At 38.8% G+C, this 63,497-nt stretch overlaps 3 protein-coding genes and 1 non-coding gene across 5 annotated transcripts; 2 read left to right on the forward strand and 2 right to left on the reverse strand.

Moving 5' to 3' along the window:
• Nucleotides 1-1,159: 1,159 nt before the first annotated feature.
• Nucleotides 1,160-8,137, reverse strand: RPL3 (ribosomal protein L3). Its single transcript, XM_034403621.3, has 10 exons — nucleotides 8,004-8,137; nucleotides 6,672-6,864; nucleotides 6,033-6,201; nucleotides 5,199-5,334; nucleotides 4,463-4,649; nucleotides 3,948-4,108; nucleotides 3,282-3,383; nucleotides 2,895-2,990; nucleotides 2,244-2,363; nucleotides 1,160-1,262 (listed from the first exon to the last, which is right to left on the reverse strand). The coding sequence occupies exons 1-10, from the start codon at nucleotides 8,004-8,006 to the stop codon at nucleotides 1,218-1,220; spliced, it is 1,212 nt and encodes a 403-aa protein (XP_034259512.2). The 5' UTR covers nucleotides 8,007-8,137; the 3' UTR covers nucleotides 1,160-1,217.
• On the reverse strand, nucleotides 4,254-4,347 carry LOC117655953 (small nucleolar RNA U83B). Its single transcript, XR_004588829.1, has one exon. It is a non-coding gene; the product is annotated as a small nucleolar RNA U83B (small nucleolar RNA).
• Nucleotides 8,138-15,558: 7,421 nt separating the features above from the next.
• Nucleotides 15,559-40,104, forward strand: SYNGR1 (synaptogyrin 1). Of its 2 annotated transcripts, none has more exons than XM_034402841.2 (4): nucleotides 15,559-16,062; nucleotides 30,846-31,083; nucleotides 35,537-35,682; nucleotides 37,810-40,104. In XM_034402841.2, exons 1-4 carry the CDS (start codon nucleotides 15,964-15,966, stop codon nucleotides 37,906-37,908), a joined length of 582 nt encoding a protein of 193 aa, XP_034258732.1. In that variant the 5' UTR covers nucleotides 15,559-15,963; the 3' UTR covers nucleotides 37,909-40,104. The 2 variants fall into 2 exon arrangements, with proteins under 2 accessions (XP_034258732.1, XP_034258731.1); XM_034402840.3 differs by having other exon boundaries at nucleotides 15,602-16,062; nucleotides 39,080-40,104.
• Nucleotides 40,105-45,445: 5,341 nt separating this feature from the next.
• On the forward strand, nucleotides 45,446-60,232 carry TAB1 (TGF-beta activated kinase 1 (MAP3K7) binding protein 1). The gene is made up of 11 exons (XM_034402838.3): nucleotides 45,446-47,659; nucleotides 50,446-50,582; nucleotides 51,103-51,256; nucleotides 51,475-51,561; nucleotides 52,410-52,548; nucleotides 52,799-52,912; nucleotides 55,769-55,880; nucleotides 55,992-56,136; nucleotides 57,212-57,434; nucleotides 58,253-58,409; nucleotides 59,133-60,232. Exons 1-11 carry the CDS (start codon nucleotides 47,552-47,554, stop codon nucleotides 59,338-59,340), a joined length of 1,584 nt encoding a protein of 527 aa, XP_034258729.2. The 5' UTR covers nucleotides 45,446-47,551; the 3' UTR covers nucleotides 59,341-60,232.
• The last annotated feature ends 3,265 nt before the right edge of the window (nucleotides 60,233-63,497 follow it).

A 63,497-nucleotide genomic window follows, 5' to 3' on the forward strand; every position in this document is an offset into this window, starting at 1 on the left:
AAAGTCACCCAGCTGGCTTTCATGACTAAGGCAGGATTTGAACTCGGTTGCCTGCTTTCTAGCCGGGTGCCTTAACCACTTGACCAAACTGGTTCTTCTCAATTGGCCACCTATCCCTTCTTTCCCAGATCTTCCTAATATTATTTTCTTCCTTTTTGAACTGCCACCCGCCCCAAAACATGTGACCATAACATGCATATTTTATTTCAAACATATCCCAATCCACAATCCACCTGAAACTAGTGATCTCATTGTTTCATTTACTAGTTTATATGTGGAAAATTTCACACATTTCCAGTTGCAGAACTTTGGTTGGAAGGGAAAAGCCTCCCTCAACTCAGACAAAGTGCCTACATCCATGTTTTATTTGGCAACAATGCAATAATTATTTGTCCTTTTTATTATTTTTTATCTTTTCCTGAAATGCCATTACTATCCACCCTACAACCTTTGGATTTCCTGGCTATCTCCCTTCAAAGCATCAAGCTTTTAGAGATCAAGGCTGCAAAGCGATTTCTAAGTTATCAACTCTGGCTACACATTCATATCAATCTTTTTAGTTGCTGGATTGTTTTTAAAACGCAAGGAAGCTGCCAAGTGCAAAAATAAGTCACTTCAGGTTTTGACATCTGTTCCAAGGAATCACCAATATTTTGGAACACAAAGTAGAGATCAGCATGCTTCACTCTAATTTGGGCACTGCTGAAGCATAACACGTCACCATGAAAATGTCTTGGTTCAATGAGTCTCAGCTTCTTCAATCACATTAAGAACAAAATATGCCAGGGGGATTGACTTTGCCTCCATTGATTCTTTCTGGAGAACTTCCTTTACAATATCACACATTATGTCTGTTTCAAATATCTTCCTTAATGAAATGCAAGAGATTGTTTCAGGTACAAAAGCTGTCAAAATCAATTGCAAATATTTCCACTCTCTGAGTGTAGAGAGTCTTTCCTAAACACTGGAAAGCCAAATAATTTTCGATTAATTTAGCTCAATGGCTTCCAGTATCAGGTATCAACTACTCCTTTATTTTTTCCTTGACAGTACAACAACTTAACATATAGATCAATACTTACTGGTATTAAGCAATCTGCTATTAAAGCCTAATTTAACACTGATAAACAGCAACAATTCAAAAAAAAAAGGCAAAATAAAGACTTTATTTGTAGTTTTATTATAAACTACAGATGAAAATCACAATACGCCAGATATTAAGCAGTCTCCTCTTTGGCAATACGGTCTTTCTTGAGTGGTCCCTGAAGAGAGAGAGGAAAAAAAAAACCATAGTAGATACCAGTAAGGATACTTTAGGTGGGGTTTTTCCTTTTTGGAAAGACACAAAAAATACTCCATTGAACAGCAATTACTGAGAGCATGTTGCCACCTACTGGACACCTGATGTAGCACTGTCTGAAGTTTAGTTATGTGGTTAGTGAACTACTTCTAATGTATGTTGGTTTTGGAAATTTTTAAACATGCTAGATGGAGTCCTATAAAAACAACTTCAGAAACTATATTTACATAGCAAGTTTAACACCTTTACACCTCCAATAGTTAAAATACTGGAAGTTTAAATATGTTAAACTTGCCAAGGAAGGCAAAGAGAATAAATTTGCTTTGGGATTTGGACCAAATCAACTCCCATTTTAAGATCTCAAACTCATGCAGGTTCCTCTATATAAATCTATGTCAGTTTTAAAGACAAACTCTTAAAAATGTAACTTTTAATTTTGCATATAGCATAGAGAATCTTAGTAAGAGAATGGACATGCAAACTGTATGTACACTCTAAATTTTTATACTGCTATGAAAACTATAGGAAAAATTCGAAAGTAGCCAACAAATAAGAAAGTAACGTTGTCTACCCCATAATGGCTTGCAAATCCAAAAATGGAAAACCTGAGTCAAGTATAACTGTATTGAGTTAAAAGAGTTTTCAGATATAGAACCACTTCCTTCCTCTTGTCACAATTTAAGTTATGCACTATCATACAGAAATGGTAAGAAAGCCATATGGGCATCTATTCCAGATAATCTTCACTAGAATAACATTATAGCTTCCAATTTATTATCTTTATCAATGGTGAAAGCAGAATTTCACCATTCATGAGTCTCAACTCATCTAGGTAGTAAATTTTACATAAGCCTTTATTATTGTCCAGACCCTCAACAGTTACTTCTCTACACAAAGCAAAACCATTACTTGAGGTAACAAGTTGAAAGGAAATAACTCTTACCATGAAAGCTTTCTTCTCTTCTGCTGTCTGGAAACGGCCATGGCCAAATTTGGAAGTGGTATCAATAAACTTCAGGACAATCTTCTCCAGGGCCCTACGTTTGGTCTGCACAAGTAAGGACTACACAGGAAAGTGGAAAGGATTAGGAAAAAGACCCCAATTAACAGTCAATTTGGAAATCTCATTAGCCCCTATTCAAAACTCAACAGTTAATGTTACAGCAAACCTACAACTTCCACTGAACATATCAGCCCTCTAGATCTTAAGAGCTCTCCAATTCTTGGCTACAACTTCCAGAATTCTAGGTAGCATACCTCCTGGCTGTACATTACTGGACATGCAGGAGTCCGCATTAGAAAGAGCTGCATTATATGGTACATATGCAAACTGTATAGTAACTACTTGATGCTATTTGAGTGCTCCACTCAATCCTAGTACAAGAGGGATGAATGCAGATATAAAAGAAATGAGCAGCCTAAGAATGCTTCCATGCTTGAATCGGGGTTTTTTCCCCTCACAGACATGATTAGAATTAGACTATGTAACTAAATCAGTTATTGTCTGTCTAGGGGGTGTTTCTGCAGATAGTAAATGCTTGTTGGAAAACTTTCTGGACAAGGAAGCAGAGGAACTTCACTTTGAAATACTCACCTTGCGCAGAGTGAGAACTCTCTTCTTGGTCCCAACGACACATCCTTTCAACATAATGAAATCATTGGTAACTTCACCATAATGGACAAATCCACCCTGTGTGGTAAGGAAGCAATATTTTAAGTTGTTTCCACTATTTAAGCCAGTTTCCCTTATTCCCAGTGGGATTCTACCAAAAATTCAGTTTTTCCCCCCCAAGGCAAAGAATCCAGAACAACCAATGATCAAACAAAAGTTACCAAAATACATTCTAAGGCAAAGGGATAATAAAAACTATTATAGTGCAGATCTAACAGTACAGATCACCATTCTGCTCCATTAAACCATGATTACCCGATCTTTACTATTCAAAGGTTGCTTAATTTCCAACATTTAAACACAACTCACCAGAGGGTTAATGCTCTTGTCAGATTGATCATATTCTGTTGAAGCATTGTTTTTGATTAGCTTGCCATCTTTGATCTGGTAACCTTGTCCAATCTTGTAGATCTAAAAAATTAATACATGGCAAAGAAGATTCACCAATACAGAAATACTTTCTAAAGAACAGTACATACTTATTGTTACCCATCTGGGTAAAAGACTTTACTATTTGTTCCAAGTATTGTGTGTGTCTATCAGCAAATATGGAGTGAAAACTGCAAATTAAAATGCAGCTGAAAGTTATTAACATTCATTGGATTTTTTGTCAATTGCCACCAAAGATTTGATATTAGCCAAACATTTTACACACCTACACATAATTACATTTCATCTACAGCAATTTAACTATGAATATTTTGATCCTTTTTGATACCAACAAGTGACACTGCACTGTAACTCTTCAATTAACAATATAAATCAATTGTCTTATGCCTTTCAAAAGTATAAATCCAAACCCACTCAATATGCCAGTATTCTCCCAAACCAAATAGAAGCTTTTAAAGTAGAAATAATACTTCAACTCATACTAACTGTACTGAGTACAGCCAATGCCAAGAGACTGTGGAAATAATGCTTCAACCTGGGTGGGCACCAACTGAAGGCTGTAAAATGTTAAGCACACCCACTTACCTTTTTATTGATTTCTGTACGGTGATGGTACCCCTTCTGACCAGCACGAGCCACAGAGAAGGCCACACGAGCAGGATGCCATGCACCAATGCAAGCTACTTTACGTAGTCCCCTATGAGTTTTGCGGGGCAATTTTTTTGTATGCCATCGGCTAGTGACACCTAAGAATAAGAACACAGAACTTGTCAAGTTACTCTGTTACTAGTTCTTTGAGGAAAAAGTACTAAAAATAAAACTAAACTACCCAGGAAGCCTCTGCATTATCTTTTACTGACCACCCTGTTCCCTTCCATCCTTCATTATCATGCTGCTCTCAGAAGGAAGGCAGCATGGAATAAACTCCTCATGGGTCTCAGGCACCGTGCCCAGTGCATATTCCATGTCCTCATCACTGAGCAGTACTTTAGTGCAGATCAGTTTGCTCTTGTTAGAAGGGTAACATAAAATCGTTACCCCAGAACCTACATAGGTTTGAAAAACCAGCATCACTAGTTTTACCTAAAAGCAATAGTTACCTTTATATCCCTTGCCCTTTGTGACTCCAATGACATCTATCATTTCATCCTGGCCAAAAACAGTGGATACAGGCACCTGCTGTTCCAGCTTTCCTCGGGCCCATTCCACTTTCTCAGCTATGGTACCACCATTCACCTGGATCTCCATCAGGTGAGATTTCTTTTGCCGGAGTGGAAGCATGCGCATCTAATGGACCAACAGAAGCAATATTATAGTTTGTACAATATGCTTCATTTTTTATTCACCTGTGAATTTTTCCTACCATCAGATTAACATCTTCAATGAAATCATCCAATGATGAAGTGTGTTTGTTCTCAGAATAGGCCACACTCGAGGAGTGTGCTAAAAAGCAAAAATAAAGTACCAGCAGTCCCAACTACTTTTCCTTATCAAAATCGATAGTTTGTTTATAAGTGAGACCCCAGATGAATAACAACTAGAAGAATAAGTAACAAAATAGATCATGTGAAATACTCAACAAAATTGAAATCCTTCAGGGAAATCAAATATTTTACAATGAAATGTCCAATTGGACAATATTTCATATAGAAAATATGGCTGTGCTCATATAGAACATATGGAAGTGTTTAGTAATATTAGAAGTTAAGCAAATATTAGAAGTTTAGTAAATATTAGAAGTTACAATTTAATAATAGTAATAATAGTAGCAATTCCTTGGATAAGACTTCAGTGTCTGTAAATCCACGTGTGGAAGGAAAAAAGATAAGTACTCACCTGAGTATGGGCAATAACCCTGATGACCTGGCAATACTTCTTCATGCTGTTGAAGTCTTTCTCCAGCTGTTTCTTGCCTTCCTCATCCTGCCACTTCTTGCAGTATTTGGTAAAGGCCTTCTTCTTGGACTTATGCCTTCAAGGAGCAGAGCACAGAGGGGGATTGGCACAGTCCTTCATCAGTCCACCCAGGGAGGTGGCTGAGTGGAAGGAACCGCCAGGGGGTTGAATAGGCTCATTGCCAGCTTCTAAGGAGTCTTTTCCACCGGCAAGCGGAGCCTGGAGCTCATCAGACAGTGGCCAACCTGCCAATGCTGAGCGGAGCTGCCACAAATGCCAAAGAACATTAATATGTACAAAAAATAATACTGTCTTACATTACATGTCAGGTTCACTTTAACATGAACTTCTTTACATGTATAGGTGGGAGTTGCATTTCATATGCAAGACTCCAAATGTACTAGTGAAAATGATTTCCTGAATCATCATTCATTTGCCAATTATAACATATGGAAGAAATCAGAGAATATGTCAGAAATTCTTAAAACTACACCACCCTGAAATCATTCTGATGATGGAAACTACACTCAGTATACTCGACAATCAGCAATAAACGCCAAAGGCGATTCCTTATGTCCGCCCGTCGAGAAAATCATCATGTGTAGTGCAGATAATGAATGCTTCATGTCTAAATCTCAATAGGAACAGACCCTTCAGTATAGTTTTCAGTGCTCTAGTTCCAGACTCAGATTGTGTAATCCCTGCCAGAAGTATCATACAGCCAAATCTTATAAACTTTGTACTTTCCCACATAGGAAAATTCAGTTATCTTACCAGTTCTTGTAGAAACGACGCTTGCACTCATCACTGATATGTTCTGCAAACACAGTCTTGAAGGTGCGAAGGCCACGGGGAGTTTGCACATAGCCAACAATCCCAACGATGACCATAGGCGGGGTTTCCACCACAGTAACTGCTTCCACAACTTCTTTCTTGTTCACCTCTGTGAATCAGATGTTACAGAAGTCATCTTTAAAGCACCAAGTTTTGTTTTCTTATAATTAATGGAAAATGCAAAAGGCTACACCCAGAAATAATCTTTCAGTTCTGCACAGTTCAGTTCTGCAAATTATTTTTTATTCATAAAATTTATAGGCTGCCCATCTTAACTTAAAACATCTTAGTGAAAACTACCATGGGAAACTCAAAGGGATTAAAAGATATTTTCTTATACCTATATGAAAGTCAAATCATTACACAATCAGAAAGAGAAGACAGAACGTAAGTCAGACTTCCCAACTGTACTCCAACTGCAGTCCAACTGGTTAAGCAACTGTAGTCTAACTAGTCTCCATCAGAAAGATGAGTTGTTTTGATGCTACATCTTAATCATATACATCTTAAGCACTAGTGGCAAATATCAGTTTCACTCCCACCCCAACTCCCAAATCCACAGAGTAAAGGAATACTTACTGGATCCAACTCTATCAACTTCTCGAACAATATGGGTCATGCCTGCCTTGTATCCAAGAAATGCAGTGAGATGGATAGGCTGGCTAACATCATCTTTAGGAAAGCTCTTCACTTTTCCTCGATGGCGAGAACTGCGCTTACGTGGCAGAAAGCCCAAAGAGCCATGCCTGGGAGCTGAAAATTTGCGGTGCGACTAAAAAAAAAATTTTTTTTTTCTCATAAGTGTATCTTGAACAAGTTATTTCATATCATAGACCCCATTTAAGCAGAAAACAAGCCTCCACTGAGTAAGAAAGTAGGTTGTATTCCACTCATTAAAATCCTTCCTCTAAAATAATTTTAAGATTTGAGGCATAAAGCAACATAAGCATTATTAGGCTCCCAGGACTGTAACTAACCCACAAAGAAAATTTATACATTTTACTTCAAAAGACTCACTTCTCCTATCAATTCTTATTATGTATATGTTTTGAGAAAAAGGCCAAGTTGGCTGTACTATGTTTTCCCTATACCAACTATACCCTTTTAAATAGCATTTGGGAATCTGGAAAGGTTTATTTTTGGTGGACAAGAATTGCACCCACACAAATGCTTCTCCGATAGTGTTTTTCTCATCCCTATGAACAGAGTATGTGGATAACTTTAGAAAGAATCATAATCACATTCAAAATTGAGACTTTTCCCCCCTCATGTGTTAAAATTCTTTTGGGGGAAAAACAGAAAATCCTACAAGGGGTTTCACATATTTAATCATTCTAAAGGATAGTAACACTTGGGCAAGTACCTTACTGGGACTTTGGCCATGCAAATGATACCCCATCACGACACAGCATTTTAAATAATATTCATACAACTGGAAGAAAACCTTATTCTATAACTACTAATCCCATCCATTAATGGACAGACTCAGTAAACGCAGAAATCACCTTATTCCAAAGGCTTTATAAAGAGGCCTTGACACTCACTTTCCACGTGGCCTTGACAAATAAACTAAGCACCAATTTGAACAGCTTTTTGTTGCATTATATCCTGACTAACTAGGCCAGGATCTTCAAATAATCCAGCCAGCTTCCATAAAGGAACGTCTTAATTTAAATCCTCAATTCTGTGCGTTTAAAGGGAGAAAAAACTAATTATTTCACAGTAGGCCAATTCTTAGAACCTTAACAAGCCCGGGTCTCTCATCTAATGAGAACATAAGAACTCCCAAAATACTTATCCGGGGACCTTTAATCAAATATAAGTAAGGAAAACCTGGCTTTTTACACGTGAGAGACACCCTCGAAGCGATGGCAGTAGATTACATATCGCAGGCCCCGTTCAACCACCTACCATTTTCTCTCCGAGCCGACGCAGAAGGGAAGACAAAGGCCGCGCATGCGCTATTTATCTCCTTTACGCGGGGAGGTACGGCGAAACGCCTTTCTGGACTTTTACGCATGCGCCTATCAAGTCCTTCGTACGTCAGCATAGGGAATTCGCCAGGTTACAAGGAAGTGATACCATTGCTGGTGGGGCGGGACTACGGGTGCTGATAGAGCTTCAATAATACAGAAAACGGGCTTGCATAGCGAAGGACCGATTAGGAATGTCATTCGTATTAAAGCTGACGTGGAATTGCTTGTGAATGAACGCACCTTCGGAATGAAGCTCTTCGAAAATTATGTCTTGGTCTTAATCGTGCGCTGGGTGGGGCTGGTGGCAGCAGTGGCCCTCCAAGACAGTTCCAGTTTTTCATGTGGTTCCTTAAGAAAATGTCCACTCCTTATCTAGCACAACCAAAAGTTCCAAGATCCAGCCCAGACTTGTAACCTCAGACTTATTTGGAAGGTCTTCTTTGATGGCCTTCTACGTTACCAGCATTTTAGTATTCAAAGATACACAATTTCTGGACTTGCTTTCATTAAGCTATCTAAGTACACAACTCTCTAAACTTAATCAATTTTTAAAATCTAAAGATCTAAGCTTGTATAAACTCTTGATTATTTCAAAGTCTTATGCTGAAGCGCACTCACCAAAATCTGTGTGAAGCATGCTTTTAAAAATCAAAATATCAGTTTTATAGTAGGATGTTCCATAGAGATATGTAATATGTAATGGATAGGAAAACTACATGTTCTCTGTAATATGTTAAAAAAAGAATATCAATGAAAATTAGCATTCACTTCTCTTGGTAACTTCCATAACTAAATAACAAATGAGGTCAAATTTATTTAAGGCAGTTCCATATGTACACACACCCACATACACAGTGGGACATGGTGAATGTAATTTATCATATCCTCATTTTTTAAGATAGTAAATTTTTAAACTTTGTAGTAAAGTTTAAAACTTTGGAAACCAAGATTTCCTGAAGAACTGGGTACAAATATTCACAGGGAACAAGATGGGAGAATGAAAATACTGTTGAGGTGAAAAAGTGTGAATGAGGAAAACTGAGGGATCACCACTTCCTGATTATGTCTACCTGTCCCACTAGGTCTGGCAAAAGAGAAATGCTCCGGGTTCTTCCTGCTAAGCAATGTCATCTGGCACAACCCAGGAAAAGAGCCTTTTCTGTTGTAGTGCCTACCCTTTGGAATATCATTCTCCTAGAATCTAGATTGGCCCTGACCCCATCTGCCTTTTATAAGGCTTTAACAACTTGGTTTGTCCTCAGGACTAGAGTCAGAAGATGAGGTTGAGCCTTTATGCTGACCTGTGATTATTGGGTCTGTTTTTACCTCAGCTGATGTTTCTAAATGTGGGGTTTTTTCTCCCTATTTTTTATGATTTTATAGTTTCTTTTACATTATTAGTTTCCCAGGAACATGACTTTGAGATGGGTAGCCACATAAATTGAAATAATGAATTTATTAAAAAATCAAATACTTCCTGTCAATATTCTGTCCAACTATCACATAACCTAGAGTTCATTTTAACTTTCTACTAGAATAAAGTTTTAAAGTCCCCATTGTATCTTGTATCTTCTTAATTCTCAACTTCCTAGACACCCATATCTTCCCCCTTTACAGAGGTGAAGAAAAACCATGCATCTGAATTGTGTTCAAGTTATTTTTAAGACTGATGTCATAAAATGCCTGGAGTTCAACCTGGCAAGTCTACTTCAGTATGCCCATATTTGGCTCTCTTTCTGATGTAATAGCTTGTTGGTGAGATATCTAGTTACTTAGAAGGAATCTTACAACAGATGCAAAGGGAAGGGAAGACATTTGTGCTGGAATGAATGTGGCCTTACATATCAGGTGCCCAATTTAACAACATGTTGGGCAATAAAGGATGCGCAGTTTACCAGCCATTGGGAAAGCAAATTATGACTCAGAGAGCAGAACAGACCTTACGGCTTCCCCAAGCCCAGCTCATGGTACTTTGCTTCTTGATATATTCTTTTTTTGTAAAACTGTACAAGATGCTGCTGCATCCTTTGGCCACAATAGGGAGGCTGATCTTCTATTGGATCACTGTCCATGTGACTGGGATTCTCATTCTGTGTCACTTCAGCCAAAAGATATCAAGCACAGTGCATTGCATTCTGCTTAGGAAGCTCTGGAAAGATGTGCTAGCCCCAACAGTCCGGATCTTGTGGTGTTTTCAGGCAGTAATAAAGAACTTATGCTTTTATTGGGCCGATACTTTTCAATATTATGCTGCCAAATGGACTCTAGGACTGCTGTTTGTATTTCTGAAACAAAGAATGTTGCCAGGTGCTTCATCTACAGACCAACAACTTTATCACTCTATGCACAATTGTCCCAAAGAAAACAGTGAATTTTATCAGATAATGCTACGACCAGTCATGAAGCAAATTGTGACCTCTCTCTTCCTGGGATTCTTGGATGGAGTTCAGGAAGCTGCCTGCTTGTCAATAGGAGTATTGAAATATGCACTGACCCAACTTTTTAATTACATCGAGCCCATACAACATTCAGCCCACAACAAGGACATTTTAGGTGATATTACCTGTGTCCTTCCATGTATCCAGGTTCCCTTGTGCACCCGTTTTAAGGGCCCTGCTACTTCTATTCTTAAAGACATACCCCAGCATTTTTACGTGCTAAAATTTGTTGTGGCCACGGAGCACATAGTCAGTGGACCAGGCAAGTACGGTTTAGATAGCACCAATATTCCTCTGCATGAAAGGTTCCAGAACAACAGAATGAAGAATGGGTTTACTTCGGTGAAAAAAACAGGTACAACCGTGAAGCGAATGAAGGTGGCTTGCATGGTCTTCATTGCACTCTACCTTTCCATGTTCTCCAGTGTTATAAAGATTATCAGATAAAAGAAGTCAAGGTTGTTATATGCTGACATTTTTTAATACCATTGCCTTGGCACTTGCACTGTGGTGTTCCCAGTTATATGGGGATGTATGCGTGCTTTTAGCACACAACTGCAAAAATCCCTCATGTATTTTGCTAATATAGTGTGGTAGGAACAAATAACTATATTTCAGATTTTTCTATGTAAAATTTTCAAGAGGGATCTAAGGACAAAATCGGCGCTTTAAGGATTAAACTTCTAGATGTTTTCCATTCTTGGCATATTAATATGAAGTAATTAAATTCTTCAATAAGAATTGTCTACATGCAAAACTAGTTCACAATACATAAATGAATATGTAGGGGGTTTTTTTTGTTTCGGTTTGCTGTATTGTTCAAACTGTTTGAATTGCTTGATACTTTTTATAGTGTGATGTATTGGCTGGCATGAAGTATGAACTTTGTGTTGTGTGGATTGCTAAGTAAACCATAGTTTACTGGCCATACAAGCATAGACCTTGACAGGATTTATATACTGCACTAACCTATAACATAGCTTATTTGCAGTTTACGTGAATTCCAGCTTTTCCACCCTCCAAATCCCAACTGACAATTCATATTTTTTTGTAAGGTTACTGGATATTTAGCATGTTTTAAGTTTAGAGGAGTGCGAGAAAGAAGGGGAAAAACATCAAGTTTAGAATGAAGCAATCAGAGCAACAGGGTATCATCCTCCATTATAAAATAAAATTGCTACAACATCATCACATTTTCCTTATAATAACAAAACTGAGGTGGCATCTATCAACAGTATCCCTAATTGTTATTCAGTATAAAGGTCACTCATTGATTTAAACAGATTTTTTTCTCTATAAGTCATTTCATATTCTGGCTAAGAAGATCGGTGTAAATTTGAACAGGTATTGAGAACAGAACTAGTGATAAATTAATGAAAGACTATTAGGATTTTCAGAACCATTTTTTTCCAGCCGAAGTTCACAATTCCACTACTAATCATTCTTATAGTGCACATTTATATATTTTGTAGTATAGTACAAGTTGGCTAGAAATTCAGGAAGATCATAATCATAATCATAAGTTTATTTGTCAAGCATATATAAGATAACAGGTAAAAGTATAAACATAATTTGAATACATGAAAAGAATAAGTAAAAAGGAATATTAGGACAGGGACAGTAGGCACGCTGATGCACTTATGCATGCCCCTTAATGTACAATTCATTTGGAGGGTATTAAGATGAGGAACATTGCTTTATAAGAACACAATTTTGATATCTGTTGCTGTACATGGCAAAGATAAAGGATGCTATTTTCATTAATACTCACATACTTGGTGTAATATATTCTTATTTGCCAAATGCAGGTCAGCAACCTTTTTGGGTCAATATGTACAGCATGGATTTAACAAAATGTACATATTGCATAAAGTCACAGTAGTGTTTTAGAGATTTAACATGTTATGAACCCAGTCTACTGGTACTTTCTGAACAAACAGCACGGAACTAAATTATGGCTTTTCAATATGAGCGATATCAGACTATTTTGTGGAGACTCTTACAAAATAATTTATGTGAACAAGTTTTTCTATATAAATGGGCATTATTTCAAAAAAGTATATGCTGATCCACAATTGCTAATTTCTATTGTGTAAGCCTAACAACATAGTCCTGAATGTCCTGATTCTGTAATTAAATGTTAAATTCACAGCACATGTCTACATTGGAAAAAAACTTAATTAACTCTTTATTTACCTCTTTGTTATTAATAAGACTTGGATCAATGCCTCCATTTGTTAAATAGGAAAATATTTCAGAGTATGGCTCAGCCTTACAGAATGGGCTGACGTTGGAGGACATATCAAGAATAAGTGTGCCACTTTCTATTGCCTCAGATAAAGCTTTTCCTGGTGTGGATATGGTTAAAAGCAATTATAATGAAAAATAGAGGGGCAAAGCATGCACAAATTAACAGTCCGGTTTGACAGGCAGCAATTTCCCCCCCTATAAATAAATATATATATAACTATAGAATACATTTAGCAGAGTTCATAATCAAAACTATGCTTAAAAAGCTAATCACTGTTTAGGTTGTTCTATATGTGCATTAGTTTTCAGAATGAGATAGGTAAGAGTGATGGACTGTTTCTTGCAAGTTTCTAACACTGCCATTGCTTTGTAAACCAAACAGTGACTGAATGACAAATCAGACTTTTGTTTAGTTTTGCAACTTGGAAAGTTTTGCAACTTTCTCAGCAATTTTATCTGGAAAAATTATCTGGTTTTGAATGAAAAATCATCTAGATAATGTGCTACTCCAAAGTCATCAGGGAGTTTCCTAAAGGTGTACCTTGTATTTATTTGCATTTTCATGGCTGTTCCCAACAATCCTGATGAATATCTTCAGTGTGTGTAAACAGGACACATATTGTCATCTGCAATAACTTATCTTTTCCTTTCCCCTAATACTTAAAATTTTCCAGAAATGGATCTAGATTATTTTATCAAACAAGAGCATGCACAAAAATGTTTTTTCTGATTGTTCCAGAGCTATTGAAATTCCAGGTATCAAAATAATTTTAGCTAATATAAATTCTCATTATTTTAAACATTCTAGAAGGAACTATTTACCTCTAATTGTAAAATATAAGCTCATTTCAGTTTAATGCAGCATGACCAAGGCTAACTGGTTTTTCAGGGCCATTCTAATTCCTCAGCAAATAATTGCTGAACTGAATGATGAAAGCAAAATTATGCAAAACACTGCTGAGCCAAGTTCTGCTGTTACGTATAGTTTACATATTGGCCAGTCTCTGCCATCACTGATGTTGAAAATGAACAAATATATACAGAGGCAGTTATGTTTCTAGAAATGATTTTATTAGTTTTGTTGCCATTGTTATTTTAAATTTGGTAAAAGGCATCTTCTATTTTCCTGACAAATGCTTAGTCGTAATGAGTGCCCCGTCATCTAAAAATTCTGCAAGTAGCAAGAATTAAAAATCTCTTAATGCTGCAATTTTTGGGACTTATCACGAAATAAGCCCCGCTGAATTCTGCAGGAGTTATTTTGGATCACCTTATCAGGTAAAGTGATGACAGAAATGAAGAGGCAATTCTTCCCAAAATTCTCACAGTAAATATAACCTACAATTGGATATCCCCAAAGGTACTTTTTCAAAAGGCAACTGGACTTTCTTCGTGTTTTCCTTGAAGACGTTTCGCTTCTCATCCAAGAAACTTCTTCAGTTCAGAACTGAAGAAGTTTCTTGGATGAGAAGCGAAACGTCTTCAAGGAAAAACAAAGAAAGTCCAGTTGCCTTTTGAAAAAACACCTTTGGGACAACCATGACCTAGATGACGGAGAATCTCCATAGACTACAACTGGATACCTTTCTTAGGAATACCTCAAGTGACACAAAAGGCATCCTTTCAACTTCTCCCAACCTTTCTCATGTTGGAAGGAAAAAGTCGCCTTTCCCTTTAAGGATTGTCGGAAGGCAGAGCTTTCCCTTCTTAAATTCAAAACTCCCGGCTGGGAGATTACTTCGCCAATGATTGGAGGTCAGCTGCTTGAGAGAAGAATTAGTTTATTGTTTATAGGAAGGCAGGCAAGAAACAAATACAAGCACAGCGTTCTGAGGCTAGCCTGTTTGAACTGTAAGAGTAACCCTTTTTTATATCCTAAAACATCTTTTGATTTTCTATGTGACCCTTTAAAGTCTTTTGAAATTATTTTGATTTGGCGTGTGAATCCTTTGATTTGTGTGTGTGATTGTTTTATGGTGTTGAAATCCTTTTTTTGTTTGTGATTGGGTTCTTCCGTCCTGGATCTGGCAAATAAATAATTGTTTTATAGTCCACTCTCTGTTTTTCCCAGCCCTTTGTAGTTGTTCGTTCCCTATAATTATTCAGCTTGCTATTTCTGTGTTTTCTCCTTTTTCCCATGTGTTTAAATTACTTTGGCTTGATTTTTTTTCCTTTTTGGGTGTTTGTTTTTCTTTCATGTGTCCCATATCTGTTTGGATGTTGCAGGCCCCTGTAATTTTGTCCTTCCTTTGTTGTGGAAAATAGGGTGGCTTCAGCTTCTTAATGGCCCATTGATAAAGGTGGGGGCTGAAACTCTGCCTGAGTTTCTGCTTATTTCTTTTAGGGGAATTTCCCTGCTCTTTTAATATTGAGTTTCTCATATCTTCCAACACTCACAAGCCAATTGCTGTAAAAAAAATGGTACATAAGGAAAACAGTAAGAAAGTTTCATTTAACCCAGGAGGTCTCTATGTCTTGTGTCTTCTGTATCTTGTTTTGGTAAGATATAAGAAGAGCTGCATGTTTAATTAACATCTTCACGAAGACCAGCGCAGACCTATTTATTCCCCGTCTATCTGGAAAAAATAGCCCGCTGCGTTCACTGGGTTACGTAAACTGTGTAGTGTTTCGGAGGACTGCAGTTCGTTCCTAAAATAGGCCTCCGTCCGGATCCGAAACCGCCTCGTTAAAGAAGACCGCATTCCCTGGAAAGGCCTTCACAGCTGAGGGAAGCAGAGCTCCGCAGCGCCCTTCCCCCCCCCCCCTCCAAGTTGCTAGGTGGACGTAAGCGCCTGCCGTCACTGGGACTCGCGGCCGCCCCTCGACTGCTGCGGATCGGGAGCGCGCCTGGCTGCCTTTGGCAAGCCTGTACCTTATGTAGGTTGCTTTCCCACCCCGGCCTTAGTTGTCGCCCGCGAGTTTCTCTTCCTTCAGCGCGGCAAGTAAGGCCGGGAGCGAGAAGCGAGGGCGGGGCCGTCAGGCAGAACTAATTCCCAACCAGAACCTCCCGGCATCGCACGCAGCTTCGCCGTCCCCTCCGCTGCCTCCTTTTCTGCGGGCTGCGCTCTCGGATGCTGGACGGCTCAGCCTGCTTTCCGCCCTCTCCGTGAGCATCCATCCCGGGTGCGGTAAACTTTGATCGCCGAGGGAAATAAGCTCAGAGGGAAAGGCAGCTCGGCAGGTCTTGCCAGCGGGCTGCTCCCGAGGATGGAACCGGCCGCGTACGGAGCTGGCAAAGCCGGAGGCGCCTTTGACCCCCAGACCTTCATCCGGCAACCTCACACCATCCTCCGGATAGTTTCTTGGGTAAGGAGGCGCTCCTGGAGGCCGTCAGGTTATGAAGGAAGGCCGAGCTTTCCGGATCGAGAGGGCTTATTAGCCCAGCGCGTTCAAATCCACCTGCAACGCTTGGAAATTCGCCTCCAAAATGTGGCGTAGATGGCTCGCATGCGAAGAGCCGGGCTGGGTGCGAATGTAAGCAAACCTGATCTTAAGGTTTAAAGAGGGAGCCGCTCGAGCAGCAGCTATTGACACTTGGGCTTTTTTTAAGCCGTGTCCTTTTTCATGTGGGCGGCGCGAAGCACATTGTGGAGGCGATTAGGGATGCCCGGTGGGGCTGGCTTGGATTGCAAAGGCCACGGACGGTCTCGAACGCCTTCCTCTTGAAGAGCCTGCAGGGCAAACAGGAGATCTGGGCTTTGGGCGAGCGGCAGAATTAGACGGCACTTGATGACCTTTAAGATGGCAGGGAGGCGGGATCACCTTCCAGCTGGGGCTGCTGCCTCTTCTGCTTTCTCTCGTTTCTGCTGTGCAGCCCCTACCTAGCAAGGGTTGTTTTGGCTGGGTGCAATGTATGTAAAGGGATACTATGTGTTATGCAGCAAGTGGTAAGGAGGATGAAAAATAGCACAAGGATTTGGTTCCCCTCTTTTTTTTCCGTGCCTAGAAATGAGTCTTAATGATTTTGTATGTGGGAAAGAAAATGGCAAAAGTTTTATTTCTTTTGAATATTGGGATCTGTCCTTTGCCTTTCTCAAAAAACTTTTTAAAAGAGGTGATTCAACTGGTTGTCCCCACCCTTCATGCTGACACCACTATTAATTTTGATCAAAAGAAGGAAAACAGAGAAGTTTTAAATAAGAAAGAGCTAGCTGTCTTATGAACAAAGAAAGGTGGAGAGGGAAATAAGAGAATAATGGTGAATTTTCCGTCCTCTGTGAATCCCATCTTCGGTGGTTTAGTTTCCTGTTTTTTCCCCCAACATTTGCAAGGAGGATTGGGATAAGGAACTGAGGAGGAGGAATATATGAGGGATGAAAATTTGTGTAATTCTCTAAATCCTCAGTTCCCTTAGCTTCAATTTAAATATTCCTCCCCCCCCATTTATCTATCTATCTATCTATCTATCTATCTATCTATCTATCTATCTACTGCACTTTTTATGTTAAGAGCCTGTAAATGTAATGGGGAAAGTGATGGAGATATAGCCAACCAGTCAAAGGAGAAGAATTCCTTCCTGTACGTGGTTTTTCCCCCCTTTTGGAACGGCTGAATCAGGGGGAGGTCATTCCATCTTGTGACACTTTGCCATGGCTGCTGAGCACCTATAGTGTTTGCAAGAAGGTCATTTAGATTAGGAGAGCAAACTGCAAACAGAAACCTAGAGAGAGCTTTTATCTCCTGTGAGTGTCACAAGGAGAGAAAAGGAGGACACGGTGACAAGGAAGAAATTACAGAAATGGAATGGCTTCCTCCCCCTCCCCCAACTGATCAAGGAAGGCAGACTGAGCTGAGGATGACACAGATATAGCTTAGGGCCTGGAAACCTGAGAGATGATTTATCTCAGGGATGAAATCCAACAGGTTCTGACAGGTTCTGGAGAACTGGTAGCGGAAATTTTGAGCAGTTCGGAGAACTGGCAAATACCATCTCTGGCTGGCCCCTGAGTGGGGTGGGAATGGGGATTTTGCAGTATTCTTCCCCTGGAGTGGGGCGGGAATGGAGATTTTGCAGTATCCTTTCCAAGCCACGCCCACCAAGCCACACCATGCTCACCAAGCCATGCCCACAGAACTGGAAGTAAAAAAAATTGGATTTCACCACTGACTTATCTCCAATTATTTTTGCCTGCCCAATAGGTTCCACCACAGTGGATGTACTCCAGATCCCCTCCATTAAACATTGTCATATTGTGGGATCTAGGAAGCATGATTTGTCTGTTGCAGCCTTCACCCTCTGGAACAACAACAACACCCTCCCCCAAGAGAGGAAGGTCTTCTCTCCTAAGATCCAGAAAGCTATAAAAACCTGGCTTTGGTCTCAGGTGAAGGGTTGATGTTTTTCATTGTTAAATGACCCCTGTTTTGTTTTGTAGATTTTGTTAGCATTCTGTTAGTTTAATGTATTTCCTTTTTTAATGTTTTTTTTTAGTTTTGTATGTATGCCACCCAGAGTCTACTGGGGTTGGGCAGCCAATGAGTATAAATAAACAAACAAACAAATAAATATTAAGCATAGCCTTTTATTTGTTATCCATTCAGATCTCCAGGAGGAAGCCAAAACAGTAAGGACTATGTGTTTTCCGTCTAATCCATTCTTTATTGGAGTTTTCGCATGTTTCCTAGAGATAACAAGGACTGGGGCCTCTTGTCTAAAAACCTCTCCTCTGTTATTAATTATGAGCCATAGCTTAAAACTGCAGCAGCAAAAAAGGCCAGTGCAGTCTTGGGTTAGCATTGCATCTACATCGCAGGAGATAGTAGTTGCTGTCCTCTGTAATGAGTAGATTGCACTTGGAGTGTTGTGTCCAGTTCTGGGTGCTGCATTTTAAAAGGGCAACGGGGAAGCTGGAGTAAGTTCAGAGAACTGAGGGGTGTTTAAGCTCCAAATAAGATGAGTTGGGTGAAATGATAATGTTCTACAACAGGGGTATCAAACTCAAAGCCTGGAGCCCGGATTCGGCCCATGGGGTGCTTAGATCTGGCCCACGGGGCTGCCCCGGGAACAGCAAAGGACCAGCCTACGGTGCATCTGCCAGTGAAAATAGACTCCTGAGCTCCGCAGGCGGCCCTCCCAAGCTCCATTTTCTCTGGCAGAGGGTTGCAAGAAGCCGTCACAGCTGAAAATGGAGCTCAGGAGCCCATTTTCGCTGGCAGAGTGCTCAGGTCACCACAGGCACCCTCGACACGAGTGACATCAAGCTGGCTATGCCGACATGGCCCCTCAAGGTCAAACACAACTGTGATGTGGCCCTCAATGAAATCAATGAAACCCTGTTCTACAATATTCAAAAGCTTGTCATATACAAGAATGAGTCGACTCTACCCTACTCTATTGAATACCACATCAAGGAGCGATAATTGGATATTTAAAGAAAAACAGTTCATGGTGAACATTATATGGAATTTATGATAAGAACTGTTAAAAGTAATGAAACAGTTTGCCCTAACCCAGAAGTGGGCAACTCTGGCCCTTTTATGACTTGTGGACTTCAATTCCCAGAATTCTTGAGCTAACATAGCTGGCTCAGGAATTCTGGGAGTTGAAGTCCACAAGTCATAAAAGGGCCAGAGTTGCCCACCCCTACCCTAATCAGTACTAAAGTCTTCCTCGGGGAATTTTTTTGAAACATTTGCCCCTAATTCCTTCTCTGTCTATGGGATTGGGCTAGATGACCTATAAAGTACTTCTCAACTCATGCATTCAATGAAGGTTTTTTTTAAAAAAAAAATTACTTATTTTAATAAGTGAGTGATTGCCACTCATTTCCCCAGAAGCCGTGGAAAGTACTGAAAGAAAAGGGGAGTTATGAATGAAAAGCTTAAGAAATCTTAGAAAATTTCTATAGATAATTAATGTGACTAGTAGGAATGTCTGTATCCGGAGAGATTTTACAGTACAGCATGTTTACTGTTCTTGTTAGAAGGGGGAAGGCAGTTGGCTCCCAGCTGCTGCTGGAATTCATGAATCCATGAAGTGATAGGAAGAACCTCGTGTTGCATGAAAGCTTGAAACCTGCATGAGGCAAAGTGACAGACAGCCCAGGTGACAACACAGCAGTGGTCAATTACAGTTGACAGAATTGACAGGATGTGTCCTGAGATGGATGTTTCGGTTCTTGAGAATCTAGGACAGAACATTCTCTGCTTTTTTACTTCATTATTACAGGGCTTCACTAAGTCAAGGAGAAGAGTTTTTGCAGCATGTTGGTTTCTGTTCCAGAGTGCTACTTGTTGACTTCTTCATGAAATGAACTCCCAGTTGTAGAAAGATGCTTAGCATCTTTTTTTAAATTTTCCCCTTGGATGTGTCCACATTTCCCCAGAGTCATTAACTGCATATTGTACCTTGACCTTGGAAGTGACTTTGATACTGTAGGTCTCTTATTTCTTGTTAGAATTCTGTTGATAAACAAGTGAATTATAGAATAGCAGTAACATTTCCAGACTATTCTCTGTATGTTTATCTGGGATGAATTCCTCCTGGATTTGTGGGCTTATCCAATTTACATGCTTGTAGGACAAACATTTCATAAATTGGAGCACAAGCTTAAAGGAACAAATTAGATAAATGGCTACTGAAACACAACTTCTTTTCCTTCTTGTTTGGATTTTCTTTTCTCTTTTGTGGCAATAGAATTCTTCTCCTACCCAATTCAGCTACCATGCTCTTTGTCACAAATTTATAATTAGTGCAAATTTAAGCATATTTACTGATAATAAGTCTCAATAAGCTTCATGCAACTTGCTTCCAAGCAGATATTTATAACTCTCCACCCCTATTTTAGAATTATATCAATGTTATGAAAAAATACTGATGTAAACATTATATGGCCAAAACAGGTGACAGCTATCCGTTCAGAATTGTTGAACAAATCAAGTGAAAAATATCAACCCTATTATATTTTTATAATAGGCTTTATAATAGTGATGGGCTACATAGAATTTGTAACCTATGTACTGTTTCTAGAGTTTGCAGATTCTTTTATTTATTTCCCTGCATCTCTAGTGTTGCGAATTAAGGCATTTAAAATGAATGAGTGCTAAGAATGAGTTTATTTATAACAGAGTACAAAAAATGTTGCCTGAAATCAACTAGCATTCCTTTTATGAGGCCAAACCTAACAGAATGATGGGAACCAAATATTGGGTTCCTTTTTGCCTTGGTGGTAGTTCTGGTGGAGCTGGGAAGGGATTACCTCTTTAATCTTTCAGAAAAATATATCCTAAATTCTATTAGTAACAGATAGACTTGGACTAAATGCAGGAAGCAGAAGAAGACAATCTTGGTTAGTACAACCTAGTCAGTTTTCCAGAGCAGTTCATTATCTTGAATGCAGTTATTGTAGTAATAAGCAGACAGAGGATAAAAATGTTAAGTCTGATGGCCAACTTATATGTGGCCTATTAGATAATGGACCTTGAAATTCTATGTATTAAACTGACAACTATATTAAACTGGCAAAACGGTTGCTGTATAGCAGGGCTTTTTCGGAAGACCAATGTACCAAATCTAAATTCAAGAAAGCTTTTCTGTGATGTTGGAATTTTGACAGTTATTCAGTTGTGAAACATACACTAGTCCCATAGGAATAACATTGTTGTGCTAAATTAAGTAGCTAAAAGCATCATTGATTTTGATAGGATTACTTTAGGTGTGCTTAGTAAACATAACTAGGAATGGGCAGCAAAATATATAATATAATTGCCAGCTTTATTCATGGTGTGAAAAAGTTTAAAAACTGATTTTTGCTCTGCAAGCTATGTATAAAATTTGGCCAGGCTAATGTTATAGTTGGTTTGCAATTTTCATCTCTGCAGATGCAATATCAGATGCTATTAGGTTGCTGTTAGGAAGCTTCAGTGAAGAAGTATGATTGATAACAGTTCCTTTATGACTTATAACAGTTCCTTTATGACTTATATTCCAATTGAAAGCCATATTTAGAAACTACTGAAATTAGTGGCTCTTCCAAGCATGTATATGTTGAGATGACATTCACTACCAGTATTCATTATTCATGAGGTTTATAGCTATATTCTAGTTACGGAGCAGAAAATAATACTTACCTGCATATAAACCATGGAGATCTCCTTGACCTCTTTTCATTCATTTTAAAGGTACTTTGGAGAATGGTGGAGCCAAGCCTTAATAAGACCACACCTAGAATACTGCATCCAGTTTTTGTCACCACACTATAAAAAAGATGTTGAGACTCTAGAAAAAGTGCAGAGAAGAGCAACCAGGATGATTAGGGGACTGGAGACTAAACATATGAAGAATGGTTACAGGAACTGGACATAGCTAATCTAGTGAAGAGAAGGACCAGGGGCAACATGATAGCAGTGTTCCAATTTTTGAGGGGCTGCCACAGAGAGGAAGGGGTCAAGCTATTTTCCAAGGCACCTGAAGGCCAGACAAAGAATAATGGATGGAAACTGATCAAGGAGAGATTCAACCTAGAAATAAGAAGAAATTTTCTGACAGTGAGAACAATCAACCAATGGAACAGTTTGCCTTCAGAAGTTATGGGAGCTTCATCACTGGAAGAGATTGGGCTGCCATTTGTCAGAAATGGTGTAGTGGCTCCTGCTTGGGTGGGTGGTTGGACTAGATGATCTACCAGGCCCCTTCCAACTCTGTTAATCTGTTAAAGACAATGAATAGAACTCTCTGTAAAAAGATTGCAAATATATGAGAAACAGAAAATTTTAGAAGGCAAAATAGATCCTGTGCTTTCAAGAATTCATTCTCTCTAAGGAACTCATAAATACTTTTTGCTAGACATCTCCATTAAGGTTTAAAGAAAGCTTTGCTGTGTATAATTTAGTCTACTTTATTTACCCTAATATTCTGATTATGATCTAACATGTATTTTTTTAAAATCTAATACATACAGTGTTTGTATTGAGTTTTCTATCATTGGATTCTATGGGTAACAAAGTTTTCTTGATTATTAGCAATTCAATGCTGTCTTAGATTTTGCTTAGGATCTTCAAATTTTAAATATTTTCTGTGCATTTTTCACCCCAGGAAATGGGGGCTTCTCGAAGATGCTGCTTTAGCAGTTCTATAATTCTATGAGTTTTATCCCTGAATGTTTTAAAGCTTCACTCCTTAAACGCCAAAAGAATGTTGGTGTTCTTTTTAATTATCTTTGCATGGTTTTTAATATCCTAATAGAGCAATAACAGCTTGATCTCCCTAGTCATGTGCTCTGAAAGATATAAGGCCAAGAATTGGAACTACAAAATTTATTACTGTTATTATTTTGCTGTAAATACTGTAAAGCAGTTGTGAGCTCCTTCTCTGTCCCACATACTAGGGTTGGGGGAAAGGATATCAAGTAAAAGGACCAGTAGTGGGCAGTAGTGTTCTCCCTGGTTCGGACGAGCCGGTAGTCATGGTGGCGGGAAGCTCCGCCCACCCACCCGGATGTCATCACGGACGGTAGTGGGTTCCACTTACCTTCACTACTGGTTTGGAACTGTGCACGTGCGCAGAACCTTCTATCCATTCTGCAGAGTGTCCGTGATGACGTCCTGGCAGGTGGGCAGAGCCTCCCGCCACCGCCACTACCAGTTCACCGAAAATGGGGTGAACCGGTAGAAACCCACCACTGAAAAGGACCCTCCCTGACAGATTGGTGATGGCAGCACAATCTACAAAATGTACCATAGCAGTGGGAGGGAGGGGGACATTCCAGAGGACTTTGGGGAAGGAAGTAGGGACTTCAGACTTTCATCCTATGGGCATAATTCTGTGCTATTACACAGTATTCTTCAACTTTTATTTTTAAATTAGTGGTATACCTGTAAAGAGATGCCATAAGAGACAAAACTCTAGTACTGTTCATATCTTTAGGGAAAAGCAAAGCCTGTTTTATATTATTTCAGATCATTTGAGTATTGAAATTTTTTAATTATCTTTGAATGGTTTTTAATATCCTAATAGAGCAATAACAGCTTGATCTCCCTAGTCATGTGCTCTGAAAGATATAAGGCCAAGGCTGAACCACAACTAAAAACTGGAATCATCCGAACAACTTTTGTATACAATCACTACTTTCACTTTTAATCCCTGAAATAGAATAGCAGTAACTATAGTTTTTGAAAACGACAGTCCTGTTTTCCAGACCTTCAATCTACAATATTTAGATGAGTGTGGAATGCAGCATATTGCTTGGATTCTTTGAGAGATGCATATTAAATATTTGCTGTAATAAGATATGTCTGTGGCATGTTCAGGTTTCCTAGATTCCCTGGAGAGTTGTTCATCTTCCATTTAGAAAGTGAACGTGGTCTGCAACTTTTTAAAGCATCTTTATCATCCAGTTCTTGTGTTGTCCTCTGCAAATGCCATGAGATCCCAGGAAAAGATGTCACTGTTTCCCAGGCAGATGCTACTGCAAACTTGGTAGTACCTTTTAGGAATCAATTCCAAACTGTTTCACAGCCATACAAAATATTTCTTAGATTAGTATTTAAATGCAAGATACTGGAAAGAGAGTGGAATTGCCTTCACTGTAAGTGACCTTCATGTGGATAAAAGTTTCCAAAGGTTAAATCTGTGCACATTTATTTCTCTATATGTTTTCTACTAGAAACCAGCTGTGTTAAAAAAAGCCTTCAAAACTGCTAATAAAATAATTAAAACAATATTACAGCATTCATCTAAATATTAATTTATACATTTAAAAACAGTATGTATTTATCAAAGAAGATGCCCGTTTTGTGGGAAGAAAGGGAGTGTGTTCCAAAAGGTAAGCTTGATAGCATTTCTTTCTTTCTCTTCAACATCTTTTGGCATGAAGAAATTCAACAGATTATTGGCACACTACACAATGAGAATTTTTTTTCCTCTCCCTATTGCCAAAAAACAGTTTATATGTCAAATAAATGCCTGTCATGCTGCTGTTAAAGACAAAGGAATGTATTGGGAGGGAGCAACCTATCACTTGACATGCCACCTGCCATTACCCACCATCCTTATTTTTTGTCTTTTTTCCTCCTGAGTACTAGGCAAACTATACTGTCTGCCATGCATATACTGTACATTTTATGAAAGCACTTTCCTTGATAATTCTTATTCCTACCGTTCATTCAAAAGTTCTTAAACAGGAATTGGGGCATGTGAGTGTAGGAAAATGATTAGCGGGGGGGGGGGAAGCATGGTGATTACATGATGATTAAAAATGTAAAAGAAAGTTCTGTTTCTCAAAGATTTGCAGAACAGGATTTCATAGAAGCGGGAAGTAGGAAAGGGCTGTTTAATCTGCTAAATTAAACTCCCTGCTCAGTTGTAAGAATCCAAATTACAGAAAAGTCTGAACAGATGAAAACATGCAGTAAAGGGGAATTCATGAATTCTCTGGGTAACTGACTTTTGCAGGATGGGAGGTGGGGGGTGGGGTTAGGAAGGGTTTTCCAACATTCAGTTTGAATCTACATTCCTGTCACTTTTACTTTGTGTCCTGACTTCTAGAATAAAAAAAAATAAGTCCTAATCTCTTAAATTATATCCTTTCAGATATTTGAAGAATTCCTTCATATGCCCTTCAATTGTCTTTTCTCACAGTTAAACAGTCCAGTCCCTTCAATTTCCCTTCAAGGGCCTTAGCTTCTAGTCCTTTGATCATGTACATTGATCTTTTGTGAATCTTTTCCAATTTCTCTATATATCCTTTTAAAAGTGTAGTTCCAAAAACCAGACAAGATAGAATCTGATCAGTGCAGAATAAAATAGAACAAATACTCCTAATTTGAAAATTATACTTCTATTGATGTAAGCTAAAATTGCATTTGTTTGTCACTTCACACTGCTGGATCGTATTCAGTTTGCAAGCTACTCTTCTAAAATATTTTTCTTAAGTACCTAAATATATATCTCTATATCTGAATAGTGTTTGCTTTGAGTTTTATCTTCTGGAATAAAAATTATTCTACCCAATTTTGAATAATACACAAATTTGATAAGCATTCCATCCACTTCTTATCCAAATTATTTATGTTGCCTTGTGACCATAATAAAGATCTGATTGATTGATTGACTGACATCCAAATCAATAAATGAAAATGTGAAATGTAAAGGTAGAGCATCACACAGGAGAAGGTCCTATATAAGAAATAGGCGAGCACGTACAAGCATGATCAGGTAAGGCTTTAGTTAGTTAGACTTTAAGCTGTAATCAGCAACACCTTAAATTGTGCTTAGTAGATAAAAGGCAACCAGTAAAGACCTTTTTGTACAAATATTGTATGATCCTTGTATTTTCTGCTGTCATGTTTTGCACCAACTGCAATTTTTGGACACTTTTTAGGGCAATCCCAGGTTAAGTGAAATGCAATTGTCAAGCCACAATATAAGCAAAGCATGGAGAAAGTCTCTCTTATTTAAAAGCATTGAAACATAATATGGGTGAGATATCTCCCATGTTAAATTGTGCAGAACTGAGTATAGTAATAATACAGAGGCATCAATTTTCAAGCAAACAAGCGTGCATTGAATTCATTTTCAGGAATGGCAGAGAAAGCATTTCTGTAGAAAAGCATGAGAATTGCACGTTGCATGAAACTGAAATGTCAAAAAAGACTGGAGCTGGCAGCTGGCAGCATGTAAAATACAAATATATGACAGCAAAGGTACCACTTATTATTCCAAGTTACAAACAATATTAAAAGTGAAAAGTGCCAACAACATGATTCATCTTGACCTTCCTAGGCAGTGGTTCTGTCTATAGTTATCTAGGATTTAGTCCATTGTGAATAGGATTTGCTTATTAATGGGCATGTAGAAGGTTGGTTTTATTAAATTCAGAAGCAGCGTAAGATATTCTGAACATTTTTAAGAATAGGTTAGATGAATAGATCTTATATGAAAAAGACTCAGAATAATTTGTGCTCCGTTTGAATAACCGCCTCTCACAAAAAAGGTGAAGTTGCAAGTCCAAATGGAAAGAGATTCCTTCAATTATAGGTAGTTCTCAACTTACGACAATAATTGGGACCAGAGTTCTGTTGCTAATCGAGGCGGTTGTTAAGCACATTCGATTTTATGACTTTTTTTTGCCACAGTTTTAAGTCAATCATTGAATTTGTTAAGTGAATATCATTATTATGTGGCAGGCGCAAAAGATCAGGACCACTCCAATTAAACTGATGTAGCTCATGCCTGTCTGTGCACAGGAATCTACTCAACTAATGGTTAGCACTATTTTGGTGCCAGATAAGGGTTAATAAAGCTCAAGAGGAAGTCCCCCAGCTGTTTTTGCTTGCAATTGTTCCTCAAATGTAAAGAAAAAAACCCTGCTTTATTCTTTTCTGAGATCAATTCTAGTATAAACCTGGTGAGAAATTTGATGGTTTAGCTGCAGCATTTCTGGGAGGGGAAGGATTCATAATGAGCAAAGTACTAGAAATAAAAAGAATTCAAGGCACAGAGGGTGGTTTCAAAAATTAAATAATACACTGGTTAAGGAGAATGGCAGCTTCCGTTGTCTGGTGCTCAAGAGGCATCTGGGGCCTGAGATGCCAGCACATCACATGATACTTAAGAGAGCTTAATAGACCACTGGAAATGAGTATCATGCTGCAGGCATCACATGGCAGTCAAGAGATCTATTGTGTAAGCTATCTGCTCAATTTACTTTGCAACATTGGGAATAAGGGAGATGAGGGTAATCTTTGATTACTGACTGACTTTATGGAGAAAATATCCAGTGAAAATAACAAGTGAAGCTTTAAAATCACAGGAGTTCTGAGAAAATATTTTTAGTGTTTAATTTAGTGTCTATCAGGTCTCTGTGCCTTGCATTCTCTTATCATTCTTTCTTCATTTTCTTGGAAATGCTTTGCCTACAGCCATGTTTGTCTGTCCGTCCTCTATATCTATAAATAGAAGTGACCTGAAACATTATAAAACAGTTGTTAATTCCGATTTTTCTGCTATCAATCTCTATCTACATGCTATACAATTTATTTCAGATGGAAATGTAATCGGGTCCTGGGTTTAAAGAAATGGTCCTAAATTGTGGCACATGCTGATAAGTACATGAAATTTTTCAGAAGTTTCCTAATCACACCTTAACTGGGATTGTTTTCTTCCACAGTTAATAAGGCTCTTTATTGTCCCTAAACTATAATATGAGTTAGATTAGTAAGACTTTAGTATGAAAGTGATTCAAAAGAAAAAGTATACTGATGTTTTTAATGAATGCTCCATGGTTAGAGAGGTTGCCTAATGAAGTATCTATTTAAGATGTGTGACTTCCAACATGTTTTAAATCTTTTAAAAATATTGATATCACTTTAAACATGTGTATCATCATTTTTTATACCATAACAATTTATTTTAAAATATTTTAAATAAAAATAATAAAGGAATTATAAATACTGTTGGTTATGGTAAACAGTTCTGTAAACTGCCATGCACCACCCTTATTCAAGGTAGTCACTATAGAGCATAAACATTACGTGGCATAGGCCAAATTATCGGCAGATCACCTGTTTTTATTCATTTTGTCTTTCAGTCTTAGGTCCAGGTCCTTAATATGTTAAATATCAGCACAAATATGTTTAATATCTACATGCAGGGGTGTCAAACTGGCGGCCCACGGGCCGGATACTTCACGCACAGGCCACACCCACCCCAGTTCAGCGAAGGGGAAAAGCATCATGAAATGTCACGTGACAGCAACGTGATGCGGAGAGTTTGACACCTGTGATTTACAGGAATTTCTGGGTTTTTTTCTGTTACACTCTGTGAAATTAATTGTTACAGGAACTAAAGCTCCTAAATACAATACAATTTAGGAGAGGGCTTAAAATATACTTGCTACAGTTTTAGTACTTTCCATTTTGTTTTTAAATATTTTAAATGTACAGCTATTAGAATGTATTATTTAGAAAAATTATGTGGCTACTCATCTTGAATGCATAACTCTGGGTGGTTCACAGAAAACCACAAAAATAGATTTTAAAAAGCTCATAAAGTGTAAATATAATATACTGCCCATGCAACTATGCTTATGTTGTATGTTATTGATATATTCCTGGAGGTCACCTTGACCTATCCGAATGGACAGTATATAATTTTTTTTAAAAAAAAGCAAAATAATGAATTTGTGCATAAATAAACATCTGATTAAAGTAGAGATAGGTGATTGAGGATGATGATTACTTTTGAAAACATTAGCTTCCACTCAGAAAGAAAAATTTAGGAAACCATCATGCAGATTTAACCATATGTTAGTTTTCAGATTGGAAATATTTGCAATTCTTGATTAATATAATTCTATCCCACAAGAACAACTACAGGATATTTGGAAAATGAGCAGGCTTTCAAAACTTGCTGCCCTTCAGGTATGCTGTTTGGTAGGTCTGTGTGCAAGGTTAAATTCTGCAGTTGAATGCAGAGGTCTGAATGGAATTATCTTACAGTGTGTCTATGGAGATTCTCAATCATCCAGGTCATGGTTCTTGAAAAGTCACCTTTGGGATATCTTACAGTGTATGTTGGAAACATATTTCTCCCTTCCTAGTGATCTTTGGTTTTCTTTTGCTATATCAGTATGTTTACCAAAGGATTTATACATTCTTGTGTTTAGACCATGAAAAACTATTGTGATAGAGCACAGGGTTAGGAAATCAGAAAGGGGTAGGTAATGAAATTCCCTGAATCATTCTGAAGAATAGATTTGAATGCTACCTTTAGCTGGTTCTTATTTTATGACTATCTTGGTATTATGTAAATATTATGTAGCTGCATTAAATAGATTGGGAAAAAGATAAAGAAGTCTGAAGAAATGAATTAATGAATGAACAACGAAGCAAAAATATAATTGAACAAGTAAATGAAAAGTCAAGAATGCTAATTGTGGAATATAATTTCTGAATGTTATTCATGTATTTTTTCTTGATTTGAAAAAAATAAGGAATTTTAAAAATGGTATACATATTCAATATTCTAAGTATGGTCTTTATAAAGCTTTAGTAAGACCACACTTAGAATATTGCACCAAATTATAAAAAAGATGTTGAGACTCTGGAAAGAATGCAGAAAAGAGCAACAAAGATGATTAGGGGGCTGGAGGCTAAAACATATGAAGAACGGTTGTAGGAATTGGGATTTGTCTAGTCAAGTGAAAAGAAGGACTAGGGGTGACATGATAGCAGTGTTCTAATATTTGAGGGGCTGCCACAAAGAAGAGGGAATTAACCTATCTTCCAAAGAACCAGAAAGCAAGACAAGAAGTAATGGATGAGAACTAATGAAGGAGAGAAGCAACCTACAACTAAGGAGAAATGTCCAGCTTGTCTTCAGAAGTTGTGGATGCTTCATCACTGGAAGCTTTCAGGAAGAGACTGGAAAGCCACTTGTCTGAAATGGTATAGGCAGTGGTGGGTTCCTCCCGGTTCGGTCCGGTTCGGTTGAGCCGGTAGCGGTGATCATATGACATCACAGAACCGGTTCTCCCCCCCCCGCCCTCCCACCCCCCCGCCCCCCACGTTATTCTTACCTTTTATTTGGTCCCACCCCCAATCTATTGCTGCCTCCTGAGTCCCAGCTGATGACTAGAGGGAAAAAAACTGTTTAAACTCTTGCCGCGGGGCTTCAAAGGGCTGTCCTACAGCTGATCAGTGTTAAAAGCAAACAAATGTGTCAGGTCGTAAGTGCGAGGACTGGTCGTAAGTCTGAGGACCTTCCAGAAATGACTCTGACCAGCTAGCCACGCCCACCTAGTCACATGACCTCTAAGCCACACCCACAAAATAAGCCACGCCCACAGAACCAGTAGTAAAAAAATTTAGAACCCACCCCTGGGTATAGGGTCTCCTGCTTGAGCAGGGGGTTGGGCTAGAAGATCTCCAACGTCCCTTCCAACTCTGTTATTCTGTTATATGAAAGCCTAAGTGGATGGATGGGTTGTGATAATATAAATCACTAGATCTAGAGTTCTTATGGCTGCTCTGTTGATCTATTTGCTAAGTGCCAACACCAACCTGATGATCCATAACCAGTCTGCCTCATGTGAATTTTGTATTTGTATAATGAATTCTTTTAACTCTTTTCTCACTTTTCTGTATCCCAGCTTTTTTCCATTGTTGTGTTTGGCTGCATTGTGAATGAAGGCTATTTCAACCAACCCAACACACCAGAACAGTTCTGCATCTACAATCGCAACCAGAATGCCTGCAACTATGGTATCACCGTGGGAGTCCTTGCATTTCTCACCTGCCTTCTTTACTTAGCTCTAGATGTCTACTTCCCGCAGATAAGCAGCGTCAAGGATCGCAAGAAAGCTGTGCTTTCAGACATTGGAGTATCTGGTGAGTTTCTGGTGAATGTATATGGGTTTCTATAGGGACAGTGTGTATGCCTGTTGGTGAATATGGATCCAGCCTTACATTTGTATACATGATTTAAATGGCTTTTTATTAACCAGAGATGGAATTGCATTGCTTTGGAATCTGCTTTGTTAAATAAACTGATCACTGATTCAAATTAAAAGCATTTTTTTGTTCTCTTGCATCATCTTGCTTACCCTTTCTCCTATTCTTAAATTCACCAGTTATACTCTTTTTAGCTTATAAATTAACCCATTTTAATTAATTAACTGTGAATAGAAGGTGTTGCCTTTTCTGTAATGGAGAACGACTGTCATGCAGGATGTCCTCTGTCTATGATGACTCAATGCAAATGAGGACTCTGGAAAACGATGGCGTCACGTGGCTGCTTTTCCTTAACATCATTCAGAAATGCACAAATAAAAGTAACCAGAAGGATTCTTGGCACCACTTTGTAAAAAAGAAAAATTATTCCTAGAAATACCCTGTTGAAGGGAGAGCTGTTGGGTATAATGGAGAAAGGGAACACCCACTTTCAGATATTATCTATAATATTATGATATGCTAGCTTTACAGCTAGCCAGTCTTTCAAATTACTAACTTTCTAGCAAATAAATATTACTACTAAAACAAGCTAATTCCAAATTAAACTAAAAAGATGTCACTGCCATTTGTTTTGGCTCTAAAGGATACAGTAAGACTCAGAATCTTCTCTACTTCTTATGAAACTGAAGACCAAATTAAAAGGAATTGGGGCTGGCTTATGCAGGATGTAATCGGCTTAGGAGAGTGATCTACCCATACAGAGAATATTCTGCAAGAGCACCAGCCAGGAGCTTTGAACCAGCAGCATCCATGGGTGGGTGGGTGGGTTTCGAAGCATGCAAGTTGGTGAATAAAGAATCTAAGACCCAACATGGAGATACTGCTGTTCTGAACTATTAGAAATATTTTTTAAAAACCCTCTTGATTTAAGCTTTCCTTTAATTGGACTCATTGTTCTATTCAGCTATTTCAAGACTGGTTCCAAAGCAAATTGATATATAAACCTTAAAGCAATCACAACTTATTTAAGTTACTTTTATTTCAGTGAATTTCTACACTTGAATTACACATCTTTCTTAAAAACGTATTTTTTTCCTGAGATGCTGATTTGTTCCTACAGTTCTTCCAAGCATCATAATTTGCTACTGCTAGTAATTGTCTCCAATTGTTTCTGCCTTTCTGGTATGCTTGGGCATAGTGGGCACAGTAGAGGTCTGCTCAATTAAATGTTGTTATCTCATGGGACCAAAGGGGTCCCATGAACAACATTCCTCCAGAGACACATAAGCCCCAACGCTTCAAGCCGCCTGGAAGCCTCTTAAGACCTGGCCCTTTCCCAGACCTGAAGTTAGGATGTTTGTGGAGCTCCAACAGTTTTTTAGGAGTGTTACTTATGTGGTTTTGTGTGGGCAACTTAATGAAACATTAACCTTTCATTCTAGAATTTTATGGAGTCAGAGAGCCTAGAATCCAATAAATAAATCTGACAAGGCAACAGTTGTCCAGTGGACAGGGTTATTCGGTGAATTATTTGTCACAATTGCGGGGTTTAAATGTTATTTTTATAGTTGAGAAGTGATTCCATACTAATTCTTCCTTCAAGGAAGCCTTCTCTGAAAATTTTCAAGCATGAGCTAATGCAGCCTAACCTAACATTGTATGGCCTTCCCCAGCCGCAACTCTTTAGATAATGTGGAGGCTGGTTTGACTGAGAATCTTGGAAACTGGCACCCTTGCACGTTTGAAAAAAAATGCACTTGTGCTTTCAGAGAAAATAAAGCACATTGCTGTACTGGAGCATCAGGCTTCCATTCTCTTCCATTGACGTGCAGATTGTTTCTTTGAGAGATGTTAGAGGTGGCTTCCCCCTCCCCGCATCCATTCAATCATGGAAATTACCTGCACAAGTCCCTGCAGTTTTCATTCATTCATCCATTCTTCTTGGAGATTGACAAGTCCCTGCAGTTTTATTGACAAGAGTTTTTTTTAGAAGTGATTTATCTTTGCCTCCTTCCTAGGGCTGAGAGAAAGTGACTAGTTCAAGGTCACCCAGGTAGCTTTGTGCCTAAAGCGAGATTAGAACTCACAATCTCCTCCTTTCTAGACTGATGTTTTAACCACTACATGAAATGGCTCTATAAGATGGCACAATTTGATTATAAATCCATTAAGGTATAATATTTAGATACATCTGTTAATGATGTCAGGATAGAAAAGAACAGCCAGGGAGATATTTACATAATGCCTGCTCATTTTTGTTTTGTTTTGCTTTGTTTCTTCTATGTTAGTAAATTCTATAGCAGAGCTAGCTAGTGTCAGCTTTGGAAGCCATATTAAGCCGGAAGCTTCCATGCTGCCACCTTCTCATATGTGGGAAAATAGGAGGGGGGATTTAGTAGAGGGGTTGTCTTTAGACATAATAGCATTCTTCCTGTCGGTCAAGGTCAGGCCGATCCTGCATCTAGAGAAGGAGTGGTTGGAGTTATGTCTCGAGATGGGACGGCGGTTGATTGGAGCATGTGATCGACTGAGAACTGAGGGGATGGTTTTGGGGATTTTGATTTACTGAGGGAAAACCCGGACCTCTCAGATTCAGGTTTTCCCAGATGTGCCAGTTTGCCTATTCTAGTAAATAGAACTTTAAAAAATGCTTGCTTTAGGGTTTTCACTTGGAGTTGGGTTTTTTTTTTTTTTCTGGAATGCTGACAGCTAGCTTACTAGCATGGAAATGCTACATAAATAATGGAAGAAAGGAAATACATGTTGGAGTTATTACTCCAGTTCTCTTAGCAATGATTACTTAAAAGCAAAACTTAGTAATTAAAAAACTGTGTTTCAAGGCAGTCAGAGTCAGTTTAACTCTTGGTTCCTGCTTTGACTCAGAATGAGGCCAAAATCACATTGTTCTCTCCAGAGGTGGGTTTCACCAGATTCTGACCAGTTCTGGAAAACTGGTAGTGGAAATTTTGAGTAGTTTGGAGAACCGGTAAATACCACCTGTGACTGGTCCGTCCCCATCTTTTTTTTGCCTCCCAAGTCCCCGCTGATCGGGAGGAAATGGGGATTTTGCCGTAACCTTCCCCTGCCACGCCCACCAAGCCATGCCCACTAAGCCACACCCGCAGAACCGGTAGTAAAAAAATTTGAAACCCACCACTGGTTCTCTCCCTCACCCCATCTATGCAGGAATAATAACTCTGCCTCTGACTTTCAACAATTCAGCACTTCCTTCAAGATAGGGCTCTTTCTACATCTGTCCTCCTTCTCAGCTGAGCCTGTGTTCCATTGTATGGTTCAGTTCTGAAGAATTGCTACAATTCAAGAATAAGTGAGCAAGTGACTCCACTGTTGTGAGGCCAGGAGATTCCATTTGTACAATGGAAATGAACTTACTCTTGATGACTAAGCCTTGCCATTCCACAGCATGTTCCTTGCTTAGGGCAGAACTGAATGCTAACCCAACAAACTTGATTTGCTGGGTAAATGAATATGTATCCTCTCCCTTCTTCCTCCTTTTCCTAAATGTCCTCTGTGATACAGCTACGTTCCTTAACAGTTAAAAAAAAGATGCTATTGCTGCTGGCTTGCAAAGCATGAAAGAGGAGAAGAGTACCAGGATAGGAAATTGCTGTGTGTTTGTGTGTATAGAACTTGACAATTGTGACCACAGTTTTCTTTGCTAACCAAGATGGTTGTTAAGCAAGTCACACCCAATGTTACAATCTTTTTGCCATGGTTGTTAAATGAATCACACCATCATTAAGTGAATCCAATTTCCCTATTGACTTTGCTTGTTGGAAGACAGCCAGGAAGGGTGCAATTGGCAACCACATGACTCTGGGATCCTGCAATTGTCATAAATATATGCTAATCTCCAAATTTTGATCCTGTGATGATAGGAATGCTGCAATGGTTGTAAATTCAAGGATTGATCATAAATCACTTTTTCCACTGCCATTGTAACTTCATATGGCTGCTAAATGAATGGTAGTAAATCAAGGACTACCTGCATGGAGAACAACAAGAGGACTTACTATAATATTTTCACAGCTAGAATTGCATCAGAGTGCCAATCCTGGCCAAATAAAAGATGCTAAAATGACCAATCCCATATTTGCCAGAAATAGATAGCAGAGAGGGAAAGGGCTCTCTTAACCACTAATTCTCTTAATATTATTTGAGTCCCTCAAATTTGGGAAATATAAGACTTGGGAATAATATGTTTGGATTTAACTTGCAATTCCATGCTATAAAGAACTGGAATTTATCCCAACTTGCAAATCACTTTGAGATGTTACAGGGAAAAATTTCTGAACACGTGTGAGAATTAAAATTCTTGGGTGTGTATTCTTTCATCCTTTCTTCTTGTTTTGATGATGATCTCCTATAGGCTTTTGGGCATTTCTCTGGTTTGTCGGTTTTTGTTTCTTGGCTGACCAATGGCGTGTTTCGAAGGAAGAGGATAGTCCACTGAATGAAGGATCAGATGCAGCCCGAGCAGCCATTGCCTTCTCTTTTTTCTCCATCTTCACCTGGGTAAGTTATGCAGACTTGAGCCTTGTCTAATAATGAGGAATGTTATTTATAAGCATCTTATTGCCCCAGTTTCCATTTGTAAAAGGGAGAGCTCCTCTGTGGCAGTCTTTAGCCTTAGAAAATCTGCTTATATGATCTGAATAATCAGTGACTTGACTCTAGAGAAAAAAAAAAGAGTTAGTTGGTCAAAAACATTGTTATTTACATACTATACCTGTTTTCTTTCCATTACTTTCCTACTGGAGATGAAGTTGCAGTAAAGAAAACCATCTTAACCTGACTTTTACAGCTCTGTATCTCAATGAACTAGGGGAGGCCTTTGAGGCATCTAATCCAACTTGTTTTTCAAATTAAGCTTTGTAATGCAAAATGGTTCCATGACAGTTTTCTCCAACCTGATGCTCTTCACATAAGCTGGACTTCCTTTCATGGATTTAATTGCCATTTTCAAAACATTTTAAAGGTTCTCATTGGCTACTTAAGAAAGGAATTCTTATTTCATTTGGCACTAGCATCTTTTAAAAAAGAAAACCACCAAATTTGATGATACAGTAGCTAATTCATTGATTTAGCACTACATTTCCCCCCCTCTATAAATATGAGAAGCAATGCAGAAATTTTTAGATAAATACAATCATTGTTGGAATAGTTAGATATAATAACTACAGCAAACTAGACTTGCCATTTCTACAGTGTGAATGAGAATAGATCATATTTTGTCCATCTGTAAATATTCATTTAATGTCTTTAAATTTAAAATTACCCACAGTTTGACTGGTGGATTACAAAAAAAGAATATTCTGCCTCTGATAATGGAAGGAACAAAAAGTGCAGAGTGGATTACAATTGACACTGATTACTGGCCTGATACAGACTTATATTACATTTTAGAGATATAGTATCATACGGCATATTTGCCTTATATATTGTCACATGGTGAGAATTTGGAAGAGCTGCAAGAAAGCTATTACCATACAAGATGATTGCTTTTCATAGAGAAGAAGAGAATTCTCTACTACTTATTTTTATTTACATTTAAATATAACCAAATTTTAAGTGTTCCTTCGGAAGAGAACTCCAAAAGAAAATCAAGAAATGAAAGGGTGAGAGACAACCCAGAATAGTACAGAAAATGATTTTGTCTAAAAGAAATCCCTATATTTGTTGATGCAGTTGATTTTTATTTTAGTTAGAAACAAAGCTTCAGGAGTTTTTTGGCATTTTATGAAATCCTTTCCTTTTCCCCCTGGGTTTTGGTATTTGTTTTCTTCCAGATGCTGTTTAAATGTTAGACTGTCGCTCCTAAATGAGGGGCCATGGCTTTTCTTCCCAGCCTTTTGGAGGGATTTTGGAGGTTGCACAATGATTCTGTCATTTAATTTCCATCAAAACATTTTTGTGGGGATTAGGGTGGGAATGGAAAGACTGGGAGAAGCAAACTGCTCCCTTCCCCCTCACTAATCTTCCCAAGCATTCCAAAATTCTGCCATTTAAATCTGGCCACTTCGTTGGCAAATCTCAATGGTTTTATCTGGGGATGCTGTCCTGGAGGGCTGAGGTTACCCCACCCAGTGTTGCTTATTGCTTTTATCATTGGCAGCACTGATAGAAGAGTATCTCCAAGCTCACAGGGTACCAAGGACCCCATCACTGACAGCTTTTAATCAGGGGTGAAATTCACTTACCTTCCATACTGGTTCGCCAATATGCGTGCTCCACTCGCGTGCACTGTCGTCTGCGCATGCACAAAGCCTTCTCCGAATGCGCAGAGGCTTAAAATGTCACAAAAAAACCGACATCATGACGTCTGTGCGGGTGGGTGGAGCCTCCTGCAGCTGCTGCTACTGGTTCTCCCAAGCCGGATAGAACCAGCTGGATTTCACCCCTGCTTTTAATCTTGGGATGGATTGAGTCCTTTTCTGGTCCAAACAGAAAAAAAATCTATCTACAGGAGAAATTTGCTGTCAAATGAAGTCCTTTATTATAAATACCGCCACTTCACATTTCTCTTCTGCTAAATGGAAGTTAGACATCCAGCTGTTTTTCCCATGTTATCTTTAATTTCAATAAGGCCTTGAATTCACATCGTGTCTAATGCCCTTTGTCCATCCTATTCTTTTCCTACAGAGCTTCCTGACTTTTCTGGCCTTTCGCAGACTTGGAGAAATTACTTTTCAGGAAGAATACAACACACTATTTCCTAATTCTTCACCAGTTCTCCCCTAAACTTGGGTGCATAAAATTGACATATCAGAGAGAAAATGTTTAGAGCAAATGTTTCTGATGCTTAAAGTGCAAGGAAGGAAGGAAACAGGATAAAATAGCTGCCCTAGTTTTATCCAGCAAATAAAACAGCATGTTTTGGGGGAAAAGGAAAATTCTGGAAACATTGAGATACTTAAGGAAATATTTGAGGTTGTCTTCTTTTGAAGCCTCAAATAGTTGAAAGTAGAATATGTCCTATTCAATTTCTTTTCTTTTGCTTCTTTTTCTACCCTCAGTTCTAGATAACACTATTGTGCCTTTTTGGTTGACTTGGTTAACAATTTTAACACTAATGACAAAATGTGTTTTCTATTCCTGCTCACCCTCTATTGCCACAACTTGCTCTTCTGTTGTGTAACTTACATGTTGATGGTATCAAAAGGCAGTTTAGTAACTGTGACAGCTTCCCACACTCTTTCTTCAGCATTGTTACTAAAGACTATTTCACAAATAAGAGATTTATGACGGGGCTGGACCTCTTATAACCACTACTTCAATTAATCATGAACATATGGTTTACCTTTATTTCTACTTGTCAGCTTCCATAGATCTTCAGAACTAATAGAGGTGGAGTTGCATGGATATTAGGAAGCTAATATTGTTTCAAACTCTACCTCCATAGCCCAGTCAGCATTGAAAAGCTTGGCTGCACAGCCTTGTATCATCCTTCTGTTACCTGCCTCAGGTATATGAATATGAAATATTGAATATGAAAGAGGTCCGACTAATGCCTTCCACATATTTGATCTGGCCTTGTTGGGTTTGGACATGCTAAAAAAAGCACTCCAGAACCATATCTTCTACTGTAGCTTTGTTTTCGCCAGTCTTTTACCCAAGTAAATAAGCCATAGGATCTCTCCTAAAAGTTTATTCTTCCCTTGCTTACTCTGCAGTTTCTTTCTTGAACTCGCTTGTCTTGGTGAGCTGTACCAGATCACCTGGTCTTTAGAATGTAATTGCATTTAATTAAGTAATTGCAACATGTCTCTTTCCCTAATTTATGTCTTGTTCACTAACCATTATTAACACAGCTTCTATTTGTTTCTTCCTGGTATGTTTCTCTCTTTTGTTTTTTGTTTTTCCCATCCCATTTTCCAAAATCTCCCCCATGCCACCATATCCTCCCTTAAAGGTGGGCCAGTCTTTTCTGGCATTCCAGCGATATCAACTTGGAGCGGATTCAGCACTCTTCTCCCAGGACTACACAGATCCAAGCCAGGAGGCTGGCATGCCTTATGCACCCTACACAAATGAGGATACCACAGATAGCATGGCGACCTACCAGCAGCCCCTTTCCGCAGATGCTTTTGATGCTGGGACACAGGGGTACCAAACGCAAGACTACTGAAAGCTGTTGGAGACCTCCTATTTCCCTTCCCTTTACCCACTCTCTTCTGCCACTGAGAAGTCAGCGTGCAAAGCAGACCAGAGCAACAGGTGACTCTTGGCCCATTCTGGCCTTCTAGGTTCTGTTTTTTAATTTCTTCTTTACAGAAAATGCCTCCTCCTCCGAAATTCTCCATCATAACTAGATTGCTCATTGCAAAACATTTTATTGTTTGTGTTGCAGTGATAGATTCTTTGTATGGGAAGCTCAAACTGTCTTTCAGAGGGAAAGAGGGAAAGAATCTCAAAATGCTGTTGGTGGAAAGCAGAACCACTGGGATGTGAATGAATTCTAGTTAAGATGCCAGTGTGTAAATGTAAGTGCTGAGAAATGAGAATAAGAACTGACAGATGAGTAGAGCATCCTATAAACGAGTAGTGAAAGTGGGCGAGCAAAGGTGATTGCTGTACAAAGCAGCAAGGAAAAATATAGAGATGGCAAACAGAAAAGGATCTCAGGTAGGTGAGAATGGAATCATAAAGTGTTGGATGTGGAATCTATAATAAGACAGATTGGATTTGATAACAGGGAGCTTTAAAAATATCCCGGATTTTCATGAAATACTAAAATGTTTTGTTTTGTGCACTCTATTATTATTATTTTTTATTTTCATTTTATCTGCTTCAGGTTGATAATACATGGTTTCCTTCACAAACTGTTCCACTGTTTGATCACTTGCAATTGGTTTTTTGGAGAATTGAGAAGTATTACATGATTCTCTGATCAAGTTCAAAAAGCAAAATGTTAAATACAGGCTGAAAAATGAGAGACAGAGTGGTTACATTTGTTTCTGAATATGAGGCAGCTGTTTACAACAGAATCACATCTGTTCATTCTACTGTAGGCTAAACCAAATCTGATGAAGTGGCTTTGTTTAGTTGACAAAACAGCGTATGAGAAGAGGCCCAGTCACAATCCACAAAATTTAAACTAACTAAATGACTGATAATTTCATTCAATTATTTTTTTTCTCCAAAAATGGTTATGAAGACAAGTGTGCATGAAATCTCCTTCAAATTCAGACTCATAGTTAATAGATTGTCATCAGGATTATATTATGCAAATCACAATTCAGTTGGAAAAATAATGAGTGCCAATAACAGTCTGGAAAATCCTGTGACAACACAACCATATTGAGATGTAATTCAAGTACCACTGAACAAAATTACCTGTATCAGTGGACAATCCTCTTTTCCAGTTTTTTTAAAAAATAAAGCTGATTTCCAATTGGAGAAATGCCAATGTTGATAAAATTATAGTGAGTAGAGGAATGGACATAAAAATAAGCAAAAATAGCTTTGAATAAGACAATACTTCTGCCCAGTATGTTATATGGAACACAGTCAGGATAAACATAAAAATAACTTCAATGCAATGGAAATGAATTACTTAAGAAGTGTTTGAGGTAAAGCATGGTCAAGAATGAATAGCTAGAAAATGAATGTGGACTGAATATAAAAGTGAGTCACCAGTATTGTACAAAAGAAGTATATTGAAATGGTTTGGTCCTATAAAAAGAACAAATGAAGATTGATTTGCAGACTAAGTACATGAAGAAAGAGTGTGTTGAGAGGTAGGGGAAGACCAAGAAAGTCATGTGGAATGAAACTCAAATTCTCCTAAGGAGAGAAGTTTCTTTTTCTTATCTCATGCCTTAACTTTCTTCAGTATACTATTTCTTGGTTCTTTACTGCACTGTTCATTATGTTGATTAACCCAAAAGGGAATAGTGTGATGGATACATAATATATGTATACTATTCATATATTCATGATTCAAGCAATTAAGAGGATAAATAAGGAACAAGTGATACAAGTCTAATCAGACAAAGGATTATTCAGAAGTAAACTCCATCTCGTTCAATGGGACTTGCTCCGGTGAATTGTGTCTAGAAGTTTAAAAATATTTATTCATGAATTTCTAAAGAAAAGTGCTTGGACCAAATGTTGTCTGGAAACCACATTCATTGTATTAAATGATAATGTCTTACAAGAAAACATTAACATTTTGTATAGAGTGTAACAAAACAGAATTCTTCTATCTTTTAAGCTCGTGTACAGTGGTCAGAGCTAAGAAAATACCATTGAGTTCTATACCAAGAACATTTGTAAAAAAACTCATCTACTCTTAGTGATACGTTACCCAAAGTAAATCCAAAAGTTATTGATTTGCAAGTTGCTAGTACAAATATCTGCCTGTCTTTCCTTAACCATCTTTTAATTCAGCAAGCTTTTAATGACCATTTCTCCTCTAAAGGAAACTATAGAATTATTTTCATTTAAGAGGTTTGCCTTAAGTGTACAAAGATCACAACATTTAGTGGAATAAGTCTGTTGCTAAGCAATACAAAACACTAAGTCAAAAGTGAAGATGCAGTATTCAGTCTCAATATTTAGCTAATTTCCCAAAATCATATTTTCTTAATTGTATGTCAGGGAGCCAAAGATGGATCTTTTGTCATGAATGATAGGAGCTGTAGCTCAAATTATGCTCCCACATTGCCCTTATTCTGATATACCTACAGATAACCTTCCCAATATCACAGCAGTACATCATCAGGGCCACTGTATAAAATAAGCCTATGCAGCATTTGAAATGCCATTTGACTATGGGCATCCACAAGGGGACGTGTCAAAATCTGCAAGATGGCAGACACAGTATTGCATTTTTTTTTATATGGCAAGTCAGTGGGCATACAAAAGCGTAGGACCTGGATCCCAACATTACACCTGCCTTCTTGCGGATATTGACCTCTTTCCCCAGTGGATATTGCGGCTTTTAACCTTCTCTGTTTTTATTAAATCAAGCTGGTATAAACAGACAGTTCTTGCACAAAGAGGAAAAAAAATCTCCATATAATTAATTCAGGCTTTGAAAGCAGAGAGCAATGAAATGAAAAGAAAACGCACACTGTGGTGTTTGGTCTTCCCCTCGTGTGGCTGGTATGATGTTTTTTGTATGTAGAATGACTTCAGTATGTTTTCTATTGTCTATTTTTCTCTCGAAATACACTGTGAAGAAGGTGTGGCTACTAGGCAGAATTAAGAGGATGTGATCATCTCTAGCAGGGGTCTCCAAACCTTGGCAACTTTTAGACTTGTGGACTTCAACTCCCAGATTCCTCAGCCAGTGAAGCAACTCTGGGAGTTGAAGTCCACAAGTCTTAAAGTTGCCAAGGTTGGAGACCCCTGATCTGTAACACTGAAGCACAAAGAACTTGGTCCTCTTATGGTTCCAGGTAAAAGCAATATTGTATAGGCTTGAGAGGGGGGGGGGTTTCTCTTTCAAAGCCTCTGTTATTGGAGTAGCCTTATATTTAGGCATATGGGAAAGGGGAGGAGGGGGTTCTTACTAAATCAGGCCAAGGGTGCTTGATTATAGAATTGGACAGGAGGCTAGAAAATCTAGTGGTATAGAATTGCGAAGCTTTGTGAATGTCACTTGCATTCATTCATGTCAAGTTCACCTAGCAAAAACGACAACTGGGTTTTGGCTTGTAGGATAGGCCAAGCTACATTAAACTCTCTATTTACAAACTGAACTCTACATTCGTGTAGTAATGGACATTAATCCATGCCACTTTTCCTTTCCCACATGGATATAATTTTAAATCCAAATAGAAGCTTACCTCAACCATTCAGTATCATTACAAAGTCTAGAAAAGGGGCACACCTGACAATGGTGAAAATGTTAGCTCATTTCTGTCATCCTGCAAACCAGGATTGCAGTTAAGGGTATTGAATCTTTCACTTTATAATAAACATTATACTCTCAGATCTGGGCATGGCCAATGCCTGTCTTAAATCTTCTTTCTTACAAAAAGTTCAATAATGATTTCTTTTTTGAAACATTTTCTATTTCATTCAAAGAGGATCAGATGTCAGTCTGGCTTACTTCCATTTAATTGAAGTACCCAAACAGTAACACTGGCTACTGTTTGGGTAATACAAGCCTTTTATTTGAACAATAAAAGGGTTTTCTGTAGAAAAAGTCCACCATCAAGGGAGACATTTTGGCTACTCAGAAGCTATATTATTTATTTATTTATTTAAATATTTATATGGCTGCCCAATTTGCAAAAATGCAACTCCAGGCAACCAATAACCATAATATAAATAGTAATCCTCCCTGACAAAGGCCCAGTAACAAGAACAATTCACACAATTGGGGCATAACAACATATGCTTCCTCTCCCCAGGAAGAGTTCACTGTTATCTCACTGAACTCAGCATTGTGATGATTGCTCTTTGATACGCCACTGGAATCTTTGCATTAATTTCTGACACAAGATTGCAGCCATTTCATACTGAATTATAAAGCAACTGAATTACCTCAGTGTTTAGCTCAGTTTCCACATAAAGCATGAGGAATGGATAACACTTATGCATAGAGGTCATGCTCAATGAGTTATCACTTAACTTAGCTTCCTGGCAGATGGCTCTGCCTCTTTAGAACCATACAGAGCCCCTTTACGCTAATGTATTCCTTGCAGGGCAATTCTAGTATAATTTGGCTGCTTGACCTAATGTGAAACAGTTTGGAAATACAATACTGGCCTGGAACATTGCATTATATTTCTGAAGTTGAAGTTGTTATCTTCCTCAGATTTTAATTGTTCAGAGGGAATATAAGCCACATAAAAGTTGACAATTAGATTGATCAGCATATAGGGATTTCCTTGTTTAATGATATCTTTGTTTACATCTACACAACTTCTGAGCCACTGCAGAGAGAAAGAAAGATGACCTTGACGGAGATGTGCAAGCTCCATTACCAAAGCAATGAGGGGTGAAGCGTATCTTAAACATACAGTAAATAGTATTTGGCTCAGATAGACACCTCCCTAATTCATTGGAGTGTAAGAAAGAGGAGGTGCAGTACAATCAGACTTGCAAGATTCTGTTATTATAGCCAACCACAATAAAAGTAATTTTAGCCTTCCTGTGGAATTGATTTCCTTATCTGGTGAGATTGAAAGCCCCCAAAGTAAATATCCATCATCCAGATGAAGAAGATCGCTAGGCAATAGTGTAGGTCGTTTACTGAGGTGAGTTGTCTTATATTGTTATAGAGCTGTGTGTAGGCTAATGGTTCATAAAGGTTGACTTTAATTGTTTTGTGCCCAGCAAATAGGGAAGTACTTGCATACATATCTCACCTGAAGACCATTATCATTGATGTCCAAGGAAGAATGGATATCCAGTCCAATTTTTTATTATTGAATACTGAAATCAAACAAATGTTTCTCTAACCTTTGTTAGAGAAACATTTTTCCCTAGTTTTTTCAATAATAGTGGACAATGGTTCTTGGTATTTGATGCTGCTAGATCTCTGTACATTCCCAAGCATGATTTCAGTTGCAAAGAAAGACTACTTTTGGTGATTTTATGAAATTAAGCTGGAAGAGAGTAAAAAATCATAGGCCAGTTCATTTTACATCATGCAATACATAACAGTTCTGACAATCTCTTTGTCCCAGAATCATTGACTCAGGAGTATATCCTTAATCTATTGCATTACTGCCCGTGTATAGTATATATATATTATATATAAAGATGTATAATATAGAACTCTATATACACACATATACACATATCTGGCAATGAAAGAGTGGCTTGCTCCATACAGGATCCCCCAAATGTTCAGTGAATTCTTAGCTCCACTCATTTTATCCTCTTCAGTGTATCTCCTCCTACCAACTAATAGAAGAAACCCTGACCTCTTGGCATCTCTGTTTATGACGTCCTATATGTTTGTGGTTATTTAAAAAAAAAAACAAGTGAAGGTGATAATTACTGATATCTTATCAATAAAATTGTTACATTGAAAATTGTAACAGGAGTGTTCTGAAATTTTCATTCTCTCAAATTTAAGTTATTACATTAGTTCAAATGACTGTGCACAATTTGTGGCCTCAAGGCCACATGCAGCCCCTGAAAACCTTGAAACAGTCCTCAGAAACCTTTCAAAAACTGTTACAGAATTGTAATCTTTAAGGTGACAGGCAATCATTTTGACACCAAAATCTAGTTTTAATCATATTTGTTAGATGTATATTCCACCTTTCCTCCAGGAGCTGAAGCTGGCATATACAGTACTCCTTCCTTTTTATTTTATTTTTCTGTAGAGTAAAGTGGACTGAAAGTAGTGTGCCGAATCAGCATGCTAGGTGTCACAGCTCAGCTCTGCTCTCACTGTTTCTGAAAATTTAACCAGTGGTTCTTGCAAGCTGGTACAAGCCAGTTCCAGTACACCGCTGGCTTGAATCCAGATCTTCCATATCTCAGCTCAACACCGTCATCTCTCTTCACCTAACTGGCTCTACCATCTGTTTTCTCCAACCTTGTCTGATTTTTGAAGCAGGCCTCAAGGAAAGTGCGGCTCTTGATGTGAGAAAAGATGCATAATCTTAATTTACATGATTTTTAAAATCTCATTTTCCAACCTGAAAGCTTTACAGGGCAGTTCACACAATACTAAAATGTCCTTTGTTTTCTGAGAAAATGGGGAAAGAACCAAGAGCACCCATCTGCAGGTCTTGCTTTTTTATGTGGCTTATACCAGCCAGCAAGTGACAGAAAAAGGACTTCTCAAGGTAACCTAAAACAAAGGCTCCTCCATTCAAAGGTCTGGCTGCTTGTCTTCACAAGGCAGTTGCTTCATTAGCATGGTGAGCTAATACTTTATACCTGCACTAACAAACCTTGTCAGCCCATTGTGTGCAGAATCATTTGGGTACAATCCAGGGGGGAAAGATGACAAACCACTGGATTCATTTCATTATATGATTTTTCCAATGGCTAAGATTTCTCAAATACATTCTTGCTGGGACATTAATAGATTTCTATTAGGAAGTGGCTAGTTCTCAATCTACGACCAAAATTAAGCTCAACATTTCTGTTGGTAAATAAGACATTTGTTAAGTGCGTTTTGCTCCATTTTATGACCTTTCTTGCCATAGTTGTCAAATGAATCACTGAAATTTTTAGTAATACAGTTGTTAAATGAATCTGGCTTTTTCGTGGACTTGTCAAAAGGTTGCAAAATGTGATCACATGACCCTGGGACACTACAACCATCATAACTGAGTCAGTTGCCAAGCATCTGAATTTTGATCATGTGACCATGGGGATGCTACAATGGTCCTAAGTATGAAAAACAGTCATAATCACTTTTTTCAGTGCCTTTGTAATTTTGAATGGTTACTAAACCAACTGTTGTAAATTGAGGACTACCTGTACTGTATGACACTGAATAGCTAGGGTACTGTAATGGCAAGAAGCCTTCTCTTACCAATTTCCAAAGCATTTCAGCACAGATCTCAGGTTCCACAGCCAGCTGGTCCATCTACTAACCCTTTCCAAGCCATTCAAGAAATAATCCAGTTAATTTACAGTTCTGCAACTTTCACATTGGGGTCTTTTGGGGACAACCCTAGAAGAGAGGCCATCTTGAATGTAAAACCTGGCTTGGCTGCTCTAAGGTCTGTCACAAACCCATTCATTCATCTCCCACTTCTCCAGGAGCTCATGGGGAACTCCCCTCATTTAATCCTTTTATCCTGACAACAACTTTGGCAGGTAGATCAGGCTGAAAGTGACTGACCTTAAACCAGCTAGGGAGTTCTATGAAAGGCACCTGGACTCGATCTCTCCAGACTAAAGCCAGGACCTTAAACACTAACATTACAAATTGGTGCCACTTTGAAAATGAGTGGTAAACTTAAAACTTTAGCAAAATTGCAGTAAGAGAAGAAGGCACCAAAGGTAACATTCAATTATCACAAGATAATATTTTGCAGGCTACTGAAATTTCTCAAGAGATGATCTAAGATGTGGATTCGCAGGCTTAAAAGCCCCCAATTCTGTGAAAATGTACAATATACAGCCGTTGCCGATCAAATAGACCGGTTCAGTACAAGGCTTAGAAATATATGATCAATTGAAGATAGAAAGCCAGTTAGTGCTGATGTCCGCGGCGCTCCTCCTGTTTTATCTGCAAAATACAGCATTAACCGCTATGGTAGCCGAGGACTACATTGACAAATTTCTTGCTGCAAATAGATAGTGTATATTTAAAAAAACAAAAAAACAACCAATACGCAGGACAAAATGCAGAAGAGCAAAGCAACGAGCCTCAATACTTCCTCCCGTCCTCTCGAGGGCGCTGTCGACCGAGGAAAATCGGACCCAATTCCGCAGGCTAAAACTACATCCGATGGCCGTCCTGCAGCCCGAGCCTACCTCTCTCGCCCGCCGATGGGTGGGAGGAGGGAATTGCTTCTGCGTAAAGATGGCGGCTGTGAGGAGGAGTCTTTTGCAGAGTGTGAGCGGCTCCCCTTTTTCTATGGGATCACGGGAGGAGCGCGGCGGCTGCGGGTGGGTGGGGGAGAACGGACGGAGGAAAGTACCCCTCCCGGATTTAAGGGAAGAGTCGGGTGGCTCCCGGGCTTCTTCTTCCCCTGCCTTGCCCACGCACGGAGGGATGCTTTCCTGCAACCTTAATGGAAGGGATGGGCGTTGCAGGCAGAGGATGCACGGTGTTCTCCCTTTCAGCCGTGGAAGTAATCTGAGCCAAAGGCATAGAGGGGTTCCCCTTTAATGACGCCGTACGCGAGGCAGCATTTTGGGATGCGTAGTTTTCTATGCGCCAAGTTACCTGCCGCGGTAGGCTGGGCTGATTTGGAACTATAGGCATTGCTGCCAACACAGCCGGAAGAGGCACCGTTGCCAAAGGCGGGTGCGCCCCATTCCCATAAACTGCAAAATCTAGGGCGTGTAAATAGGCTACATCAGGGTTGAAATCCAGCAGGTTCTGACAGGTTCTGGAGAACCGGTAGCGGAAATTTTGAGTACCACCTCTGGCTGGCCCCAGAGTGAGGTGGGAACGGAGATTTTGCAATATCCTTCCCCTGAATGGGGTGGGAACGGAGATTTTGCAATATCCTTCCCCTGGAGTGGGGTGGGAATGGAGATTTTGCAGTATCCTTCCCCTGGAGTGGGGTGGGAAGGGAGCTTTGCAGTATCCTTCCCCTGGAGTGGGGTGGGAAGGGAGCTTTTGCAGTATCCTTCTCCTGGAGTGGGGTGGGAAGGGAGCTTTTGCAGTATCCTTCCCCTGAGTGGGGTGGGAATGGAGATTTTGCAGTATCCTTCCCCTGGAGTGGGGTGGGAATGGAGATTTTGCAGTATCCTTCCCCTGGAGTGGGGTGGGAACGGAGATTTTGCAATATCCTTCCCCTGGAGTGGGGTGGAACGGAGATTTTGCAGTATCCTTCCCCTAGAGTGGGGTGGGAATGGAGATTTTGCAGTATCCTTCCCGTGGAGTGGGGTGGGAATGGAGATTTTGCAGTATCCTTTCCCTGGAGTGGGGTGGGAATGGAGATTTTGCAGTATCCTTCCCCTGGAGTGGGGTGGGAACGGAGATTTTGCAATATCCTTCCCCTGGAGTGGGGTGGAACGGAGATTTTGCAGTATCCTTCCCCTAGAGGGGTGGGAAGCGAGATTTTGCAGTATCCTTCCCCTAGAGTGGGGTGGGAATGGAGATTTTGCAGTATCCTTCCCCTGGAGTGGGGTGGGAATGGAGATTTTGCAGTATCCTTCCCCTGGAGTGGGTGGGAATGGAGATTTTGCAGTATCCTTCCCCTGTCACACCGACCAAGCCACGCCCATAGAACCAGTAGTAAAAAAAATTGGATTTCACCACTGGACTACATCTTAAATGTGTGTAGAGATTCTCAGTCATCCAGATCATGGTTGTCCCAAAGGTGCTTCCCCCCAAAAGGCAACTGGACATAATCAAAATTCAACAGCCCTCTCTCAACAGAGGGGGAGGGATATGCTCTATCTCTAATCTACCACACAGTCCTTTCAACAATTCCAAGAAGGCTCCACATCCACACTAATTTGCACCACTCAGGTGACCCTAATGTCACAGATAAACATCCAGGTGACCTTAATGACCCGCTGAACAAATGCAAACGTCTAGCTGTCTGCAAGGAGTATAAATCCTTCCATTCCCCACCCCCTCCTTTTTTTTTTCTTCTGGATACAGTTGGCAATAAAACTTGCAAATTAGAAACTAACCAAATCGGAGCAACTTCATGCTTATAATTTTCACAAAATATGCATGAGAATGAAAAACTGTGTTTTTTCACTTCAACTATCCCCCGGAATATATAGCTATTTTATTACTTTATCAAGGAAAAAATTAGGTGAAATCAAAACATGGTTGCTCTCATAAGTTGCAGCATATGAATAAGATACTCCAGTTGCACTATTCATGTACTTTGTGCATTAATATATTATTCTACAATCCTATTTTGCATCAGCTTTATTGAGATAATTTTTTCAGTATAAAGAGTAAAGGAAAAACACTGATAATAAAATAGCTTCTGGTGCTCTTATGATATTAATAATGTAGCAAGATAATTATATTTCTGGCTTTTGCATCTGTAAACAATATAGTCAAGCTCAATTCAGCATTAGTCACGAGTGGCACCTATCAAGATGAATGAAGGATTTTGCAGATTTCAGTTACCGGTAGCTTGCAGCTTCCAACCTGCACTATTTGCACTCTTGTCCTTAGACCCATATTAAAAAAAGGAACTACTTTATAAATACTTATGCAGTGTTTCTAGGGAAGATTATTCCAAATGAACATCTTACAATTCTGTGGTGGATAGACAAATATGACCTCTGCAATCCATGTATATACTGGGGGAGAAGAGTTGTGGCTTTCTGAAGGATAACTGTTTTAGAAATGCAAGAGGAGTATTATTGTCTGAACTATGCATGGGAAAAAACCCTAAATGATGGTAATTAAAATGTATCCCTCTTACTAGTTTTGCAGGACAAGTTATGTATATTCAGACAGTAGATTAGAGTATGGATACATGGGCATTTAATATCTGGAGTTAAGTTTCAAGGAGCAAGAGTAAGTAAGAGTGATGTAATAGCAGAGAAAATATGGTTGAGGTGGCAAGATCTATGTAAGTATGAAAAGGATCTTAAGTGTTTTAACTGCTAGCACTCTAATAAGGCATTCTGATTAGTATGCCATTTATTCCATTTGCTTTTATTGAGAAATGGACCTTTTTTCTTGTAAATATTTAGGAGCAGCTTTCAAGTTGGACAGATGACTTGCCGCTATGTCAGCTCTCTGGTGTTGGTTCAGCTTCTAATCGTTCCTACACTACTGATGGAAAGGGCACTGAAATTCATCCCTTAGAGGATAACTGGTTGAAATTCAGGTAAGTAGCTACAGTAACTACTGTTCAACTGAACAAGTCAGGGGTGTCAAACTCGATTTCATTGAGGGCCGCATCAGGGTTGTGTTTGACTTCTAGGGGCTGGGCTGGGCGTGGCCAGGGTGGGTGTGGCCAGCTCAATGTCACCTGAGTAAGGGGCACCTGTGGTGGCCTGAACACTGCCAGTGAAAATGGGCTCCTGAGCTCCGTTTTTGGCTGCGATGGCCTCCTGCTACCCTCTGCCAGCAGAAACGGAGCTTGGGAGGGCTGCCTGTGGCCCTCCCTAGCTCTGTTTTCTCTGGCAGAAGCACTGTGGGCCGGTTATTCGCTGTTTCCAGAACGGCCCTGCGGGCCAGATCTAAGTACCCCATGGGCTGGATCTGGCCTGCGGGCCTTGAGTTTGATACCCCTGGAACAAGGGTACAATTTTCTCATTCTTTCTCTTCTCATTTGGTTTTCTCTGGCTGTTACTCTGATTACATAAGAAAGAGCACTGCTTACCTATCCTAACTCATTTTGGCAGAAGTGAGAATAATTGCTACCTCTATGGAGTCTTTAATGGTTATGATGGTAACCGAATCACAAACTTTGTGGGAGAGCGGCTTTCTGCAGAACTCCTGTTGGGCCAGCTGAATGCAGAGCAGGATGAGGCAGAGGTGCGCAGAATCTTGTTACAGGTAATAGAACCTTCTCTCTATGTATAATTGTATTAGAATTTGTAAATGAAAAATAAAAGAATAGGAAAGAAAACAATAATATCCAACAAATTATGAAATTGTATTCTTCCAAAACCAGACATTTTTCTATAACACCAACAATCTATTGTCTATGCTTTCTGATACATACTCTGAGGACTTCAGTTATTTCTATTAATCTATTTCTGGTACTTTCTCAGGCCTTTGATGTGGTAGAAAGAAGTTTTTTGGAGTCCATTGATGATGCATTGGCAGAAAAAGCCAGCCTCCAATCCCAGTTACCAGAGGTAACTCCATATCTTACTAGGCAATTCCAGGAATGTTGACTTCACATTTTATTTTTGGAAACTCTAATTGCTTATATGTTATTTTAGAATATGGGTAGATGAGTGCTATGTGAGTCGAAGCTGGAATAATAGAATATAAATACTGTATGCACAAAACTGGGCCCTTGTAGTCTGTTAAATAATTTAGTAATAATGCAGTCCTTTGAGAGGTGTAGTGGTTAAAGCTCCAGGCTAGAAGCTTGTGAGTTTTAGTATTGCCTTAGACATGAAGCAAACTGGGTGATCTTGAATCAATCATTCTCTCCGAACCCTAAAAAGGAAGCAGTGGCAAATTACTTCTAAAATCTTGTCAAGAGAACTGCAAGGACTTGTCTGGGCAGTCACCAGGAGTCAAAATTTAACTCAAAAGCACACACACAAAATCCTTTAATGTCCTATGTTTGTAACGATTATAACTATTAAATTAATTGGAAATTCTGTTTCATGCATAGCACAGGTATTTTGAAAGGGAAATGTTTTAACAATCCTGACCTAATATAGAGATGATTAGGCTAAATATGATTGAATGCCTTTGTTAGCTTGTTTTGCTACCTAACGGCTGTCAAATGCAGTTATATGATTGTTCTTTTTATATTTAAAAATGTGCTAGCATTTTAGAAGAGTAGTACATTTATTATGACATAAACTTTGTGGACTGGAGTGACTTTTGTCAAATGCATGATGCATTTTCCTTTGACAGATATATATGTATGTAGGTGAAGAAAAATATAAACACAGCAATTCTTTTGGTACATAGAAGATTCCCAAAGTATATTGCTGATAAGCTTACTTATGGCTTTGTCTTATAGGGGGTTCCCCATCACCAGCTGCCTCCTCAGTACCAGAAAATTTTGGAGAGGTTGAAGTCTGTAGAAAAGGAAATCTCTGGAGGAGCCATGGCCATTGTGGCAGTGATTCTTAACAACAAACTTTATATCGCTAATGTAGGTGTGTTCCTCTTTTATGCTCTTTTGACGTGGCACTTTCTTTAGTCCAACATTAAGTGATGAGAGTTGGTTGATTGGATTTATCCAAGGAAAATGCTTCTCTGACTTCTCAAATGACCACAAAAAATAGCTTTGTGAAACAGCTTGGAATTGTACAGTTTCCTAGCAAGAAACAAAAAAGATTTTTGGTCATAGGGCAGTAGTGGTCAGTTACAGTTTCTGACTTTGCATTGTACATTCTCTCTTTACAGGAACAAACCGTGCACTTTTGTGCAAATCTACCATGGATGGATTGCAAGTGACACAGCTCAATATGGATCACACTACCGAGAATGAAGATGAATTATTCCGCTTTTCACAACTGGGTAAGAAATGTTCCCCTGACAGTTACTAAGAACACCATGACCCACAACAAATCAAGTCAATCAGTCTTGGATCAAATAAAGACTGACTTCATATAATGTGAGGTGAATATATGCTGAACTAGTTAAAATTAGTATGCTTGACAAAGTGGAAAGAAATAAACCATGGATATGGTACATTGGATTACTGGAACTCTCTTGAAAACTATGAGTTGTTATTGGGAACATTAGTAGGTAGCCTTTAAACACCTAGTAACCCAGAGTCATGTGCAAGCCTATGATTCTTAATTAATTAAAAATAATCGCACAAGAAGTTGGCTGAAGCGATGATGCAGAAGTAGGTAAAGCCACGGAGGAAAAAAAAATTATAGAAGAATGTTTTAAAAGCCCCCACCATCCTCAAGAATTGGCATTTTAACTTGAAACAAACTGGATAAAACAAAATATATGAGGGTTTTTTGGAGCAGTTCATACTATCAAAAAAGTATTGTGAGTTTTGTAAGTAGATCCCAGATTACTTCCTGCAGTAGGGGGAAGAGATTCCAAAATAAGATTTTTTTTTTTTTGCTGAGGTTTTTCTTTTTCTTTTGTTTCCCTACAGAGTATCACTGTTTATTGATGGGTTCTCTGGTTAGCAGTGTCAAGCTAAAGCATGCCCAATTGAAGGTGAAGGTAGTAATCTCTCTCCTTCCCACTATAGGAAATATATAATTGAATATCGGAATATCGGAAAGTTGAAAAAGGGCTTTTGTTGCCACCACAGGTTGCAAAACTAATATTTTATTTAGTCTCAGCTGTAGTATTCCCGGTTACAGAGAATGGATAGTTAAACCAAATACATAAACCAAATATTTAAATTTGTTCCAATATGTGTTATATGTGGTGCAGAAAAACATTCACCAAAGAACCTAGTTGTCTTCAGTAGGTGAGCTGTTATCTATGCAGCCACTAGGAGTGAAAGCCAGGTTAATTAAATGGCTTTCTGTTGTATTCAGAAATTCCCAAGGTCAGGCATTTATCGATCTCTGGAAAAGCAGACATTCGACAATTGGCAAAAAAACCCAAACCCTTGCTGTATTTTCCTTTCCTTTCCTCCTTTCCTTTCCTTTCCTTTTCCTTTTCCTTTTCCTTTTCCTTTCCCCTTCCCCTTTCCCCTTTCCCCTTTCCCTTCCCCTCTTCCCCTCCCCTCCTGTCCTCTCCTTTCCTTTTCTTGGGCATCCAGAGAACACTATTAAATGGCTGCTCACATCCAAATTGTTAAGAGGATAGCAAGTAAAATTCCCAAATTATTGGTAGAAGAGCTTTCTGCTAAACGTTATTAATCACTATAGGTGTATTTGGAAATCATTTTGTATGATGTGTTCTTTTGAGAAGTAAATTATGGTAACAAATTATTCTCTCCCACTCCCCCTTATCTAGGTATTGTTTTGACCTGTAGAAGTTCAGGTGTCTTTTACCTCCTTTCCTTCCTGAATCTTTCAATTGAAGATTATAAATATTGAATCCATGCCTTACTCTGTACAAAACCGATGCTCTATAGTTAAGCTTTGGCCTCTCCCAAACATTTTTTTTTTAAATTTGATTTATATGCCGCCCTTCTCCGGAGACTCAGGGCGGCTTACAATGCGTTAAGCAATAGCCTTCATTCTTTTGTATATTTTATACAAAGTCAGCTTATTGCCCCCACAAACTGGGTCCTCATTTCACCTACCTTAGAAAGGATGGAAGGCTGAGTCAACCTTGAGCCTTGGAGAGATTCGAACCAGCAGAAATTGCAGGCAGCTGTGTTAATAACAGGGTGCACTAAACCACTGTACTATCAAGGCTGTACATTGTTTTTTCATCTATTGCTTTCTAAGTAAAATAAATAATTCAAAATGAAGATTAGCCCAAGATTAGAGAACATTATCCCATTTTCTTCTGCTTGGCAGGAAGCACACTTGTTTTTATGTTGTGCTGGTTTGCTCTGCTATTCACAGCCTTGGCAGCCTGTTGCTACACCTAGATTTTAACTAATTTTCAGAATTAGTAATTCAGATTTAAAAAATTTCACAAAGAAGTTGTTGGAATTATTTAAAAGAACAATCAGGTGTTGGAAATAAACCTGATTAATTATATCATTGCATTGGACACAGGAAATTTCAATGTTCTGTTCCCCTCAAAACTGATTAGAGTAAGTAAATTATTCTAGATTTTATTTGCATCTCAGTCTAAGATTTCTTAGATAGCTCTCAATTTTTCCTTTGTAGTAATCAAGTCAACATACAGCTCTTACAATGGGGTAGAAAAATGAATGATAAATCTGAAGAAAATCTTATAAATATTTTGATTTAGGTTACATTGCTGTATGAACTGAACTGAGATACGTTTAAAGCATTTTGAAGTATATTAATTTTTTTCCTGAGTTCTCTGATTTATAATTGTTTTAATTTATGAAGGCAATGAAAGCTGATTTATATATTATGTTTTCAGAAAAAATGGTTGACTAACTGTTTATAAATGCAGTGATACTAGATGGCATAAGAACATCCAGGGTAAGAAACAGTGTCTAGAACAGAAGTGTCAAATGAGACTTTTTTCCCCTTCGCTAAACCAGACGTGGGTATGGCCAGCAAGTGATGCATCCGGTTCGCGGGCCGGGAATTCGACAGCCCTGCTGTAGAATATGAGTCTGCCCTTTCTTTCCAATAAATAACTAAAGATGAAAGTCAGTTCTCTGTCTCCTTAAGTTCATGATCTCTTCCCTCATTGGTTAGCTAATTTTCCAGCTGACATTGCTGTCCCCTGACTTGGAATGCAAATGTAACTTCTTAGCACAGGAACCTAAATCAACGAGGCTTTTATTTTATACCCCGGCAGGTTTAGATGCAGCAAAAATAAAGCAAGTAGGAACCATAGGTGGGCAAGAAAGTACTCGGCGTATTGGAGATTATAAGGTCAAATATGGCTACAGTGATATTGAATTTCTTAGGTAAGGGAAAGCTTGTTTGTATCTTACTCTGATTTCCCTATTTGATTTTATTGTATTGCCAAATCCTTTTCCACTGCATTATATAGTACTAATGGAGGTTTCTCTTTGAAGTGCTGCGAAATCTAAGCCAATCATAGCAGAGCCTGAAATCCATGGTGGGCACCCATTAGATGGCGTCACAGGCTTTCTTGTGCTCATGTCAGAAGGACTCTACAAAGCTCTAGAAGCTGCTCATGGACCTGGACAAGCCAATCAGGTAGTGACTCCACAGCAATGAAAAACTGTTCTTTTGCACCACATTATTGTCTTCAGATCTAAACTGAAAGGGGTTTCAATTCTGAGTGCTTATTATTTGTGGATAACGGTACAGCATTATAGATGAGCCTTCTTGTAGATACATGGCCAATAATGTAGAGAGAATTGAACATTCTCTCTAAGATGTGCAGTATATACAGAGCAAAATCTGGTGTTTTATTGTTATATTTAAAATGTAGGAAACAGATTTCATATTCTAAAGTGCAACCACCATTGGTTTATTGGTTTATCTTGGGCACGATAAGCTTTTATACAATAAACCAAAAAAAGTATGATGTATGGTTTTGACAACCAAATAGGAAAGATTATAGAAAGAAGAGAGTTGTTATGTAACTTAAGAAGTAAATTTATAATCAAACTTACAGCTGCTCTAAGATTGGAAGCACTTTTAATCTTTTTTTCTATTTTTCTTCTACCATTTTTTCTTTTGCATTTTAGTTTTCTTTTATTTCTTTTTTCTTTCTGATTATGTTTTCGTTTCTATTAATTTTTATTCCTTGTTTTTAAAACTGTCAATAAGGTTATATTAAAAAATGAAAGGGTTATATTGGAAGAGAAAATATATGGGGCAACCTACAAGTAAACCATGTCCATATCACTGCTGATAGAAGGTTTTCTGTATGTACGCACATAATTGCAGGAAGAATGTGCAGTCCTTTCAAGTAATCTGACAAAAAGCTTATTAGGTTTTATACCTTTCCACTTCAGATGGATTACTAGGATGTCCTCCTAGTGTTTATCCAGATCTTTGAGAACTGTTCAGCCATGAGCAGCTTTCCTATAATGCCGCTTTAAGAGCCCAGCCATGATCCGATTCTCAGGGTTTTGATCATAGGATACTTGTTCTGGTTGGTGCCTGTTTTGGGGCAGGATCCCCCACAGTTGTCTAAGCTGCAGCTGCGTTGGGGCTGCTCACAAATAAGTAACTCCTAAGTGATGGGAGCAACATCTTCAGGGCTTTCCATGAATCACATTTAGTGCCAACATATTTTTTTGTAAACTTCTTCCTTTTCCAGGAAATTGCAGCCATGATTGCCACAGAGTTTGCCAAACAAACGTTATTGGATTCTGTGGCTCAAGCAGTTGTAGATCGAGTTAAGCGTATTCACTGTGATACCTATGCCAGCGGTGGTGAACGGTCCAAATTCTGCTCTCGGCATGAAGACATGACAGTCCTAGTAAGAAATTTTGGGTACCCGCTAGGGGAGATGAGCCAGCCCACACTGACTCCAACACAAGGTATGAGAAAATTAAATATTTCTATGACAGAAATTGTGTGTGAAAGGCAGCAGCAGATTTAGACCTGTACTCTCCCCCAGTTGGTTGTATAAAAGAGAAGCATATAAAGAAAGAGGTGCACATAAAAAGAAGCATTATAAACATCTTGTGAGATTTTGATTTGGCTTAGGATGGTATGAAGCAGCCATAATGCTATTTTTTTTATTAATATAAGCTATTCATCATTGGATTAAAGGGCCATGCTTTTGTTAAGGAATTAGCAGAGCAACCCTTGAGTAGCAAGGGTGTGCACATGAAAGCGATTGAGAGTAGTTATGAATAAACACAGCCAACACACAGATACACTGAGTTGTGTTTACTTTCAGGAAATAGTAATAAGACACAGTCCAATAAACAGTCCAGGTCATACACAGATAAAGCAGTAGATGGTAAAACAACAGTCCAGGGATAATCCAATAACAAAGTCTTCTTACCAGTCGTTGTAGTCATACACAATAAACAGTTGCAAACAGTAGCAAACACAGCAAAGAGCAGTAACGGTCAGCAAAGAGCATCAAAGAGAATCAAAGAGAAACAAACCATGTTTCTAGCTCCCTCTTAAGGACATTGGCTACAGAGCTAATCAATCAGGACACAGTATGATGCAATACAGCAGTCTTAAAGCTATATTGATTGTTTATATATTACCAACCCAACAAGTTAGGTAATAATCATTTCCTAACATCCTGGGGGGGGGGGGGGGGGGGGAATTTTAGAAAAAAGCTACTGGCATTTCCCAATTTACCCATTCTTTTCATGATATATTTCTGTACCTCTAGGTGGCCGTGTCTATCCTGTGTCAGTGCCATACTCTAGTACTCAGAGCACAAGCAAGACCAGTGTGACTTTATCACTTGTGATGCCTTCTCAAGGTCAGATGGTCAATGGTGCCCACAGTAGCTCTACGCTGGATGAAGCCACGCCCACACTTACCAAGTAAATGTTCCCTGTTAAGTTTTATTCCCTATTACCCTTTATTCCTGTTATCCATGGAATATTGGACATGTTACATTATTTTTTTCTAGATGCTGCTTAATGTAAACTTCCAAGCCCTGTGCTGTTCAACATTTTTGTTAATGACCTCAGATTGACCTCTTCTCTCAAAGAATTGAGAGAATAATTACATAATTTTCCAGTGACACAAAACTAGAAATGGCTAACACAAAAGAAAAAGAAGATTCCAAAGACAAGCTTAGACAAGCTTGAACAAGTAGCCAAAATGAAGAAAGGAGAAATTAGTCCTGCATGGGGGGAAGGGATGAAAGTCACAGGCATGGGATTAGGGAAAACCTGGTTTGCAGTGGTACATATGAAAAGAGCCCAGAGTGTTTCATCAGCTAAAAACTGATAAAAATTGATACACACCTTGTGTCAGCAAGGACAGTGACAACGTTCAATCTAAAAAGCCTTTCAGAATCTAAACCTACTCTCCGAGGATCTCCAAACAAGTTAAGTGAGATATCTATGTGATCACCTTCCTCAATTATCACAATCCCAGTTCTCATTGTGGTTGTTAAGTGATTGTGCAGAGGGGCCCGGCGGGGGGGGGGCGCTTTGAGAGGCCCCACTGTAAATTACCTTTGGTATGTCATTTGTGAAGATTGAATGAACGATTGCTTTTCTTTCTTTTCTTTCCTCACTTCACGGCTTTACCTACAGTCAAAGTCCTACTGTGACTCTTCAGTCTACTAACACTCATACCCAGAGTAGCAGCTCAAGCTCAGATGGAGGCCTTTTCCGTTCTCGTCCTTCTCATTCTCTCAGGCCGGATGAAGATGGGCGCGTTGAATCCTATGTAGACTTTGCAGAGTTTTACCGCCTTTGGAATATGGACCACAGTGAACAGGGGACACTCACTGTGCAATAATGCATGGGGAGTAACCCCTGTGAAGTCCCACCAGACAGTAGGTTGCAATTCATCTCTTGGCTGACCAACATTTTTCTACAAAGCATGATCTTTGGGAGACTTCGGGACAAATTGCTAATGTGATTATTCTCATCAACTTGTCAAGCATATTTACTCATATTGAATTCTTTTCTAATGGTCTCTTCCACTGTGAAAACTTGTGGCATTAGAGAGGGTTGCAAACCCTTTTACTGCATGGCTGTAGAAGAAGAATAGTCAGCAGCCAGAATTCTCTTATGGATAAGTCCACAACAAATATCTGTCAAGAGTATGTGTATATGTATATATGTATGTGGGCGCATCTTGTTGAAGGCATAAATCTGGGAATACTTATCATGGTTTGGGGCTGCTTTGCTGCCTCAGGGCCTGGACGGATTGTTGTCATTGATGGGAAAATGAATTCCAGAGTTTATCAAGACATTTTGCAGGAAAACGTACGACCATCTGTCCGCCAACTGAAGCTCCGCAGAGGATGAGTGATGCAACAGGACAATGACCCAAAGCATACAAGTAATTCAACAAAAAAATGCACAGAATACGCCTTCTGGAGTGGCCCAGTCAGAGTCCTGACCTCAACCCAATTGAAATGCTGTGGCATGACCTTAAGAGAGCGATTCACACCAGACATCCCAAGAATATTGCTACACTGAAACAGTTTTGTGAAGAGGAGTGGTCCAAAATTACTCCAGATCGTTGTACAGGTCTGATCTGCAACTACAGGAAACGTTTGGTTGAGGTTATTGCTGCCAAAGGAGGGTCAACCAGTTATTAAATCCAAAGGTTCACATACTTTTTCCTCCCTGCACTGTGAATGTTTACATGTTATGTTCAATTAAACCATGGCAACATCTAATGTTTGTGTAGTATTATTTTCAGCAGACTGTGTTTTTCTATTGTTGTGACTTAGATGAAGTTCAGAGCACATTTTATGACCAATTCATGCAAAACTCCCCGTAATCCCAAGGGGTTCACATACTTTTTCTTGCAACTGTATATATCTCGGCTCCTGCTGTAGCGCTCCTAAGGTTTTAATCATTTTAGAGCTTCAAAAACAGAAGAATAAACAACATAAATATACATAATCTCAAATACTGATCCACTAATTTTGCTGAAGTGTAATACAAACAAAAGAACCTGCCATTTCAATTTGTGATCCATTGTAAAAAAAAAAAATTGATTTTGCACATCATGACAATCTAAATATGAGCAAATCACAGGATATTGTGAAGATATATATGAACCAAGCCACTGACTCATCAATAGCTAGCCTAAGAATCATTCTAGTGTTGTTCAGGCAATGGTTTAGAAAAAACTAACATTTTACCCTGGTGCCAAGCACAACACAGTTCAAATCAAATCAAGTTTATTACAAAGTCCAGAGACAAGAACAAATAAAAACACTCAAGGAATATCCAGTTCAAAATTCTAGAATAAAATAATAACAAATAAAATCTATATTAAAGTCACAATTTGGCATCCAATCTGTGTGATACACATGGTCTAATTATACTATAAAATCAATGCTTAAATTTAATGTCATAGTCATTAAATACTAAAATGCAAAAGAGTAGTAATGCAAAAGGGTTTGCTACATTAGTTGTGTAAAATAGCTATGGTGGCATAATCATATTTCCAATGGATCCCCAGTGCTGCTGTGCAGAATCTAGCCATCTGTGGTGTAATCACAGTCTGTTCGTCCTTAAGCAGACATTGGAGATAATCAGTGGCCAGGATACCTATCAATTATTGGGAGGATATGTTTTTTTAAAATATTTCTATAGAAAGAGCATCGAAGAAGTATGTGTCCAACGGTCTCCGCCTCTCCTGAGCCACCAGAGCAGAGTCTTTCAATCAATGGTATCTTTTTATACTTGCCATACAGGATGGCCAATGGAAGGACATGGCACCCTGTGAGTGACAATGCTTTCCAGTGGTTCGTTGTCTCCAACCGGCTAAGATAACTGGCAGGAGTAACAACATATCTAATAGAGTCTGAAGCCACAAACAATGGAGCTTCCCCTAAGTCTGCTTGCCTCTTGATGTCCTCTATCCTTTGTCGCAAGGTTTGTTTTGCTTGGTCATAGTCCAACTTGAGTATTGAGGCTGAAGAAAAGCCTAGTTTGGCAAGGTTGGACTCGACGGCCTTGATCCATGAAGAGGAGAATTTGTCTTGGAGGATTAATGGAGCCTTGCAGGAAGAAATTAAGGTTTAGCCAAAGATTTAAAGAAGCTATACAGATTCTTGCTTTGACTTTTGTCAATCTTTGCTCTAATAAATCTGGATTGAACTCTTTCCAGTGGTGTGAAACATGAAGCTGAGAGTCTGAGCAAGGTCCCATAAAGAAGCTGTGCTAGCGACTTGTCCGGAAAGAGCTTAATTGCAGCAGGAACATAGTATCCTCCCTTTGTGCAGAAATATTTGAGAATGGCCTTTGCTGATCTTTGGCCAGAGCACATTCACTATGTGCTTTTCTTGAGCCAGTGGCATGGATGACACCCCAGGTACTTAAAGGTGGTTACTTGCTCTATATCAGTGGTTCTCAACCTTCCTAATGTCGCAACCCTTTAATACAGTTCCTCATGTTGTGGTGACCCCCAACCAGGGGTGGGTTCTAAATTTTTTTACTACCGGTTCTGTGGGTGTGGCTTATTTTGTGGGCGTGGCTTGGAGGGCATGTGACTGGGTGGGAGTGGCTAGATGGTCATGTGACCGGGTGGCCATGGCTATGTGTATAGGGACTACTCAGAGGGCTGAAAAAAGTCATTTCTGACAGGTCCTCACACTTTTGACTGGTCCTCACACGTATGACCATCTTCACATTTATGCCCGTGCAGCATTCTTAACAGCCATGTCACTCATTTCACAACTGCTTCTCTTTACCATGGTGATAAGATAGGGCAAAAAACATAAAATGTGAGGACAGTCGTAAATTCGAGCACTGGTCAAAAGTGCGAGGACCAGTCAAAAATAACTTTTTCAGCCCTCTGAGTAGTCCATATGCATAAAAGGATACAGCAATAGAGAGGGATGAAGGAAGGGAAGGGAAATTAGAATAGGAGTGAGGGTAAGAGAGAGAGGAAGAGAGGAGGAGAAGGAGAAAGGAAGGAAGTAGGGAGGAGAAGAAGTGGGGGGAAAGAGAGAAAAGAAAAGAGAGAGGTGGTAGGTTTGAGGAGAAAGATTGCTGTACAATAAAAAAGATGAAAGGGAAGAAAACCAACCCCAAACAAATATAAAGATATTAAGATAAAGAATGAATTGTTAAACTTTAAAGAATAAAAGAGAACAAATATGAATAAATAGCAATAATTAGAAACACACATACAAACATACAATGTATTTTTTTGAACAGAATATTTGGCCGGTTCACAAATTTAAACAGTGTTTAGTCATTTCAATTAAATTTACAATTTCTATATTTCCTTTTTGCCATATTTATTCCTCATCTATTTTTTTAAAAAACCAATATTACCCTTCATCCTCATCTTTTATCTTAATCAAATTTAATTTTTCCCTTCTATTCTATATTATACCCCTTCACATTGTCATCTATTTTTATATCCATCCTCACATTGGTTAATTATGTAATTATGTAATACAGTTGTTTAATACAAATTCAACATTTTAATATAAATCAATTAGTTATATAACTATCTTTTTGTATATTAATCAATATGAACATGAATATTCCAATTATTTCCATGCAATCCAATTTCTTACAAATCAATTATATTTACCAATAATAATAAACTAAATAATTTCCCCCATATATTCCTCCAAACCACAACTTAACCATTTCTGCTTTCAATACAATATACAATTAATAGTATTTCAATTATTACAATTCCCTAGTTAAATAGAGCTTTTTTTCTTTTGTGTTTTAAAATCTTGAACCTCCTCTTTTGCCCTAAATTTCCCATTGTTTGCAGTTTTGCACTTACCTTTTTTGGTGAGGAAAAAGAAAAAGAAATCTCTCTCTGCCTCATTTTGTCATGTTGCAACAAAGACCCTGCTTTACTTTCAGTTTCACTTTCTCAGCATAGCTAGGGGAAAAAAAATCTGCTCCAGCTCTCTTTGCAGCTAGCAACAGAGAACAGACCCCTGCGCAAAACAGCTGAGA

This window comes from Pantherophis guttatus, chromosome 7 (genome assembly GCF_059756535.1).
Source record: "Pantherophis guttatus breed Tessera chromosome 7, ASM5975653v1, whole genome shotgun sequence".
In the NCBI taxonomy this organism is placed as follows: domain Eukaryota; kingdom Metazoa; phylum Chordata; class Lepidosauria; order Squamata; family Colubridae; genus Pantherophis; species Pantherophis guttatus.

What these genes read in the sequence shown, in the direction of transcription:
- RPL3 (XM_034403621.3), bottom strand. An exon ending in ACAAGAGCATTAACCCTCTG is followed by an intron (nt 2,991 to 3,281) that starts GTGAGTTGTGTT and finishes CTTACCACACAG; the next exon opens with GGTGGATTTGTCCATTATGG. An exon ending in GAGTTCTCACTCTGCGCAAG is followed by an intron (nt 2,364 to 2,894) that starts GTGAGTATTTCA and finishes TTTCCTGTGTAG; the next exon opens with TCCTTACTTGTGCAGACCAA.
- SYNGR1 (XM_034402840.3), top strand. Translation starts at nt 15,964, where the DNA reads ATGGAACCGGCCGCGTACGGAGCTGGCAAAGCCGGAGGCGCCTTTGAC. An exon ending in TCCTCCGGATAGTTTCTTGG is followed by an intron (nt 16,063 to 30,845) that starts GTAAGGAGGCGC and finishes TCTGTATCCCAG; the next exon opens with CTTTTTTCCATTGTTGTGTT. An exon ending in TTTTCTCCATCTTCACCTGG is followed by an intron (nt 35,683 to 39,079) that starts GTAAGTTATGCA and finishes CCTCCCTTAAAG; the next exon opens with GTGGGCCAGTCTTTTCTGGC.
- TAB1 (XM_034402838.3), top strand. Translation starts at nt 47,552, where the DNA reads ATGGCCGTCCTGCAGCCCGAGCCTACCTCTCTCGCCCGCCGATGGGTG. An exon ending in GATAACTGGTTGAAATTCAG is followed by an intron (nt 50,583 to 51,102) that starts GTAAGTAGCTAC and finishes TCATTTTGGCAG; the next exon opens with AAGTGAGAATAATTGCTACC. An exon ending in AGTGATATTGAATTTCTTAG is followed by an intron (nt 55,881 to 55,991) that starts GTAAGGGAAAGC and finishes TTCTCTTTGAAG; the next exon opens with TGCTGCGAAATCTAAGCCAA.